We start from the raw sequence: 52,285 nt of genomic DNA, 5'->3' as shown, positions 1-52,285 counted from the left end.
AAATCCGTTCCGTCGCTTCCCGGGTTCCGTTCGGTGGAAAAGCAGGGTTCGGGTAACCCTGTTTGGGGCGCCACTTGCGGCGGGCGGAGGAAGCAAGCAGCCGATTCAATGTGAATGATAGAGCAAGCTTCAACTTTACTGAAAGAAATCACCCCTTATATAAGCACTCTACAATAATCATGCACACTACTCACAAATCTATTGGATACATGTAACAGGCTACATTATAATATCCCAGCCCCTTGTGGCATCTCAGATATGTCACAACATCTTCCCTCTTCTGAACCTGTTTTTTCTCCCAGGGCCGTTCCTTTATCATATACAAGGTCATAATGTACCTCAGTTTCTCTCTCTGTTAACATAACAGTCTGTTGTTTGGCATAACTGTACCCTGGGTTTTTTCCTTTGTTTACCTCAGATGGCTGCAATCAGCTCCTGCAGAGACCCATGGCCTTGCTCTCTGCAAGCCGTTCTCCAACACCGCAGTATCAATTAAAGATGTTACCAGTCTTTTCTTTGGTCCTACAGCAGCAGTAATCAGTAAGTCTCCTTTTGTGTTGCAGGTGAGTTGTCTTACAAACATCCATCCTCTGCATCCCCCCTCACCTCCGGGGAGCGGAGGGTCTAGTTTCCCGTCACCTCCTTTTCTCCAGTCGCCTCCTCCCCGAGGTCTGTTAAGGGTGGAGCACTAGGGGTTGGTTTGGAAGTGACCTTTTGCTCGGGCCATTTCTCCACAAGTTGCTCTAATTTTTGAGTCATGAGTCCATCCATCAATTTCCAAGGAATGCCTTTCTGAAGCCCTAGTTGCCACAATCCCAATCGAGTTAGGGGCCTCTCTCTCCCAGGATTCTGAAATCGGGGTGATCCGAAGCCTTGTCCCTTCCTCATGGATGACTGTCACCCACTAATTTGCTCTGCAGCCCACACAACCCTGGTCTCAGTTCTTTGGACGGTCCACCAACAGGACCATATTTTCTCCCAAAATGAATCAATTCCTGAGCTACCTCTCCCCATGTCCATACTTTCCTCCCTGGCCGCTGACGGTCAGGGGTCACTATCCCCTCCAGAGCGGCCGTCATTCTTTCTCCATTAGGAATGTTTTGAACCTTCCCTTGCAATTGAATAGCAATGGGTTTCAGGGAGCCAGGGAGTCCTCGTATCAGGGGAGTCATCCTCTCCGGGTCCACAGGCATCATCCTCGGGGAGCCCTGGTTGGGCTTGAGCTCCCGATCATACATCATCTGCAGACAGGCTGCCTTCTGTACACTTTCCACTAACTGATCCACCGTACCTGTTATGGCAAGGGCATCTCCCCTCTCCAAGGGGTTCAGCCCTCCGGCCCAGTATGCAGCTCTCAAAGACCATGGGGCTCGGCAGTCGCCAGTGGTTAGAAACACACCCGGACCCCAATATCCTTCTGCTTCTTTCTCAGACAATAAAATTCCATCCCCCCCTGACAGAGACACTCTCCACACATACTCTGTCTCTGATTCTTTTGCAGTCCTTGAAAAACCAGTTTTGCCAGTTCAGTTGATGTAAATGGGACTTCCTTGGTGATAACCTGAGGACGGTTATCACTATCGTCCTCATATAGATACTCTGTTTTAACCAGTGGATACATGTGGGGGTGGCTTTCTAGAAAGTTTCTTTGGCCTTTGCAAATCTCCTTGGGGATAGATTTGACGTATCCCCTTCTCCAGAAGTTTCACTTCTGCCTCGGCATGGGTATCTGTCTCTGCCAAAATGTATTCTCTCAATTCGTCTTTCAATATTCTATTTTGATCCCTTTCCTCCTCTAACAATTTTTCGGCGTCTCTCAGTTGGTTTTGCAGGGTCTGTATGACGTCTGCAGCGAGTATATCAAAGTGTCAGTCTGACTAGACTTCTCCTTTTTCTCTTCCATTGCAGCTGCCAGACTCGCTCCTAGCACTGCACAAATTACAGCTTTTCCTTTCCCCTTTCTAACCTTAGCTTCCTTCTGCCATACCCTTCTCCGATCCACCACACTCTGTGGTTGGAACCAGTGGTTTGTCACCCAGTCTCGCCCCTGAATTGAGGGACGGGATCGGTGTGCCTCCAAAAGATCATATAATATATCTATTCCTTCAGCCCCTGAGGGCGCATCATCACAGCCCATTCCTTTTCCCTTTTCCTGATACAAAGGGGACATCGTCCTGAGAGGGTCAGACCTTAATGTCAGATTTCCCCTATTCTCTCTCAGGAGACCAAATATGAATCTCACACAAAAGCAATGCAAAGGGGTTTTCGTCCTGAGAGGGCCACAACTTGATAAATAACTTTCACCTGTTCACTCTCAGGAGATCACAACTTAACCCAAACACAAATGCACTATCACTGTCCACGCTCTCCCTGTTCGCTCTCAGGAGATCACAACTCAATATAAAACACAGAGAACTATTTCACCCTGAGAGGTTTGCATCCAAGACAACAAGGTAACACAGCACTCTCGTCTCAAGGGATCCTGTCCGTGACGCCAATTTAAAAAATGTCCCGATCCGATATCGGGGAGGGTTCTTAAACAATCCCGAGAGCGAGATTAAGACACAAACGAGGTCAGATGCTGCATAACCTTACAAGCTTTAATTTCTATAACAATTGATATGGGCGATAGGACAGAGAGGGAAAGAAAGGAAAAGGTCAGAATCCCTAAGCAAGAACGCGGTAGAGGCGCGACTCATTACCACCACCACGACCGGGGATCCGGCGATGTTCTGTCGGCTCGATGGTGCTCCACGTTCCTGGCTCCGAGTTAGACCCCAGAGGAGTACGCAGTCTGTCCTTTTGTCTGTCCTTTTATAGTCCCCGTCCCCACGGTTTGTCCGCCCATTTCCACGGGGCTCGTTGGTGTAGGTGCCACCCCGTGGTCCTCCGTGCGCGCATGCCCGGGTGTCCATGGTGGTCGTGCTGGCGAGGGGCCGATCTGCGGTGCCTTCTGTCTTCCTCGCCATGGTTTCCCCTCCACCCGGCTCGCGTGGGTGCAGCTCGATGGGTGCTGCTAAGGCTGCTGTTGTTCTCGTCTCGGGTGGATGTGGTTTTCATCGGGGACTATTCGTCTCCTCCAAGACGTACTCCTCCGTCTGAGTCAGGAAGTGGCTGTCGTGCAGACAGCGATGTTGAGACATACCAAAAGTCCAAAAAGTCCCTTACACACGCCCAAGTCACAGCGCCACCCCCATGTCACAGGGCAGCCCCCATGTGTGGTGGTTGAAGCCCTGCCGGGAGCGGAGAGCGCGTTGCCGTTGCCCTCCCCCACCCGCAGCCGGTCGGGCTGGCAGTGAGGCACAAACCGGGTTAAAATAAGGAGAAATTTAATACAACAGAGTGATAAACAATCTGAACAACACCAGTGGCAACGATAGCAACAATGAACAGCAATAACAGTGAACAGACAAACGATATACAGAGAAATACTGCAACGGTCAGGGAACAAACCCGACGCGTGGGTCCCACCGCCAAAAAGCCAAAAAGAAAGAAAGTGAAAAGGCTCCGCCCCTGGACCTGAGGCCAGCGTGGTCTGAATAACCGGCTGGAGAGCCCTTCCCCCTCTCTGCTGGGGAAACCTAACCCTATCCTAGCTGAACCAGGTCGCCATGTCACAGTGCCGTCCCATGTCACAGTGTCACACCAATGTCACAGTGCCGTACCCATGTCACAATGTCAACCCCATGTCACAATGCCACCACCATGTCACATTGCCATGCAATGTCACAGTGCCACCACAATGTCACAGTGCCGCTCCCATGACACAGTGCCAACCCTATGTCACTGTGATGCCCGAATGTCACAGTGCCACCCAATGTCACAATGCCACCGCCATTCACAGTGCCATCCCCATGTCACAGCCCTGTCCCAATGTCACACTGCCGTCCCCATGTCACAGTGCCGCTCCCATGACACAGTGCCAACCCTATGTCACAGTGCTGTCCCAATGTCACACTGCCGTCCCCATGTCACAGTGCCGCTCCCATGACACAGTGCCAACCCTATGTCACTGTAATGCCCAAATGTCATTGTAATGCACTAATTTCACAATGCCACCCCCATTTCACAGTGCCATCCCCATGTCAAAATGCCACCCCCATGTCACCATGTTGTCCCCATGTCACAGTGCCGCCCCCATGTCACAGTGTTGTCCCTGTGTCACAGTGCCACCCCATGTCACAGTGCACCCCCATGTCACAATGTCAACCCCATGTCACAATGCCACCATCATGTTACAGTGCCATGTGATATCACAGTGCCACCATCATGTCACAGTGCCGCCGCCATGTCACAGTGCCAACCCTATATCACTGTGATGCCCGAATGTCACAGTGCCACCCCAATGTCAAAATGCCACACCCATGTCACAGGGCTATCCCCATGTCACAGTGCCACCCCATGTCACAGTGCAGCCCAGATGTCACAGTGCCACCCCCATGTCACAGTGCCACCCCCATGTCACAGTGCTGTCCCCATGTCACAGCCCAAGGAGTGCCGCCGTGAGGAGCACTGCAGAGCTCGCCGGCCTCCTCCCCTGCGGAGCCAGGGGCAGCAGCCGTAAGAAATGGGATGGCTGCGGGGATGTTGCCAGGGCTCCCAGTGCTTTGGAGCGCCCGCTAGACAGGCACAGCAAAGGGCCTTGCCCCCAAGGTCGATCAGGCCGGGGGCATCTGACCACTCCTGGAAGCCCCTGAGATGGCTCCAGGCTGCGGGAGAACAGGGCTTGGGCATCTCCTGGGAGGCGTGACCAGCCTGTGGGACACGGAGGCAGGTCTTGCTCACCTGCTCAGGGAGTAGCCGATCGCCATTGCTGGGGTCAGGAAGGAATTTTCCCCCGGGGCACGTTGGCGCTGGCCCCCGGGGGTTTTTTGCCTTCCTCTGCAGCGCTGAGCGCGGCCCCTGGCCAGGGCCCCTTTGGGCCATGCTGGCCAGGTGCCTGATGCTCCTGCTCCACGAGGATGGCCCTCGTGCCCCGCATCCGGGGGGAGGAAGCTCTCTAGACTCCCAGGGTGGGCCCTAGGGTGCCCCCCAGGGGTTGCTGCTTGTCCTCGGTAGCGCTGAGCACAGCCCCTTCTCAGGGCTCAGATGAGCCCTTTCGCTCGCTTCTTGCCTGCGGCTCTTGCCCCACCAAGACACCCCTCGTGCCCTGGCTCTCCCTGCCTCTCCTTCCCACGCCTGGCCCACAAGCACAGCAGAGCACTCTTTGGAGGGCCTTGGCAAGTGGAATAATTTGGAAAACAGCATGCACCTCCTTCTCGAGAGCTCCTCCTCTTTTCGAAGTGTCGGATCGCTCCTGCTCCTCATTCTTCAGATTCTCGCTCTTCAGGACACAGGGACTACCTCAGGGCCTGCTTTCCTGCTGCCACTTTGTCCTCCAAAGTCAAACGTGGCATTGATCATAGCTCTTTCTTACAGGCTGAAACAAAGAATTTAGAAACATGAGAGCAAACTAATGATAAAAAGAATAAAAAAACCCCTATCAAAACAATAAAAAATGAAGAGCAAAAATTCACAGAAAAATAGCCACTCAAATAGTTATAAAAATAATGACAAGATATGCAAAACAGAATACAAAAATATCAAAATATCATTTTAAAAATAGAAGAAGATAATTATCAAAATTTAAAAACATCTTTTAAAAAATAATTCTAAACTAGGTGCAGGGACGTTTGGGGATTTTTGGATGCCAAGATGAAAATTCATGTGAAAATAGTTCATTCCCCCAAAAAGAGAGAAAAGTCACATTCTTCAAACTTTGCAGTTTGCTCTCAAGAGCACCCTCTTGCTGCATCAGTCACTTACCTGCTTTCCTCTTCCCGGCAAAGATTCATCTTAACCGTAACATTCATGCATCCGTCCCTCCACACGACGCAGGGCAGTCGTGACTTTCTGTGGCCCTCCCTTCCCTTTGCCAGGCTGCCAGGGAAGGTTTTTCAAGCTAAACCGAGGATCGCCTCAGCCCGCGCCTGGCTACACGTGTGCACCACGTCAATGCTTGTGAGCGTCTGCTCTGAAACGGACCGAGAAAAATACAGTAAAATCCTGTTAGCGCTTGGAACCTTTGTGATGGGTGTCCTCGAAGGTGGCTTTAGAGCTGAAAGAGTCCGGACCTTTCCGGCAAATAACGGTCTCCTTGGGAGGGAGGGGAAATAGGGAAGGGAAAGGTGCTTCACCTGCAAGAGACCTCACTTCCCTTTGCTCCAAGCAGACGGGACGCAAGTCCTGCACTTCTCCAGGTTTACAGGGCTGCTGCAGGAAATACTCTCCTGTAATTCCTGCCAGTGTCACGGAAAGAACTCCGCAGCTGCACCATTTGCACCTCCCTGTCTGGATTCACAAAGAAATCGTGTGGTAATTCCTAAGAGCTATGAAGAGGAATCAGAAAATCACACTGAAGAAACCAACAATCACAGACCAACAACAGGGTCACAGAAAGAAGGAAATAGGGGCTCAGCTCTTGGAAGTTGTTCCTACACATCATGCTTGTATACTAATCCTCTGTCTGAGAGATCAACAGCAGAGTAAATTCTCTTCCCACGATCTGTCTATGATCGGACGCAAAGTATTCTACTTTATCAGGTAACACATAACCAATTCAGGCCAAGGCATCATCCTGAGGAAGAAAAGAACAAGAAAAAGATTTCAGGCACTGAATATGATTAGAGGGAAGGAAGATTTTTGAAATGAAAAGAGCAGAAAAAAAGAAGCCTGGAACAAAACCCTTGAGAGAGCCTCTAAAGAACAGGGAGCATGTCAAAGACAGATGAAACATGGAACCAGAAACCAAACAATTGTTTCTTCTCTGAGACTAGAACAAACTACCACCAGACAGATTATTTAAAGGTGAAAAAAGTACTTTTTCCACATTGCAAATAAATAGTTAGCAAGATAAATGCCGTGGGGTCTTTCTGTTTTATCGTACGATTTTTTCACAAGTCTTTGTCTCATACCAGTAAAGAATTAAAGCAATGGCCCAACGTGCCTTCTGAAACCAAAACCTTGCATTCCAGCACGTCCAAGTTCCTCGCACAAGCATTGTGAAAGCGATGAACTAAACAGCTACTTAGGCTAGAATACGGATAAGCTACTGATATGACAAATTCTGGCAACAGGAAAATGTCCCCTACCTTTCTTCCCCATCTGTGAACATACTACGCCTGGGAGAAGCCAGCCCTGCTGTGAGCAGGAGGCTGGGATCGTCTTCAAGTACGTTAACCTGTGCACATTGAGATTGGTTGTATCCTGCAGGGGAGGCGGGCTGGAAACTTAGAAAAAGGAAAAAAAAAACCCAACACTAAACGCCGAAGTTAAAAAAGGCATTGTAACAAGGGAAGCAAAGCTTGAAAGGCCACCCTCGGCCCACGGCGTTGCCAGTCCCTTCTCCTGGTACAGCAACGAGCAGCTTGCAGGCATCAGCTAGCAGGCACCAGGGACAGGTGGTGCCTTTGCTGCCAGGTCGAGAGAAGGCTGAAACACATCACCGAGAGAACGGAAGACAGAGATTTGTCCATTTCTCGGTCAGCATGAGCCTGGGATACACACAGCTTTAGCGCTTTGTTTCTGCAATTGTCGTCAAAGTCGACACAACACATGATGGTGCTGCAGTCCACGTGCTGCAGAGCAGCCCTGGCTAAACAGTCCCCAGAAGCTGTCTGCAAGGGGGGTTTCCACTGAGCTGTCACTGCACTATTTCTAAGGGTGTTAGCACCATTAGAGGCTAACAAAAGCCTGTGGGTGTTTGACAGGACATGCTTTCGGAGTGATCTGTCTTTTACCTGGGCTAAGACCTTTCTGTCAGAGAAGCTTAGGAGATAAAAGCGGAGGAAAAGCAAGTAAACCAATAGAGTTTCCTCTTCTTTACCAGTAGCGAGTTTGTCAAGGGTACCAAACTGGGAGGTGCTGATGGCTCTCTTGAAGGACAGGAGGCCTTGCAGAAGGACCGAGACAGATTGGAGCACTGGCCAGTCATCGATGGGGTGAAATTTAACAACTCCGAAGACCGGCTTTTGCACCTGGCACGGCGCTATGGCAGGCACAAGCATACCTGGGAGAGGAGTGGCTGGAGAGCATCCCTGCAGAAAGGGATGCAGGGGCGCTGGCTGACAGCAGGCTCAGTGCCAGCCAGCAGCGTGCGCCCTGGCAGCCAAGAGGGCAAACGGCACCCGGGGCTGCATCAAAGACGGCAGAAGCAGCCGGGCAAAAGAGGGGATTATCCCACCATATTCAGCGCTGCTGCGGCCTCACCTTGAGTGCTGTTGTCAGTTCTGGGCCCCACAATCTGAGAAGGATGTGAAGGTCCTTGAATGTGTCCAGACGAGGGCAACCAAGCTGGTGAAAGGGCTGGAAGGAATGTCCTGTGAGGAGCAGCTGGGGACTTGGCGTTTGTCTAGCTTGGGGAGGAGGAGGCTGAGGGGGGAACCTCATTGCTCTCTACAGCTTCCTGAGGAGGGCAAGGGCAGGGGGAGGTGCTGAGCTCTTCTCCCTGGTGTCCAGGGAGAGGCTGTGTGGGAATGCTTCCAAGCGGCACCAGGGGAACTTGAGGGTGGACAGTAGCATGCATTTCTTTACCAGCACTCTAGGGGAATGCCATTAGTAGAGCCAGAGTTCATTCTCTCAGGATGTGCTATTTCAGCACCTCTTGGCCTGGCAGGGCCCATGCAAAGAGGAAGGCATGCTCTGAGGATGCACTGCCTTGGAGTGCTTCGTTTCCAAGCGTGACTCACAAGGCAGGTTTTAGCTGATCGAGTAGATAGGGTTGCAAGTCCTGGCTCCCGACAGGCTGTCTTCTTCCTAACAGCCTCTGGAGAGGGGGCACTCCTGGCAAGGGAACTCGTCTCTAGCCTCCCTCTGCCTGCTGCTCCAGCAGAGCCACGTCTGCACAGGGGCGAGGGCAGGCTGGAAACTTAGAAAAAGGAAAAAAAACCCAACCACTAAACGCCAAAGTTAAAAAAGGCATTGTAACAAGGGAAGCAAAGCTGAAAGGCCACCCTCGGCACATGGCGTTGCCAGTCCCTTCTCCTGGTAACAGAGGAGTGTTTTCCTATTGTGCGATGTCAGATCCTAAACCAAATGCCACATAGCATTTGGGTGCTGTGGGAACAACTAGTGCTTGTGATTATTCCTGGGAAAGAGCAGACACTTCACTGCGTCCTATGGAGTGCAACTCCATCATCAGACTCTGTATGGGCTACTTTGTGCGTAGCTTACGACAGTGGAATACAAAAGCCGTATTATTCGTCTCATTGGGAGGGAAGTGGAAGTGGCGAAGTGGAAATTGGGAAGGGAAATGACAAAATGGGGAAGGGAAATGGGGAAGGGAAGGTAGAGTTCAGCTGGAAGAAACCTACAGTGACTGTCTAGTCCCACTGCGTGACCACTTCAGGGCTGACCAAAAGTTAAAGCCTGTTCTTAAGGGCGTTGTCCAGATGCCTCCTCAGCACTGACAGGCTTGGGGCATCAACCACCTCTCCAGGAATCTTGTTCCAGAGTTTCACCTCCCTCTTGGCAAACAAACGCTTCCTAATGTCCACCCTAAAACTCCCCTGGTGCAGCTGTGAAGCACTCCCACACAGCCTGCCCCTGGACACCGGGGGGAACAAAGACTCAGGCCCACCAAGACAGAGGCCCAAGGCCAGAGGAGGTGACACCATAGCAACAGCATGACGGGCATTTTTGGACACAACTGACTAAGCCGAGGCCGAAGGACGTGCAACATTTCCTAGATAAGGGGGCCAACAAGCAGGACAGCCAGAAGAACCCGGTTCTGAGTCTTGGCACTGTCGAAACTGAGGAAAGGGTGATGAGGAAGACTACCGGCCTTCCTCCCGAAGGCTCCCGAAGACGAGCATCAGGAGGCAATACGCAGGCGCAAAGATGACATAACCTTTCCAGAACTGCTGACACAGGCCTTTTGGATTAGGAACATACAGAGAGCGCTGCATTCCGCCCCCCGCAGTTTAAGGCGGCGACGTACCCTGACCCCAGCGCGGAGCCCCCGCCGGCGGCAGCCCGCAGCCAGCCCCGCCGCCGGGAGGGTGCCGGGTCCCCCCAGCGCGGAGCCCGCACAGCCCCGCACCCAGAACCGCTCCGAACCCCGGGGCCGCACGCCCGGGGCCGAGGCAGAGCCCCCAGCCGCGCCCCGCCTGCCCCTGGCCGAGGCCGGGCACCTCTGGAGAGGAGCTTTCCGCGGCGGGGGCAGGGTCCGCCCGGGGCCCCGCCCGGCCCCTCCCGGGGCTGCGCGGGAAAAGCCCCTCGGGCGGACGCGCCGCCGCCCGCGCCTCTTCCTTCTTTTCCTGGAGCAGGAGCCGCGGGAAACTCTCCTGGGGCGGCCGCTGCCCCGCCGGGCCCTCGGCGCGGGGAGCCCGGCGCGGAGGGAGCCTTTGCAGCGGGGCCGGGCCGAGCCGCCCGCGGGCGGGACCCGCCGAAGGGCCCCGCCAGCAGCCCTGTCCTGGCTCCCGCCGGGGGACGCTCCCGGGTCCAGGCCGCCCTCCGCTCCGAGCGGGGCGAGAGGAGAGAGCCGTCACCCTCCTGTCAGCTCCTCCTCGCCAGGGTGGTCCCGAGGAGCCGGACAGGCGTCGCCGGACTAACGGTGGGACTGGGAGATCTTCAAGGTCTGTTCCAGCCTGGGTGATTCTGTGACTCCGGCGGGTACCGGGAGCCCTTCGCACAGGCGGTTAATGGCGGCGGGGGTTTGAGCACTCGCCACAGCTCACTGCCGTGGGGATCGTGGGCCGACAGAGTCCATCACAAGCCGGCTTCTAACGCTACCGAAAGACCCTGGGCTTCTCTGCACCATGGCGATTAGATGACAGTGCCCTGCTGACATCCCAGCCTGCGGCAGGTTTAAGGTAAAACCATAATGCTTCTGTAAAGTTGAATGTATCTGTGGAAAAAAGCTTGCTTCCCGACTGCCTTGATGCCTTGTCATACCAGAGCCTTTCTCTGAGATTAGCATGTACATCGCTTCTGTACTTTTCTGGGTCTGTAGTGCCTTTGTTGAAAAAAAAATCATTTTTCTCTTGCAAGATACTTTGAAGAAACACAAACTGAACTTTTGTCCGGAAGTGTCTGCAATCTAACAAAGCCAACGTTTGCTGTTCAGACACAAAGGTACTTTCAGCAGGACAGACTTACCTGACCTAATCAAATACCTTCATAGTATGGAAATATAAAAATTACTATTTATTTGTTGAACATTTGTGTGGCAGTACTTGTGCTAACTTTTCAAAGTCTTTGAAAATCAGATGCTTCTGTAAGAAGTTGTGGTGGTAAAGCCAAAAAAGAAAAAAAATTTTCAAGCAAATTTCTTGAGAGTTCTTTTTAAACCTCTGGTCATGCTCTTTTGAGTTGCAGAAGCTCATTATGGCTTTTAACACTTTATGATCCTCTCAGCACTACTGGGATCCTAGACTGGGGAAAAGCTGTTGTTTGTGTGCTGCTTCCTGTGCTTTTCTCTCAAGTTAATACCGTCTGTTTGGTGTGAGGAAAACACCCGCCTTTACTTTTTCCAAGGCTAGATGGCTACCTGTCCCATTTAAAAAAAAAAAATCTGTTTGTGCTGCGTGCTTTGGTATGGCAAGGCTGGCTGTGTTTGCCTACGGATGGGATGGAAGGTTTTTCATGGAGAGGTGATGCCTTTCTTTAAATCACTGACAACTTTTAGGAGAAAATTAACAGCTCTCCAAGCACAGAAGTTTTTCCTCAGGTGCAATTCTAATGTTAAATGGAAATGACGTCCAGTCAAGCTGATCTTGAATCTTATGCTTCAGTCCCGTAAACTATTGCGGAGAAAAGGCAGGGGGTGCCTGAGAAACGAGGGCTGTTAGCGATGGTTGAAGTGAGATGGTCAGGTGGTGAGTTCTTACACTACTGACTAGAGCTCAAATAGAGAAAGTTTTATTTTTTTTTTTTTTTACTTGTGGAGAAGGGACAGCCTGAAGTGCTGTGAGAGCAGCAGTTCAGCAGAAACACTGTTGAACTTTTTCTCGAGTTTGAATTCTAGTTTCCAGTATTATCTTTCTTTATTTGAGAGTGTTTCTTGAAGGACAGAACCGAGAGGACAGATTGTGTTGGCTACTCTGTGAGTAATATGTTTTCATGGAAAACAAGGTTCTTTTGTTTTTTGCCAGCTATTTACATAAAATTCTGTCTAAGGTGTCACTGTTGTGTTCCACCTCCATCGTTTCCACAATATTATGTGTAGCAGTGATTAAAACCTATTATGTTTCAGACTGTGTAGGATTTGGGAATTTTTTTTATCAAGGGAATGCTTTCCTCTGCTGTGTGTACTAACTTTAGAACAGTTTGCTGTAGTGCCTGGCTTATAGAACAGCCCAATAACCAATTAAATATTGTTAGTTGGGCCTCTTTTTTTGGTGTGCATATGTGTTATCCAGATAGCATATTGGAAAAGTGAAATCTGTGTTCTTAAGAATCATATAGGGTGGGGTGGGGGTGTGTGTTTTGGGTTTGTTTGCTTAGTTTTGTAAATGTCCGGTATGTTCTCAAGGAGTATCTCTGTAATATAAAGGAGGTGATACCCGAGTATTTCTAGTCTGTTAGAGGGTATCACTGATTTTATGGAGATGTGCTTTATGAATATAAATACATCATCTGTCTGTTTTCCTAGGTCATAGTCTGTGCATCTTGTATTTTAATCTTGCCTGTAGAGTTAATGGTAGGGGGATGTGTTTTAGAAAACACTTACAGGAGAGGGTGTGTTTGATAAACTTGTCAAATTCAACAGTCTAAATGTTTATTCTTGGCTAAAAGAAGTTGTTTATGTACTCGCTGTAGACTTTGCTGTCGTTGTTTCTTACCCCTTTTCAGGTGCTGCCCCTGTATGCCACAGGGGATATTTGCTTGTAAATGCCTGTCCCTTTTCAGTAGAAGATGGCAATCTTGTCCTGTTTTTCCTCTCTTACAAACTCTTCCTGTCTGTTCAGAGTGGGCGAAGGAGCTTTCTGCTCAGTGCACAGTTCCTGTGAGTTGTTTAGGCTAGTCTTTTAAATGTAAGTCTTTGCTGTGTCGGTGTTTGGCTCGGTAAGTCAGTTGAAGTGTCCGATCATGTAGCTGTGTGGTCAGAAATATTGCCCCAAGGGAAGACTTGTGAGGAGAGAGGAGGAGGAGATGATTTCTTTCAATATCCCCAAGGTAAATCCTGTACCTTGTACAGACCAGATCCTTCTCGCTTACTGCAAGTGTATTTTCACGAGTAGTTCTGTGGCAATTAAATTGGTCTCACCCAGGCCGAGGGGTTTTTCTCCTTTCGCTCAGAGTCTGTGCTGGATTGGTGCTGAGCTAGATGGGTTTCCTGACTGTTGGAGTCTGTGCAGGCTCCTAACGCTGCCGGGGGTGCCGGGGAGAAGCAGAGCCACAGACACAGCTGTGGAGGGGAGAGGTGGGAGGACAGACAGCAGTCTGGATTTAGACTGGTTTACAATGTACCCAAGAATTTGCATCCTTTTCCAGTAGATCAATTAGTTTAAGAAAGCTTCTAATCTCTGTCTACAGTTTCTCTGCTGTTATTCTCCTCCTGCAGTTGTGTGCCCTGTGAAACGGGTACAGCTGGGTGTGCATGTCTGCCTGTCCCAGCTGTACGCAGGCACCTGTAACCGCGTCGGTGAATGCGAATCCTGGTGAAGTACTTCGAGTTTCTATATTGGCGAGATAGCTCGGAGGTTTTGTGATGGGGAGAACACGACTGTTAGCTCTGTAGGATCAGCTCTTATCCATAGAGGGATGCGCATTAATCTTACCCCAGTTAAATATGATGAGGATGCCCGTGTCACAGGCTGAACTCTGTATCTCAGGGGTTTGGGGAAGATGATACGCTCAGATCTGGGCTTTAACACCCGTCCCATCCATCAGCTGACCTTCCGGCACTGTTGGTTGTGTTTGTTTGAGATAGTTCCTTTACTGCGTGGGGTGTCTCCGAGGGGCTGATATTTATGAGGGAGTGTGTTGCTGGAGTCATACAGCAATGCTGACAGTGAGCAATGTGCCGCTGTGAATGGAAAACGTCTGGTATTTTAGTCTGTTGTTTCCTTACCGTGTAGCTTTTTCCCAGACGAGTTCTGTGTTGCAAGCTAGTAAAAAGAAAAACTTCACCTGGAAGGATTTTCATCGTATTTTATTTGGCAAAGCGCTTCGTGACTCTTGTTAGCAGGTTAGAATACAAAAATGTAATGATTAAAGGAGAGTGAAACTTTAAACAGATTTTTGAAGGCAGTTTTGAGGAACTTTTTGTATATGCATGAGAAGTCGTGTACCAGCTATAGTACCTGAACCTTTCTGCATCAATATACAAAAATCTACTGAAAGGTGAAACTGCTGCAGAGAAAATATTGGTGTGACATTCCAATATTATCCGCAGAACAGAGAAAAACTTGTCAAAATTATTTCCATCAAACTTTGGATTTTTCTTACAGATGGGGAGGATCTTATCTGTGTCATGTACCCTGTTTCACTCGAGAGATTTTTGTCAGCAGTAATTTGTATATATGCCTGTAGGCCCTGAAGAATATCAGCTAACAATAACCTGAAATTCAGTACTGGAAAGCTGCGTTTCGTCGTAAGCGCTCTCAGGATTTACCGATACATCGCATTACCTGGGCAAGTATATGGTAGGAGATGACAGTGAACAGCAGCAGGTGAGGTTGCTGTAGACAGATTTCAGGTGGGTGGATTTAAACAAATAGTGGTTGGAGGGGTTTTTAGTTGGTTGCTTGTGGTTTTGTTTTCTTCCTCTTATCTTTGAATCTCATCAGTTTACTTAAGGGACATAATTGTATAGAATGTTGGTGTGGGTAACCTAACAAGCTGCTCAGAAAAGTGAATGCATAAGCCATTCCTACTTTAAGTTGGTCCAGACTTGCTGCTGGAACACTAAGCTTGCCTCGGGGGGCGTGACGGGCGCTGTGGTGTTGCTCTGTCTCTCTCTGGCTGGCTCGCTGCTGATGGCTCTTAGCTCCTGCGGCCACTTGCAGGGGGCTCCTGGCTTCCCTGCAGTCACCTGGTAGGATTTCACCTGGGCGCTGTATGGTGAGCCGGCAAAACAGTACCTCTGCTCTGCTGCTTTCCCAGGGGAGGCTTGAATGTTTGTGCCCCTCCCTTAGTGGAAAATCAGTCACAGCTCATCACCGGGGCAACGCCACCAAAAGGCTAGAGAGAAACTTGCCCGGGCTTGTAGGGCGGGTACAGCATCCTCAGGAGGCGAACGGGTTTCACTTCAACTTGAAGCTAAGGGTAGTGGCGGTGTTAGCAGCTTCTAAACCAGGTCAGTTAATGGGAACTAGCTGCAGGCTTGCTGAAGCCGCACTAATCCGGCTGCTCTCAAAGAAGTGTGTGTCTCTGATCAGCTCATTCTCTCTGAGCAGGCTGAAAAACAGCCCCAGGATAGGAGTGCTTAGTCTAGAATCCTGTCGATTTTGTTTTGGGGTTGTCTTTAGCTGTTGGAGATTAATGAATGAAAATGGTGTCTGAGTTTACAACCAGTTCCCATCCCTTGGCAGTGTTATTTCCAGCTGTTCTCTCCTTGGCTCACCGGAGCCCATCAGCTGAAGGACTCTGCTCTTCTGCCCTGGGGGAGTGGGGTGCAGCCTTCAGCGTCTAGTAACTAGTGAGGTGATAGCAGAGGGTGTTGAAGCCTTTTTTGCTTTTCCACCTGTGTAAGTACTGTGCTGTGTATTTGTTGGAACCATGTCCAAATCCACCAGTGGTCTTTGCTCTTGTCTTGTTTTTGCCCCTATCACAATCTCCCCTGACCTCAGAAGAGGAGCCTCCCTTGATTCCACCGGCAGCCATCAGACACAGCGACAGCATGTTGGGGATATTCGCTGCCGTGGAAGTGCAGACAGCACCTTAGATGCTTGATAGCAAACCACAAGCAAAGGCTCTGCTTAGGAAGGTCTGTGTGTGCTGGCGTTTGGGTAAGCACCTGGCGTATGGATGGCGGGTTTCTTCGATTTCTCGGGGTCCCACTGGAAGGGGAAGGCGAAGGTGGTGAGTCTGAGTGTCCCTCTGAAGTGTCTGCATCTCCTAGAGGCAGCCCTGATATTTTGGTTCTGTAAAGGTTTGATTTGACCTCTGGTTCCTCCAGAGGTATTACACACGTGGAATTCTTTGCCGCTGCAGTTTACCATTAAGGTGTTTCCTTTTGGGGAAGGAAGTGGAGTGCAAAGTGCACTTGTTCAGGAGGAAGAGTCTTAAATGAGAGGAACAGTGATCTCTGCTAGCTGACAGCTGAGGCAGGAAAAAACCTTTTGTGGGAGGTGTTGGGTCAGAAATAGTTGCCAGGAAGGTATTGCCCAAATTCGGTGGGATATGCCTCCTGTAGTTTTTTTTTTCTTTTTTTAATACTGCCTTCATTTTGTAGGTAATATTTATTTTATAGGAAGTGCTGAAGAGGGGTAACTTGTTTAAAAAGGGTTTTTCTCTGACCTGAACGGCAGTTTCTACAGATGAATGTGTTGTATCTTTTTTTATGAATAGCTTTAAAGCGAGAGCAGAAACCCTTACTTTTCTCTTGATAGAGGAAGAGAACGAACCTGTTTAATCTTTGCATTGTTCTTGAGTTTTCTTTTGGGTGGGGACCCAACTCCTTGGACAGCTGCTGTTGTGTAGCCCTGGTATTTGTTCTGGTTCCATTACGGCTCCAAGGTGGCTGTAAGGCTAGTTTTGGGCATTAGAGCCTGATCCTAATACCCCCGATGCATTCTCTCTTCTCATGCTGAGGAGTCTTTGCCATTAATTGCGTCATTTTGTGCAGAGACTGCATCTAGTTCTGTTGCTTTTGCAGGGCAACTCTAAAGAGAGGAATGGATACTGATAATTGCTGGAACACCTCAATGCTGTGTGAGAGCTGGGAGAAGTGTTCCTATCCATTGGCTTTGTAGTAAGACCTTGCTGAAGTTTTTGCTCGCCTTTTTACACAGCAGCATGATGCTCAGCTTCATGCAGGAACTTAACATGTGTCAAAAACCAGTCAGTGTGAATTGTCAACTTGGGCCCAGGGCAGGGAGCTCTCAGCTGGCCAGCTTTATCTAGCTGGTCTCCTGTGCTTGAGGAGGCAGAGGCTCACCCCTTTAGCTGGCAAGGCTCTAGGGAGGTTGTGTAGGTGTGCTTGCTTTGAAGCCGTTCTTGACAGGGCCCACTGTTTGAAGGGAAACAAAATAAAACAAGTGATTCTGCTCTAAGATAAAACACAAGTAGAAGCTACTGATCTTGTTAATCGTTGCTCCTTTGATGGCCGTGTGGCTAGGCAGTGCATCCAAACATGGATAAGCATTGTGCTCTTGTGGAGACCTGCACTCTCCCGGAGCTGCCCAAGGACAAGGCTGTTTTGTTCTGCTGCTGTTTGTTCACAGTCACTATTTTCCCATAGTCTGTGTGTTCCCATAGTCCTTACACTGAAATGGGGAGGGAGAAATCGAAAGATAAAGACACTCTCCTGATGTTCTCTGTATGCTTGCTTCCATTCTGGTCTTGCCATCTGATATTTCTATATTTGTGCTGTTCTTCCTGGGTCATTATGAAGGGGCAACTCACAGGGGATACGTGAGCTCTATTACAGAACGATGAAGGGGATGAGAGCTTTGAAAGATAGAGTGTGACATAAACACTGTTTTGGCTTTTCCCCTGTATTTATATCTTCAAATTTAGAGGAAAAAAATAATTAAATTACCTAAAGCCTACCACCATATTCTGAAGCAAAAATGTAATTTAGAGTAGTTGGGAAAAGGAGCTGTAAAAGAAGAGTACAGTCATCGCCTGATCTCATCTTCTTTTAGAGAGCTTTGTGATTTTTGACACCTGTACGCAGCCTGGTGTGTTGTTCGTGGGGCTTCTTTGTTGTAGTTGATAAAGTCAGCCATAAATAATTGTTCTGTTCTGTTTGAACAGTTGCCCGGTCAGGGAATTGGCACGTGCAAGGTAAGCAAGGAAATAATGCTGACTTTCTCAGAAACAAGTTTTTGTTGGTTTTTTTGGTTTTTTGTTTTTTTTTTTTTTTTTAAAAAAAATGAAAAAGAAGAGAAGGTGCAGCATAGGAGAAATCCAAATTTTCCAGCCCATTACTTGTCAAAGATGAGGAGCGTTACAGAACAATTATGTAGTTTATGTGAGTATCCTTTAGGACTTGCCGCATACCAGTGTTTGTACATGTGGTAATGCATAGTCATTTTTGCCTTGATGACTGGCAGACAAATGTATGGGACAGAATCAATATCACATACAAATACGAAAGTGCTTCCAAAGGTGTTAAAGTTGTTCTAACACATCTATGATGTATTCTGTCAGCTACAGGTAAAACTTGAGTGAGAGAATAGGAAGCAAGAGTGGGAGAGGAACTGAAACGAACAGTGGAGAAGATGAGCGTGGTGTTCATGCAACTGCTTGTAAGTCGGGCAGTTGAGGGGCTGCCTCCAGGAATAGACTGCCTGGGGTGGGTGTTCCAGGGTGTGGGCAAACACTGACAGGTTTTGAGCGGCTGAATACAGGGTCTGTTCTCAGGGACATCAAGTCTACTAGAACGCAAAGGGTTTCCAGGTGGTATAAATGTAGTTTACTCCTTTTTTAAGTTTTCTTTATGCTGTGAGAAAAGAAGAAAATGTCAGTTGTGCAAAGAAGCCCACAGTCTGGGAGCTCAGAGTTCTTACTGTATACCTAGCAGTCACATTTATGACTTTATTGTACTTTCACCCACCTGGTTTGTCTTAAATAATGTATATTTGGTCTTTTTCTATTAATAAATTTCCTTTTAGTCTGAAAGGTCTTCTTTTGCTTGCTGTCTGCAGCAATGGAATGCAAGGGAGGTGTTCAGAGGGAAGACTGCTGTGAAGCCTTCAGATGGACTGTGTTACTGTCTTCTGAGATGATTGAAAATGGATGCAGTAGGAATGTATTGCCAGACAGGTTTTCCATCTGTGAAGCTCTTGTTTAATCCATGATAACTCGAGACGGTAATCCCTTTCTGGGGTGGCTCAGTCCACTCTTTGAAGCGAAGTTTCTAGGCGGTGTTCTTAGCTATTTAATTATTTCAGATATTTAGGAGATAATACTACTTTCTTCAAGGTTGCTTTTAATTATGCTCTCATCTGCCAAACTTCAGGAATATTTTGTCCTAGTGTGAAACCGGGGACAAGCATGAACTCAAAAAGTCCTTCTTCAATGCTCAGGATTACATGATTTGCTGTATCACCTGAGCAAATGACCAGCACTTAAAGAGCTGAAAGAGTTACACAGCTCAAATCATACACATCTTGAGAAAGAAAAGAATTCTGGTCATTTCAACATGGCTGTGAAAATAGTGTGCCATTTTAAGATAACGGAGATAGCGGAAAACCGGGTGAGGAAAAAAAAGTTCATTTACAACTGTTGGGGGGAAGTGGAGAGAACGGTGGTCTTTGTGTGCCTGTAAATTTGCCAGGCAGTCCCCATAACTGCAAGTATGCTTTTTGTTAAACTCCTGGTTCCTTCCCTTGATGGATGACCAGCAGGCTCTTAATGTTTCTGGGGACTGTTGCATAATGTATATGGATAAATGACACTGAATGTGCTCTACAGTCTGGAGAAACACAACTTGTGGCAACGATCCTAGAAAGCAAGGGGTACTGTTGAGCAGAACTTTTGTGCGTGAATCATCATCATCAGCTTGAGTTAGGTTTTGGTGACTGGTGTACTGTGTCTGTGTCACTTCAGTGGGGTGCTGCTGAAATGCAGATTCTTGGATAAACTTGAGGCTTATGCAGGGCTTCCTAGTGGGCATGAGATCTTTCTTCATGTGCCACCCTGTATGAAGTGGACTCTGCTGTGTCATTCCGCGTTCTCTCACCTTTCTTTTGCATGGGGTCCTCCTGGCTGTGCCATGTGTTTTGAGGTCAGCTGCCTGAGGAGCACAGTAAGAGAAGAGCTCAGCTCTGAAGCTCAGGGCTGTGGTCTTGCAGCAGCAAAACCGCAGTGATCTTGCTGCTGTGAGAATTGTTCTCGATGCGGCATCCACGCGTGCAGCAGTATCTATGAATTGTCTGCTTTTGCTTTAGGGTTTCTTTCAATGCTCATAATTTCTTGAGGCAAAAAACCAGGAAGTAACGTTAATTTTTTGAGACGTAATGTGATGAGGCGTTTAGATGTTTATGTGATGCGTGATCTGCACCCCGAGTTGTGCCTGCAGGAAGAACCTCCTGGCCAAATACTTGGTTCCTAACTGTGCTGTGCCGATCTAGTTATCCTGTAATGGTCTGAGGTAGAATGTCGCTTCTGAGCGAAGGTCCCTCGGAAAGGCTGGGGCTAAAGGGAGAATGTAGATACAGATTGGAATTGTTACTCTGCAGCATAATAGTTGTACTCCCAGGTGCCTCAAATACGACATACAACAGTAGCTTGTTTCTCTCATTATTTTCGCCTGTAAGAAAAACAGAATGGGAAAAGCGAAGGAAGTTAAAATGATCTAAAATATTTCCAGACTGGAAAGGTGAAAGGAGACTCCTGGAACGCCTGGGAACACCTCTTTACAAAGACTGTTTCCTCGAGGAGAAGCTGCAGTGGGGGCTCTCCAGCTCGGGAGGGAACAGACGCGCCTTTTGGAAACGGTGTAGGATGAGGGGAGAAGTGGGGTGATGTCATCACTGTGTGTCAAGAGACAAAAAAGAATTATTTAGCGATTTTTGAATAGAAGTTGTTCCTCTCCCCTGAGTTGGCCATGAGGACGCGTAACAAGCCTCCTGCAGCCTTTTCTCTTCATTTAAAGGCATTGCAGAACACTGCAGCGAGGCTTTGACTCTGGAGAGCTGGAATAAAGCGCTGGCTACTGAAGGTTTGCTCTGGGGCCTTGCTCGAGCCCGTTCCTGTGCCTGCACTGACCCCTAGTGACGGCAGAGACAGTGAGATAATGTAGAGATTGGGTTGTTTTAAAAAATAAATATATATCTTTACAGAACGGCTTGCTTTACAAGGGAGCTTTTATTAGCAAATGTCTTCATTAGGAGGAAATGGTCAAAATCCTTCTGCCTTAAGCAGTCTCTAAGTTCTCAGGGAAGTTTTTCTCAGTTTTTATTTTACAACAACCAATTTTTTCCTCATTTGGGTGCTGTCTGATTTGACTACGTTAATTAGTAAATAGCTTCATTAAAATATCAGTGCTGCTAAGATGCTGGGAGTTAATGGTTTAAATTTGGCCATGTAAGTTTGTTCAGGAATGCTGGATCTCAGGCTGGAATCTTTGCAAACTGTTAGTACCATACAGGTGATACCATTGTTAATCCGTTTGCGATCTGATGTGATGCACCTACAGGAGATGTCTGATGATCTTGAGAAGTACCATCTGGAAAAACGTCAGTATAGTCTAACAAGTATAAGGTGAAAGCCACAAATCATTTCTTTCCCTTGGGCCTTTCAGCTCAGCAGCAGACGATGTACATGCATAGGGAATGCCAAGGCAAGTTCAGCTCTCCTTCAGCAGCCCTCTGCCTCTGATGTTTGGATTGTTATCTCAGGACTTAGTTGGTGGTAAAGCCAAAAAAGAAAAAAAATTTTCAAGCAAATTTCTTGAGAGTTCTTTTTAAACCTCTGGTCATGCTCTTTTGAGTTGCAGAAGCTCATTATGGCTTTTAACACTTTATGATCCTCTCAGCACTACTGGGATCCTAGACTGGGGAAAAGCTGTTGTTTGTGTGCTGCTTCCTGTGCTTTTCTCTCAAGTTAATACCGTCTGTTTGGTGTGAGGAAAACACCCGCCTTTACTTTTTCCAAGGCTAGATGGCTACCTGTCCCATTTAAAAAAAAAAAATCTGTTTGTGCTGCGTGCTTTGGTATGGCAAGGCTGGCTGTGTTTGCCTACGGATGGGATGGAAGGTTTTTCATGGAGAGGTGATGCCTTTCTTTAAATCACTGACAACTTTTAGGAGAAAATTAACAGCTCTCCAAGCACAGAAGTTTTTCCTCAGGTGCAATTCTAATGTTAAATGGAAATGACGTCCAGTCAAGCTGATCTTGAATCTTATGCTTCAGTCCCGTAAACTATTGCGGAGAAAAGGCAGGGGGTGCCTGAGAAACGAGGGCTGTTAGCGATGGTTGAAGTGAGATGGTCAGGTGGTGAGTTCTTACACTACTGACTAGAGCTCAAATAGAGAAAGTTTTATTTTTTTTTTTTTTTACTTGTGGAGAAGGGACAGCCTGAAGTGCTGTGAGAGCAGCAGTTCAGCAGAAACACTGTTGAACTTTTTCTCGAGTTTGAATTCTAGTTTCCAGTATTATCTTTCTTTATTTGAGAGTGTTTCTTGAAGGACAGAACCGAGAGGACAGATTGTGTTGGCTACTCTGTGAGTAATATGTTTTCATGGAAAACAAGGTTCTTTTGTTTTTTGCCAGCTATTTACATAAAATTCTGTCTAAGGTGTCACTGTTGTGTTCCACCTCCATCGTTTCCACAATATTATGTGTAGCAGTGATTAAAACCTATTATGTTTCAGACTGTGTAGGATTTGGGAATTTTTTTTATCAAGGGAATGCTTTCCTCTGCTGTGTGTACTAACTTTAGAACAGTTTGCTGTAGTGCCTGGCTTATAGAACAGCCCAATAACCAATTAAATATTGTTAGTTGGGCCTCTTTTTTTGGTGTGCATATGTGTTATCCAGATAGCATATTGGAAAAGTGAAATCTGTGTTCTTAAGAATCATATAGGGTGGGGTGGGGGTGTGTGTTTTGGGTTTGTTTGCTTAGTTTTGTAGATGTCCGGTATGTTCTCAAGGAGTATCTCTGTAATATAAAGGAGGTGATACCCGAGTATTTCTAGTCTGTTAGAGGGTATCACTGATTTTATGGAGATGTGCTTTATGAATATAAATACATCATCTGTCTGTTTTCCTAGGCCATAGTCTGTGCATCTTGTATTTTAATCTTGCCTGTAGAGTTAATGGTAGGGGGATGTGTTTTAGAAAACACTTATAGGAGAGGGTGTGTTTGATAAACTTGTCAAATTCAACAGTCTAAATGTTTATTCTTGGCTAAAAGAAGTTGTTTATGTACTCGCTGTAGACTTTGCTGTCGTTGTTTCTTACCCCTTTTCAGGTGCTGCCCCTGTATGCCACAGGGGGTATTTGCTTGTAAATGCCTGTCCCTTTTCAGTAGAAGATGGCAATCTTGTCCTGTTTTTCCTCTCTTACAAACTCTTCCTGTCTGTTCAGAGTGGGCGAAGGAGCTTTCTGCTCAGTGCACAGTTCCTGTGAGTTGTTTAGGCTAGTCTTTTAAATGTAAGTCTTTGCTGTGTCGGTGTTTGGCTCGGTAAGTCAGTTGAAGTGTCCGATCATGTAGCTGTGTGGTCAGAAATATTGCCCCAAGGGAAGACTTGTGAGGAGAGAGGAGGAGGAGATGATTTCTTTCAATATCCCCAAGGTAAATCCTGTACCTTGTACAGACCAGATCCTTCTCGCTTACTGCAAGTGTATTTTCACGAGTAGTTCTGTGGCAATTAAATTGGTCTCACCCAGGCCGAGGGGTTTTTCTCCTTTCGCTCAGAGTCTGTGCTGGATTGGTGCTGAGCTTAGATGGGTTTCCTGACTGTTGGAGTCTGTGCAGGCTCCTAACGCTGCCGGGGGTGCCGGGGAGAAGCAGAGCCACAGACACAGCTGTGGAGGGGAGAGGTGGGAGGACAGACAGCAGTCTGGATTTAGACTGGTTTACAATGTACCCAAGAATTTGCATCCTTTTCCAGTAGATCAATTAGTTTAAGAAAGCTTCTAATCTCTGTCTACAGTTTCTCTGCTGTTATTCTCCTCCTGCAGTTGTGTGCCCTGTGAAACGGGTACAGCTGGGTGTGCGTGTCTGCCTGTCCCAGCTGTACGCAGGCACCTGTAACCGCGTCGGTGAATGCGAATCCTGGTGAAGTACTTCGAGTTTCTATATTGGCGAGATAGCTCGGAGGTTTTGTGATGGGGAGAACACGACTGTTAGCTCTGTAGGATCAGCTCTTATCCATAGAGGGATGCGCATTAATCTTACCCCAGTTAAATATGATGAGGATGCCCGTGTCACAGGCTGAACTCTGTATCTCAGGGGTTTGGGGAAGATGATACGCTCAGATCTGGGCTTTAACACCCGTCCCATCCATCAGCTGACCTTCCGGCACTGTTGGTTGTGTTTGTTTGAGATAGTTCCTTTACTGCGTGGGGTGTCTCCGAGGGGCTGATATTTATGAGGGAGTGTGTTGCTGGAGTCATACAGCAATGCTGACAGTGAGCAATGTGCCGCTGTGAATGGAAAACGTCTGGTATTTTAGTCTGTTGTTTCCTTACCGTGTAGCTTTTTCCCAGACGAGTTCTGTGTTGCAAGCTAGTAAAAAGAAAAACTTCACCTGGAAGGATTTTCATCGTATTTTATTTGGCAAAGCGCTTCGTGACTCTTGTTAGCAGGTTAGAATACAAAAATGTAATGATTAAAGGAGAGTGAAACTTTAAACAGATTTTTGAAGGCAGTTTTGAGGAACTTTTTGTATATGCATGAGAAGTCGTGTACCAGCTATAGTACCTGAACCTTTCTGCATCAATATACAAAAATCTACTGAAAGGTGAAACTGCTGCAGAGAAAATATTGGTGTGACATTCCAATATTATCCGCAGAACAGAGAAAAACTTGTCAAAATTATTTCCATCAAACTTTGGATTTTTCTTACAGATGGGGAGGATCTTATCTGTGTCATGTACCCTGTTTCACTCGAGAGATTTTTGTCAGCAGTAATTTGTATATATGCCTGTAGGCCCTGAAGAATATCAGCTAACAATAACCTGAAATTCAGTACTGGAAAGCTGCGTTTCGTCGTAAGCGCTCTCAGGATTTACCGATACATCGCATTACCTGGGCAAGTATATGGTAGGAGATGACAGTGAACAGCAGCAGGTGAGGTTGCTGTAGACAGATTTCAGGTGGGTGGATTTAAACAAATAGTGGTTGGAGGGGTTTTTAGTTGGTTGCTTGTGGTTTTGTTTTCTTCCTTTTATCTTTGAATCTCATCAGTTTACTTAAGGGACATAATTGTATAGAATGTTGGTGTGGGTAACCTAACAAGCTGCTCAGAAAAGTGAATGCATAAGCCATTCCTACTTTAAGTTGGTCCAGACTTGCTGCTGGAACACTAAGCTTGCCTCGGGGGGCGTGACGGGCGCTGTGGTGTTGCTCTGTCTCTCTCTGGCTGGCTCGCTGCTGATGGCTCTTAGCTCCTGCGGCCACTTGCAGGGGGCTCCTGGCTTCCCTGCAGTCACCTGGTAGGATTTCACCTGGGCGCTGTATGGTGAGCCGGCAAAACAGTACCTCTGCTCTGCTGCTTTCCCAGGGGAGGCTTGAATGTTTGTGCCCCTCCCTTAGTGGAAAATCAGTCACAGCTCATCACCGGGGCAACGCCACCAAAAGGCTAGAGAGAAACTTGCCCGGGCTTGTAGGGCGGGTACAGCATCCTCAGGAGGCGAACGGGTTTCACTTCAACTTGAAGCTAAGGGTAGTGGCGGTGTTAGCAGCTTCTAAACCGGGTCAGTTAATGGGAACTAGCTGCAGGCTTGCTGAAGCCGCACTAATCTGGCTGCTCTCAAAGAAGTGTGTGTCTCTGATCAGCTCATTCTCTCTGAGCAGGCTGAAAAACAGCCCCAGGATAGGAGTGCTTAGTCTAGAATCCTGTCGATTTTGTTTTGGGGTTGTCTTTAGCTGTTGGAGATTAATGAATGAAAATGGTGTCTGAGTTTACAACCAGTTCCCATCCCTTGGCAGTGTTATTTCCAGCTGTTCTCTCCTTGGCTCACCGGAGCCCATCAGCTGAAGGACTCTGCTCTTCTGCCCTGGGGGAGTGGGGTGCAGCCTTCAGCGTCTAGTAACTAGTGAGGTGATAGCAGAGGGTGTTGAAGCCTTTTTTGCTTTTCCACCTGTGTAAGTACTGTGCTGTGTATTTGTTGGAACCATGTCCAAATCCACCAGTGGTCTTTGCTCTTGTCTTGTTTTTGCCCCTATCACAATCTCCCCTGACCTCAGAAGAGGAGCCTCCCTTGATTCCACCGGCAGCCATCAGACACAGCGACAGCATGTTGGGGATTTTCGCTGCCGTGGAAGTGCAGACAGCACCTTAGATGCTTGATAGCAAACCACAAGCAAAGGCTCTGCTTAGGAAGGTCTGTGTGTGCTGGCGTTTGGGTAAGCACCTGGCGTATGGATGGCGGGTTTCTTCGATTTCTCGGGGTCCCACTGGAAGGGGAAGGCGAAGGTGGTGAGTCTGAGTGTCCCTCTGAAGTGTCTGCATCTCCTAGAGGCAGCCCTGATATTTTGGTTCTGTAAAGGTTTGATTTGACCTCTGGTTCCTCCAGAGGTATTACACACGTGGAATTCTTTGCCGCTGCAGTTTACCATTAAGGTGTTTCCTTTTGGGGAAGGAAGTGGAGTGCAAAGTGCACTTGTTCAGGAGGAAGAGTCTTAAATGAGAGGAACAGTGATCTCTGCTAGCTGACAGCTGAGGCAGGAAAAAACCTTTTGTGGGAGGTGTTGGGTCAGAAATAGTTGCCAGGAAGGTATTGCCCAAATTCGGTGGGATATGCCTCCTGTAGTTTTTTTTTTCTTTTTTTAATACTGCCTTCATTTTGTAGGTAATATTTATTTTATAGGAAGTGCTGAAGAGGGGTAACTTGTTTAAAAAGGGTTTTTCTCTGACCTGAACGGCAGTTTCTACAGATGAATGTGTTGTATCTTTTTTTATGAATAGCTTTAAAGCGAGAGCAGAAACCCTTACTTTTCTCTTGATAGAGGAAGAGAACGAACCTGTTTAATCTTTGCATTGTTCTTGAGTTTTCTTTTGGGTGGGGACCCAACTCCTTGGACAGCTGCTGTTGTGTAGCCCTGGTATTTGTTCTGGTTCCATTACGGCTCCAAGGTGGCTGTAAGGCTAGTTTTGGGCATTAGAGCCTGATCCTAATACCCCCGATGCATTCTCTCTTCTCATGCTGAGGAGTCTTTGCCATTAATTGCGTCATTTTGTGCAGAGACTGCATCTAGTTCTGTTGCTTTTGCAGGGCAACTCTAAAGAGAGGAATGGATACTGATAATTGCTGGAACACCTCAATGCTGTGTGAGAGCTGGGAGAAGTGTTCCTATCCATTGGCTTTGTAGTAAGACCTTGCTGAAGTTTTTGCTCGCCTTTTTACACAGCAGCATGATGCTCAGCTTCATGCAGGAACTTAACATGTGTCAAAAACCAGTCAGTGTGAATTGTCAACTTGGGCCCAGGGCAGGGAGCTCTCAGCTGGCCAGCTTTATCTAGCTGGTCTCCTGTGCTTGAGGAGGCAGAGGCTCACCCCTTTAGCTGGCAAGGCTCTAGGGAGGTTGTGTAGGTGTGCTTGCTTTGAAGCCGTTCTTGACAGGGCCCACTGTTTGAAGGGAAACAAAATAAAACAAGTGATTCTGCTCTAAGATAAAACACAAGTAGAAGCTACTGATCTTGTTAATCGTTGCTCCTTTGATGGCCGTGTGGCTAGGCAGTGCATCCAAACATGGATAAGCATTGTGCTCTTGTGGAGACCTGCACTCTCCCGGAGCTGCCCAAGGACAAGGCTGTTTTGTTCTGCTGCTGTTTGTTCACAGTCACTATTTTCCCATAGTCTGTGTGTTCCCATAGTCCTTACACTGAAATGGGGAGGGAGAAATCGAAAGATAAAGACACTCTCCTGATGTTCTCTGTATGCTTGCTTCCATTCTGGTCTTGCCATCTGATATTTCTATATTTGTGCTGTTCTTCCTGGGTCATTATGAAGGGGCAACTCACAGGGGATACGTGAGCTCTATTACAGAACGATGAAGGGGATGAGAGCTTTGAAAGATAGAGTGTGACATAAACACTGTTTTGGCTTTTCCCCTGTATTTATATCTTCAAATTTAGAGGAAAAAAATAATTAAATTACCTAAAGCCTACCACCATATTCTGAAGCAAAAATGTAATTTAGAGTAGTTGGGAAAAGGAGCTGTAAAAGAAGAGTACAGTCATCGCCTGATCTCATCTTCTTTTAGAGAGCTTTGTGATTTTTGACACCTGTACGCAGCCTGGTGTGTTGTTCGTGGGGCTTCTTTGTTGTAGTTGATAAAGTCAGCCATAAATAATTGTTCTGTTCTGTTTGAACAGTTGCCCGGTCAGGGAATTGGCACGTGCAAGGTAAGCAAGGAAATAATGCTGACTTTCTCAGAAACAAGTTTTTGTTGGTTTTTTTGGTTTTTTGTTTTTTTTTTTTTTTTTAAAAAAAATGAAAAAGAAGAGAAGGTGCAGCATAGGAGAAATCCAAATTTTCCAGCCCATTACTTGTCAAAGATGAGGAGCGTTACAGAACAATTATGTAGTTTATGTGAGTATCCTTTAGGACTTGCCGCATACCAGTGTTTGTACATGTGGTAATGCATAGTCATTTTTGCCTTGATGACTGGCAGACAAATGTATGGGACAGAATCAATATCACATACAAATACGAAAGTGCTTCCAAAGGTGTTAAAGTTGTTCTAACACATCTATGATGTATTCTGTCAGCTACAGGTAAAACTTGAGTGAGAGAATAGGAAGCAAGAGTGGGAGAGGAACTGAAACGAACAGTGGAGAAGATGAGCGTGGTGTTCATGCAACTGCTTGTAAGTCGGGCAGTTGAGGGGCTGCCTCCAGGAATAGACTGCCTGGGGTGGGTGTTCCAGGGTGTGGGCAAACACTGACAGGTTTTGAGCGGCTGAATACAGGGTCTGTTCTCAGGGACATCAAGTCTACTAGAACGCAAAGGGTTTCCAGGTGGTATAAATGTAGTTTACTCCTTTTTTAAGTTTTCTTTATGCTGTGAGAAAAGAAGAAAATGTCAGTTGTGCAAAGAAGCCCACAGTCTGGGAGCTCAGAGTTCTTACTGTATACCTAGCAGTCACATTTATGACTTTATTGTACTTTCACCCACCTGGTTTGTCTTAAATAATGTATATTTGGTCTTTTTCTATTAATAAATTTCCTTTTAGTCTGAAAGGTCTTCTTTTGCTTGCTGTCTGCAGCAATGGAATGCAAGGGAGGTGTTCAGAGGGAAGACTGCTGTGAAGCCTTCAGATGGACTGTGTTACTGTCTTCTGAGATGATTGAAAATGGATGCAGTAGGAATGTATTGCCAGACAGGTTTTCCATCTGTGAAGCTCTTGTTTAATCCATGATAACTCGAGACGGTAATCCCTTTCTGGGGTGGCTCAGTCCACTCTTTGAAGCGAAGTTTCTAGGCGGTGTTCTTAGCTATTTAATTATTTCAGATATTTAGGAGATAATACTACTTTCTTCAAGGTTGCTTTTAATTATGCTCTCATCTGCCAAACTTCAGGAATATTTTGTCCTAGTGTGAAACCGGGGACAAGCATGAACTCAAAAAGTCCTTCTTCAATGCTCAGGATTACATGATTTGCTGTATCACCTGAGCAAATGACCAGCACTTAAAGAGCTGAAAGAGTTACACAGCTCAAATCATACACATCTTGAGAAAGAAAAGAATTCTGGTCATTTCAACATGGCTGTGAAAATAGTGTGCCATTTTAAGATAACGGAGATAGCGGAAAACCGGGTGAGGAAAAAAAAGTTCATTTACAACTGTTGGGGGGAAGTGGAGAGAACGGTGGTCTTTGTGTGCCTGTAAATTTGCCAGGCAGTCCCCATAACTGCAAGTATGCTTTTTGTTAAACTCCTGGTTCCTTCCCTTGATGGATGACCAGCAGGCTCTTAATGTTTCTGGGGACTGTTGCATAATGTATATGGATAAATGACACTGAATGTGCTCTACAGTCTGGAGAAACACAACTTGTGGCAACGATCCTAGAAAGCAAGGGGTACTGTTGAGCAGAACTTTTGTGCGTGAATCATCATCATCAGCTTGAGTTAGGTTTTGGTGACTGGTGTACTGTGTCTGTGTCACTTCAGTGGGGTGCTGCTGAAATGCAGATTCTTGGATAAACTTGAGGCTTATGCAGGGCTTCCTAGTGGGCATGAGATCTTTCTTCATGTGCCACCCTGTATGAAGTGGACTCTGCTGTGTCATTCCGCGTTCTCTCACCTTTCTTTTGCATGGGGTCCTCCTGGCTGTGCCATGTGTTTTGAGGTCAGCTGCCTGAGGAGCACAGTAAGAGAAGAGCTCAGCTCTGAAGCTCAGGGCTGTGGTCTTGCAGCAGCAAAACCGCAGTGATCTTGCTGCTGTGAGAATTGTTCTCGATGCGGCATCCACGCGTGCAGCAGTATCTATGAATTGTCTGCTTTTGCTTTAGGGTTTCTTTCAATGCTCATAATTTCTTGAGGCAAAAAACCAGGAAGTAACGTTAATTTTTTGAGACGTAATGTGATGAGGCGTTTAGATGTTTATGTGATGCGTGATCTGCACCCCGAGTTGTGCCTGCAGGAAGAACCTCCTGGCCAAATACTTGGTTCCTAACTGTGCTGTGCCGATCTAGTTATCCTGTAATGGTCTGAGGTAGAATGTCGCTTCTGAGCGAAGGTCCCTCGGAAAGGCTGGGGCTAAAGGGAGAATGTAGATACAGATTGGAATTGTTACTCTGCAGCATAATAGTTGTACTCCCAGGTGCCTCAAATACGACATACAACAGTAGCTTGTTTCTCTCATTATTTTCGCCTGTAAGAAAAACAGAATGGGAAAAGCGAAGGAAGTTAAAATGATCTAAAATATTTCCAGACTGGAAAGGTGAAAGGAGACTCCTGGAACGCCTGGGAACACCTCTTTACAAAGACTGTTTCCTCGAGGAGAAGCTGCAGTGGGGGCTCTCCAGCTCGGGAGGGAACAGACGCGCCTTTTGGAAACGGTGTAGGATGAGGGGAGAAGTGGGGTGATGTCATCACTGTGTGTCAAGAGACAAAAAAGAATTATTTAGCGATTTTTGAATAGAAGTTGTTCCTCTCCCCTGAGTTGGCCATGAGGACGCGTAACAAGCCTCCTGCAGCCTTTTCTCTTCATTTAAAGGCATTGCAGAACACTGCAGCGAGGCTTTGACTCTGGAGAGCTGGAATAAAGCGCTGGCTACTGAAGGTTTGCTCTGGGGCCTTGCTCGAGCCCGTTCCTGTGCCTGCACTGACCCCTAGTGACGGCAGAGACAGTGAGATAATGTAGAGATTGGGTTGTTTTAAAAAATAAATATATATCTTTACAGAACGGCTTGCTTTACAAGGGAGCTTTTATTAGCAAATGTCTTCATTAGGAGGAAATGGTCAAAATCCTTCTGCCTTAAGCAGTCTCTAAGTTCTCAGGGAAGTTTTTCTCAGTTTTTATTTTACAACAACCAATTTTTTCCTCATTTGGGTGCTGTCTGATTTGACTACGTTAATTAGTAAATAGCTTCATTAAAATATCAGTGCTGCTAAGATGCTGGGAGTTAATGGTTTAAATTTGGCCATGTAAGTTTGTTCAGGAATGCTGGATCTCAGGCTGGAATCTTTGCAAACTGTTAGTACCATACAGGTGATACCATTGTTAATCCGTTTGCGATCTGATGTGATGCACCTACAGGAGATGTCTGATGATCTTGAGAAGTACCATCTGGAAAAACGTCAGTATAGTCTAACAAGTATAAGGTGAAAGCCACAAATCATTTCTTTCCCTTGGGCCTTTCAGCTCAGCAGCAGACGATGTACATGCATAGGGAATGCCAAGGCAAGTTCAGCTCTCCTTCAGCAGCCCTCTGCCTCTGATGTTTGGATTGTTATCTCAGGACTTAGTTGGTGGTAAAGCCAAAAAAGAAAAAAAATTTTCAAGCAAATTTCTTGAGAGTTCTTTTTAAACCTCTGGTCATGCTCTTTTGAGTTGCAGAAGCTCATTATGGCTTTTAACACTTTATGATCCTCTCAGCACTACTGGGATCCTAGACTGGGGAAAAGCTGTTGTTTGTGTGCTGCTTCCTGTGCTTTTCTCTCAAGTTAATACCGTCTGTTTGGTGTGAGGAAAACACCCGCCTTTACTTTTTCCAAGGCTAGATGGCTACCTGTCCCATTTAAAAAAAAAAAATCTGTTTGTGCTGCGTGCTTTGGTATGGCAAGGCTGGCTGTGTTTGCCTACGGATGGGATGGAAGGTTTTTCATGGAGAGGTGATGCCTTTCTTTAAATCACTGACAACTTTTAGGAGAAAATTAACAGCTCTCCAAGCACAGAAGTTTTTCCTCAGGTGCAATTCTAATGTTAAATGGAAATGACGTCCAGTCAAGCTGATCTTGAATCTTATGCTTCAGTCCCGTAAACTATTGCGGAGAAAAGGCAGGGGGTGCCTGAGAAACGAGGGCTGTTAGCGATGGTTGAAGTGAGATGGTCAGGTGGTGAGTTCTTACACTACTGACTAGAGCTCAAATAGAGAAAGTTTTATTTTTTTTTTTTTTTACTTGTGGAGAAGGGACAGCCTGAAGTGCTGTGAGAGCAGCAGTTCAGCAGAAACACTGTTGAACTTTTTCTCGAGTTTGAATTCTAGTTTCCAGTATTATCTTTCTTTATTTGAGAGTGTTTCTTGAAGGACAGAACCGAGAGGACAGATTGTGTTGGCTACTCTGTGAGTAATATGTTTTCATGGAAAACAAGGTTCTTTTGTTTTTTGCCAGCTATTTACATAAAATTCTGTCTAAGGTGTCACTGTTGTGTTCCACCTCCATCGTTTCCACAATATTATGTGTAGCAGTGATTAAAACCTATTATGTTTCAGACTGTGTAGGATTTGGGAATTTTTTTTATCAAGGGAATGCTTTCCTCTGCTGTGTGTACTAACTTTAGAACAGTTTGCTGTAGTGCCTGGCTTATAGAACAGCCCAATAACCAATTAAATATTGTTAGTTGGGCCTCTTTTTTTGGTGTGCATATGTGTTATCCAGATAGCATATTGGAAAAGTGAAATCTGTGTTCTTAAGAATCATATAGGGTGGGGTGGGGGTGTGTGTTTTGGGTTTGTTTGCTTAGTTTTGTAGATGTCCGGTATGTTCTCAAGGAGTATCTCTGTAATATAAAGGAGGTGATACCCGAGTATTTCTAGTCTGTTAGAGGGTATCACTGATTTTATGGAGATGTGCTTTATGAATATAAATACATCATCTGTCTGTTTTCCTAGGTCATAGTCTGTGCATCTTGTATTTTAATCTTGCCTGTAGAGTTAATGGTAGGGGGATGTGTTTTAGAAAACACTTACAGGAGAGGGTGTGTTTGATAAACTTGTCAAATTCAACAGTCTAAATGTTTATTCTTGGCTAAAAGAATTTGTTTATGTACTCGCTGTAGACTTTGCTGTCGTTGTTTCTTACCCCTTTTCAGGTGCTGCCCCTGTATGCCACAGGGGGTATTTGCTTGTAAATGCCTGTCCCTTTTCAGTAGAAGATGGCAATCTTGTCCTGTTTTTCCTCTCTTACAAACTCTTCCTGTCTGTTCAGAGTGGGCGAAGGAGCTTTCTGCTCAGTGCACAGTTCCTGTGAGTTGTTTAGGCTAGTCTTTTAAATGTAAGTCTTTGCTGTGTCGGTGTTTGGCTCGGTAAGTCAGTTGAAGTGTCCGATCATGTAGCTGTGTGGTCAGAAATATTGCCCCAAGGGAAGACTTGTGAGGAGAGAGGAGGAGGAGATGATTTCTTTCAATATCCCCAAGGTAAATCCTGTACCTTGTACAGACCAGATCCTTCTCGCTTACTGCAAGTGTATTTTCACGAGTAGTTCTGTGGCAATTAAATTGGTCTCACCCAGGCCGAGGGGTTTTTCTCCTTTCGCTCAGAGTCTGTGCTGGATTGGTGCTGAGCTTAGATGGGTTTCCTGACTGTTGGAGTCTGTGCAGGCTCCTAACGCTGCCGGGGGTGCCGGGGAGAAGCAGAGCCACAGACACAGCTGTGGAGGGGAGAGGTGGGAGGACAGACAGCAGTCTGGATTTAGACTGGTTTACAATGTACCCAAGAATTTGCATCCTTTTCCAGTAGATCAATTAGTTTAAGAAAGCTTCTAATCTCTGTCTACAGTTTCTCTGCTGTTATTCTCCTCCTGCAGTTGTGTGCCCTGTGAAACGGGTACAGCTGGGTGTGCATGTCTGCCTGTCCCAGCTGTACGCAGGCACCTGTAACCGCGTCGGTGAATGCGAATCCTGGTGAAGTACTTCGAGTTTCTATATTGGCGAGATAGCTCGGAGGTTTTGTGATGGGGAGAACACGACTGTTAGCTCTGTAGGATCAGCTCTTATCCATAGAGGGATGCGCATTAATCTTACCCCAGTTAAATATGATGAGGATGCCCGTGTCACAGGCTGAACTCTGTATCTCAGGGGTTTGGGGAAGATGATACGCTCAGATCTGGGCTTTAACACCCGTCCCATCCATCAGCTGACCTTCCGGCACTGTTGGTTGTGTTTGTTTGAGATAGTTCCTTTACTGCGTGGGGTGTCTCCGAGGGGCTGATATTTATGAGGGAGTGTGTTGCTGGAGTCATACAGCAATGCTGACAGTGAGCAATGTGCCGCTGTGAATGGAAAACGTCTGGTATTTTAGTCTGTTGTTTCCTTACCGTGTAGCTTTTTCCCAGACGAGTTCTGTGTTGCAAGCTAGTAAAAAGAAAAACTTCACCTGGAAGGATTTTCATCGTATTTTATTTGGCAAAGCGCTTCGTGACTCTTGTTAGCAGGTTAGAATACAAAAATGTAATGATTAAAGGAGAGTGAAACTTTAAACAGATTTTTGAAGGCAGTTTTGAGGAACTTTTTGTATATGCATGAGAAGTCGTGTACCAGCTATAGTACCTGAACCTTTCTGCATCAATATACAAAAATCTACTGAAAGGTGAAACTGCTGCAGAGAAAATATTGGTGTGACATTCCAATATTATCCGCAGAACAGAGAAAAACTTGTCAAAATTATTTCCATCAAACTTTGGATTTTTCTTACAGATGGGGAGGATCTTATCTGTGTCATGTACCCTGTTTCACTCGAGAGATTTTTGTCAGCAGTAATTTGTATATATGCCTGTAGGCCCTGAAGAATATCAGCTAACAATAACCTGAAATTCAGTACTGGAAAGCTGCGTTTCGTCGTAAGCGCTCTCAGGATTTACCGATACATCGCATTACCTGGGCAAGTATATGGTAGGAGATGACAGTGAACAGCAGCAGGTGAGGTTGCTGTAGACAGATTTCAGGTGGGTGGATTTAAACAAATAGTGGTTGGAGGGGTTTTTAGTTGGTTGCTTGTGGTTTTGTTTTCTTCCTTTTATCTTTGAATCTCATCAGTTTACTTAAGGGACATAATTGTATAGAATGTTGGTGTGGGTAACCTAACAAGCTGCTCAGAAAAGTGAATGCATAAGCCATTCCTACTTTAAGTTGGTCCAGACTTGCTGCTGGAACACTAAGCTTGCCTCGGGGGGCGTGACGGGCGCTGTGGTGTTGCTCTGTCTCTCTCTGGCTGGCTCGCTGCTGATGGCTCTTAGCTCCTGCGGCCACTTGCAGGGGGCTCCTGGCTTCCCTGCAGTCACCTGGTAGGATTTCACCTGGGCGCTGTATGGTGAGCCGGCAAAACAGTACCTCTGCTCTGCTGCTTTCCCAGGGGAGGCTTGAATGTTTGTGCCCCTCCCTTAGTGGAAAATCAGTCACAGCTCATCACCGGGGCAACGCCACCAAAAGGCTAGAGAGAAACTTGCCCGGGCTTGTAGGGCGGGTACAGCATCCTCAGGAGGCGAACGGGTTTCACTTCAACTTGAAGCTAAGGGTAGTGGCGGTGTTAGCAGCTTCTAAACCAGGTCAGTTAATGGGAACTAGCTGCAGGCTTGCTGAAGCCGCACTAATCTGGCTGCTCTCAAAGAAGTGTGTGTCTCTGATCAGCTCATTCTCTCTGAGCAGGCTGAAAAACAGCCCCAGGATAGGAGTGCTTAGTCTAGAATCCTGTCGATTTTGTTTTGGGGTTGTCTTTAGCTGTTGGAGATTAATGAATGAAAATGGTGTCTGAGTTTACAACCAGTTCCCATCCCTTGGCAGTGTTATTTCCAGCTGTTCTCTCCTTGGCTCACCGGAGCCCATCAGCTGAAGGACTCTGCTCTTCTGCCCTGGGGGAGTGGGGTGCAGCCTTCAGCGTCTAGTAACTAGTGAGGTGATAGCAGAGGGTGTTGAAGCCTTTTTTGCTTTTCCACCTGTGTAAGTACTGTGCTGTGTATTTGTTGGAACCATGTCCAAATCCACCAGTGGTCTTTGCTCTTGTCTTGTTTTTGCCCCTATCACAATCTCCCCTGACCTCAGAAGAGGAGCCTCCCTTGATTCCACCGGCAGCCATCAGACACAGCGACAGCATGTTGGGGATATTCGCTGCCGTGGAAGTGCAGACAGCACCTTAGATGCTTGATAGCAAACCACAAGCAAAGGCTCTGCTTAGGAAGGTCTGTGTGTGCTGGCGTTTGGGTAAGCACCTGGCGTATGGATGGCGGGTTTCTTCGATTTCTCGGGGTCCCACTGGAAGGGGAAGGCGAAGGTGGTGAGTCTGAGTGTCCCTCTGAAGTGTCTGCATCTCCTAGAGGCAGCCCTGATATTTTGGTTCTGTAAAGGTTTGATTTGACCTCTGGTTCCTCCAGAGGTATTACACACGTGGAATTCTTTGCCGCTGCAGTTTACCATTAAGGTGTTTCCTTTTGGGGAAGGAAGTGGAGTGCAAAGTGCACTTGTTCAGGAGGAAGAGTCTTAAATGAGAGGAACAGTGATCTCTGCTAGCTGACAGCTGAGGCAGGAAAAAACCTTTTGTGGGAGGTGTTGGGTCAGAAATAGTTGCCAGGAAGGTATTGCCCAAATTCGGTGGGATATGCCTCCTGTAGTTTTTTTTTCTTTTTTTAATACTGCCTTCATTTTGTAGGTAATATTTATTTTATAGGAAGTGCTGAAGAGGGGTAACTTGTTTAAAAAGGGTTTTTCTCTGACCTGAACGGCAGTTTCTACAGATGAATGTGTTGTATCTTTTTTTATGAATAGCTTTAAAGCGAGAGCAGAAACCCTTACTTTTCTCTTGATAGAGGAAGAGAATGAACCTGTTTAATCTTTGCATTGTTCTTGAGTTTTCTTTTGGGTGGGGACCCAACTCCTTGGACAGCTGCTGTTGTGTAGCCCTGGTATTTGTTCTGGTTCCATTACGGCTCCAAGGTGGCTGTAAGGCTAGTTTTGGGCATTAGAGCCTGATCCTAATACCCCCGATGCATTCTCTCTTCTCATGCTGAGGAGTCTTTGCCATTAATTGCGTCATTTTGTGCAGAGACTGCATCTAGTTCTGTTGCTTTTGCAGGGCAACTCTAAAGAGAGGAATGGATACTGATAATTGCTGGAACACCTCAATGCTGTGTGAGAGCTGGGAGAAGTGTTCCTATCCATTGGCTTTGTAGTAAGACCTTGCTGAAGTTTTTGCTCGCCTTTTTACACAGCAGCATGATGCTCAGCTTCATGCAGGAACTTAACATGTGTCAAAAACCAGTCAGTGTGAATTGTCAACTTGGGCCCAGGGCAGGGAGCTCTCAGCTGGCCAGCTTTATCTAGCTGGTCTCCTGTGCTTGAGGAGGCAGAGGCTCACCCCTTTAGCTGGCAAGGCTCTAGGGAGGTTGTGTAGGTGTGCTTGCTTTGAAGCCGTTCTTGACAGGGCCCACTGTTTGAAGGGAAACAAAATAAAACAAGTGATTCTGCTCTAAGATAAAACACAAGTAGAAGCTACTGATCTTGTTAATCGTTGCTCCTTTGATGGCCGTGTGGCTAGGCAGTGCATCCAAACATGGATAAGCATTGTGCTCTTGTGGAGACCTGCACTCTCCCGGAGCTGCCCAAGGACAAGGCTGTTTTGTTCTGCTGCTGTTTGTTCACAGTCACTATTTTCCCATAGTCTGTGTGTTCCCATAGTCCTTACACTGAAATGGGGAGGGAGAAATCGAAAGATAAAGACACTCTCCTGATGTTCTCTGTATGCTTGCTTCCATTCTGGTCTTGCCATCTGATATTTCTATATTTGTGCTGTTCTTCCTGGGTCATTATGAAGGGGCAACTCACAGGGGATACGTGAGCTCTATTACAGAACGATGAAGGGGATGAGAGCTTTGAAAGATAGAGTGTGACATAAACACTGTTTTGGCTTTTCCCCTGTATTTATATCTTCAAATTTAGAGGAAAAAAATAATTAAATTACCTAAAGCCTACCACCATATTCTGAAGCAAAAATGTAATTTAGAGTAGTTGGGAAAAGGAGCTGTAAAAGAAGAGTACAGTCATCGCCTGATCTCATCTTCTTTTAGAGAGCTTTGTGATTTTTGACACCTGTACGCAGCCTGGTGTGTTGTTCGTGGGGCTTCTTTGTTGTAGTTGATAAAGTCAGCCATAAATAATTGTTCTGTTCTGTTTGAACAGTTGCCCGGTCAGGGAATTGGCACGTGCAAGGTAAGCAAGGAAATAATGCTGACTTTCTCAGAAACAAGTTTTTGTTGGTTTTTTTGGTTTTTGGTTTTTTTTTTTTTTTTTAAAAAAAATGAAAAAGAAGAGAAGGTGCAGCATAGGAGAAATCCAAATTTTCCAGCCCATTACTTGTCAAAGATGAGGAGCGTTACAGAACAATTATGTAGTTTATGTGAGTATCCTTTAGGACTTGCCGCATACCAGTGTTTGTACATGTGGTAATGCATAGTCATTTTTGCCTTGATGACTGGCAGACAAATGTATGGGACAGAATCAATATCACATACAAATACGAAAGTGCTTCCAAAGGTGTTAAAGTTGTTCTAACACATCTATGATGTATTCTGTCAGCTACAGGTAAAACTTGAGTGAGAGAATAGGAAGCAAGAGTGGGAGAGGAACTGAAACGAACAGTGGAGAAGATGAGCGTGGTGTTCATGCAACTGCTTGTAAGTCGGGCAGTTGAGGGGCTGCCTCCAGGAATAGACTGCCTGGGGTGGGTGTTCCAGGGTGTGGGCAAACACTGACAGGTTTTGAGCGGCTGAATACAGGGTCTGTTCTCAGGGACATCAAGTCTACTAGAACGCAAAGGGTTTCCAGGTGGTATAAATGTAGTTTACTCCTTTTTTAAGTTTTCTTTATGCTGTGAGAAAAGAAGAAAATGTCAGTTGTGCAAAGAAGCCCACAGTCTGGGAGCTCAGAGTTCTTACTGTATACCTAGCAGTCACATTTATGACTTTATTGTACTTTCACCCACCTGGTTTGTCTTAAATAATGTATATTTGGTCTTTTTCTATTAATAAATTTCCTTTTAGTCTGAAAGGTCTTCTTTTGCTTGCTGTCTGCAGCAATGGAATGCAAGGGAGGTGTTCAGAGGGAAGACTGCTGTGAAGCCTTCAGATGGACTGTGTTACTGTCTTCTGAGATGATTGAAAATGGATGCAGTAGGAATGTATTGCCAGACAGGTTTTCCATCTGTGAAGCTCTTGTTTAATCGATGATAACTCGAGACGGTAATCCCTTTCTGGGGTGGCTCAGTCCACTCTTTGAAGCGAAGTTTCTAGGCGGTGTTCTTAGCTATTTAATTATTTCAGATATTTAGGAGATAATACTACTTTCTTCAAGGTTGCTTTTAATTATGCTCTCATCTGCCAAACTTCAGGAATATTTTGTCCTAGTGTGAAACCGGGGACAAGCATGAACTCAAAAAGTCCTTCTTCAATGCTCAGGATTACATGATTTGCTGTATCACCTGAGCAAATGACCAGCACTTAAAGAGCTGAAAGAGTTACACAGCTCAAATCATACACATCTTGAGAAAGAAAAGAATTCTGGTCATTTCAACATGGCTGTGAAAATAGTGTGCCATTTTAAGATAACGGAGATAGCGGAAAACCGGGTGAGGAAAAAAAAGTTCATTTACAACTGTTGGGGGGAAGTGGAGAGAACGGTGGTCTTTGTGTGCCTGTAAATTTGCCAGGCAGTCCCCATAACTGCAAGTATGCTTTTTGTTAAACTCCTGGTTCCTTCCCTTGATGGATGACCAGCAGGCTCTTAATGTTTCTGGGGACTGTTGCATAATGTATATGGATAAATGACACTGAATGTGCTCTACAGTCTGGAGAAACACAACTTGTGGCAACGATCCTAGAAAGCAAGGGGTACTGTTGAGCAGAACTTTTGTGCGTGAATCATCATCATCAGCTTGAGTTAGGTTTTGGTGACTGGTGTACTGTGTCTGTGTCACTTCAGTGGGGTGCTGCTGAAATGCAGATTCTTGGATAAACTTGAGGCTTATGCAGGGCTTCCTAGTGGGCATGAGATCTTTCTTCATGTGCCACCCTGTATGAAGTGGACTCTGCTGTGTCATTCCGCGTTCTCTCACCTTTCTTTTGCATGGGGTCCTCCTGGCTGTGCCATGTGTTTTGAGGTCAGCTGCCTGAGGAGCACAGTAAGAGAAGAGCTCAGCTCTGAAGCTCAGGGCTGTGGTCTTGCAGCAGCAAAACCGCAGTGATCTTGCTGCTGTGAGAATTGTTCTCGATGCGGCATCCACGCGTGCAGCAGTATCTATGAATTGTCTGCTTTTGCTTTAGGGTTTCTTTCAATGCTCATAATTTCTTGAGGCAAAAAACCAGGAAGTAACGTTAATTTTTTGAGACGTAATGTGATGAGGCGTTTAGATGTTTATGTGATGCGTGATCTGCACCCCGAGTTGTGCCTGCAGGAAGAACCTCCTGGCCAAATACTTGGTTCCTAACTGTGCTGTGCCGATCTAGTTATCCTGTAATGGTCTGAGGTAGAATGTCGCTTCTGAGCGAAGGTCCCTCGGAAAGGCTGGGGCTAAAGGGAGAATGTAGATACAGATTGGAATTGTTACTCTGCAGCATAATAGTTGTACTCCCAGGTGCCTCAAATACGACATACAACAGTAGCTTGTTTCTCTCATTATTTTCGCCTGTAAGAAAAACAGAATGGGAAAAGCGAAGGAAGTTAAAATGATCTAAAATATTTCCAGACTGGAAAGGTGAAAGGAGACTCCTGGAACGCCTGGGAACACCTCTTTACAAAGACTGTTTCCTCGAGGAGAAGCTGCAGTGGGGGCTCTCCAGCTCGGGAGGGAACAGACGCGCCTTTTGGAAACGGTGTAGGATGAGGGGAGAAGTGGGGTGATGTCATCACTGTGTGTCAAGAGACAAAAAAGAATTATTTAGCGATTTTTGAATAGAAGTTGTTCCTCTCCCCTGAGTTGGCCATGAGGACGCGTAACAAGCCTCCTGCAGCCTTTTCTCTTCATTTAAAGGCATTGCAGAACACTGCAGCGAGGCTTTGACTCTGGAGAGCTGGAATAAAGCGCTGGCTACTGAAGGTTTGCTCTGGGGCCTTGCTCGAGCCCGTTCCTGTGCCTGCACTGACCCCTAGTGACGGCAGAGACAGTGAGATAATGTAGAGATTGGGTTGTTTTAAAAAATAAATATATATCTTTACAGAACGGCTTGCTTTACAAGGGAGCTTTTATTAGCAAATGTCTTCATTAGGAGGAAATGGTCAAAATCCTTCTGCCTTAAGCAGTCTCTAAGTTCTCAGGGAAGTTTTTCTCAGTTTTTATTTTACAACAACCAATTTTTTCCTCATTTGGGTGCTGTCTGATTTGACTACGTTAATTAGTAAATAGCTTCATTAAAATATCAGTGCTGCTAAGATGCTGGGAGTTAATGGTTTAAATTTGGCCATGTAAGTTTGTTCAGGAATGCTGGATCTCAGGCTGGAATCTTTGCAAACTGTTAGTACCATACAGGTGATACCATTGTTAATCCGTTTGCGATCTGATGTGATGCACCTACAGGAGATGTCTGATGATCTTGAGAAGTACCATCTGGAAAAACGTCAGTATAGTCTAACAAGTATAAGGTGAAAGCCACAAATCATTTCTTTCCCTTGGGCCTTTCAGCTCAGCAGCAGACGATGTACATGCATAGGGAATGCCAAGGCAAGTTCAGCTCTCCTTCAGCAGCCCTCTGCCTCTGATGTTTGGATTGTTATCTCAGGACTTAGTTGGTGGTAAAGCCAAAAAAGAAAAAAAATTTTCAAGCAAATTTCTTGAGAGTTCTTTTTAAACCTCTGGTCATGCTCTTTTGAGTTGCAGAAGCTCATTATGGCTTTTAACACTTTATGATCCTCTCAGCACTACTGGGATCCTAGACTGGGGAAAAGCTGTTGTTTGTGTGCTGCTTCCTGTGCTTTTCTCTCAAGTTAATACCGTCTGTTTGGTGTGAGGAAAACACCCGCCTTTACTTTTTCCAAGGCTAGATGGCTACCTGTCCCATTTAAAAAAAAAAAATCTGTTTGTGCTGCGTGCTTTGGTATGGCAAGGCTGGCTGTGTTTGCCTACGGATGGGATGGAAGGTTTTTCATGGAGAGGTGATGCCTTTCTTTAAATCACTGACAACTTTTAGGAGAAAATTAACAGCTCTCCAAGCACAGAAGTTTTTCCTCAGGTGCAATTCTAATGTTAAATGGAAATGACGTCCAGTCAAGCTGATCTTGAATCTTATGCTTCAGTCCCGTAAACTATTGCGGAGAAAAGGCAGGGGGTGCCTGAGAAACGAGGGCTGTTAGCGATGGTTGAAGTGAGATGGTCAGGTGGTGAGTTCTTACACTACTGACTAGAGCTCAAATAGAGAAAGTTTTATTTTTTTTTTTTTTTACTTGTGGAGAAGGGACAGCCTGAAGTGCTATGAGAGCAGCAGTTCAGCAGAAACACTGTTGAACTTTTTCTCGAGTTTGAATTCTAGTTTCCAGTATTATCTTTCTTTATTTGAGAGTGTTTCTTGAAGGACAGAACCGAGAGGACAGATTGTGTTGGCTACTCTGTGAGTAATATGTTTTCATGGAAAACAAGGTTCTTTTGTTTTTTGCCAGCTATTTACATAAAATTCTGTCTAAGGTGTCACTGTTGTGTTCCACCTCCATCGTTTCCACAATATTATGTGTAGCAGTGATTAAAACCTATTATGTTTCAGACTGTGTAGGATTTGGGAATTTTTTTTATCAAGGGAATGCTTTCCTCTGCTGTGTGTACTAACTTTAGAACAGTTTGCTGTAGTGCCTGGCTTATAGAACAGCCCAATAACCAATTAAATATTGTTAGTTGGGCCTCTTTTTTTGGTGTGCATATGTGTTATCCAGATAGCATATTGGAAAAGTGAAATCTGTGTTCTTAGAATCATATAGGGTGGGGTGGGGGTGTGTGTTTTGGGTTTGTTTGCTTAGTTTTGTAGATGTCCGGTATGTTCTCAAGGAGTATCTCTGTAATATAAAGGAGGTGATACCCGAGTATTTCTAGTCTGTTAGAGGGTATCACTGATTTTATGGAGATGTGCTTTATGAATATAAATACATCATCTGTCTGTTTTCCTAGGTCATAGTCTGTGCATCTTGTATTTTAATCTTGCCTGTAGAGTTAATGGTAGGGGGATGCGTTTTAGAAAACACTTATAGGAGAGGGTGTGTTTGATAAACTTGTCAAATTCAACAGTCTAAATGTTTATTCTTGGCTAAAAGAATTTGTTTATGTACTCGCTGTAGACTTTGCTGTCGTTGTTTCTTACCCCTTTTCAGGTGCTGCCCCTGTATGCCACAGGGGGTATTTGCTTGTAAATGCCTGTCCCTTTTCAGTAGAAGATGGCAATCTTGTCCTATTTTTCCTCTCTTACAAACTCTTCCTGTCTGTTCAGAGTGGGCGAAGGAGCTTTCTGCTCAGTGCACAGTTCCTGTGAGTTGTTTAGGCTAGTCTTTTAAATGTAAGTCTTTGCTGTGTCGGTGTTTGGCTCGGTAAGTCAGTTGAAGTGTCCGATCATGTAGCTGTGTGGTCAGAAATATTGCCCCAAGGGAAGACTTGTGAGGAGAGAGGAGGAGGAGATGATTTCTTTCAATATCCCCAAGGTAAATCCTGTACCTTGTACAGACCAGATCCTTCTCGCTTACTGCAAGTGTATTTTCACGGAGTAGTTCTGTGGCAATTAAATTGGTCTCACCCAGGCCGAGGGGATTTTTCTCCTTTCGCTCAGAGTCTGTGCTGGATTGGTGCTGAGCTAGATGGGTTTCCTGACTGTTGGAGTCTGTGCAGGCTCCTAACGCTGCCGGGGGTGCCGGGGAGAAGCAGAGCCACAGACACAGCTGTGGAGGGGAGAGGTGGGAGGACAGACAGCAGTCTGGATTTAGACTGGTTTACAATGTACCCAAGAATTTGCATCCTTTTCCAGTAGATCAATTAGTTTAAGAAAGCTTCTAATCTCTGTCTACAGTTTCTCTGCTGTTATTCTCCTCCTGCAGTTGTGTGCCCTGTGAAACGGGTACAGCTGGGTGTGCGTGTCTGCCTGTCCCAGCTGTACGCAGGCACCTGTAACCCCGTCGGTGAATGCGAATCCTGGTGAAGTACTTCGAGTTTCTATATTGGCGAGATAGCTCGGAGGTTTTGTGATGGGGAGAACACGACTGTTAGCTCTGTAGGATCAGCTCTTATCCAGAGAGGGATGCGCATTAATCTTACCCCAGTTAAATATGATGAGGATGCCCGTGTCACAGGCTGAACTCTGTATCTCAGGGGTTTGGGGAAGATGATACGCTCAGATCTGGGCTTTAACACCCGTCCCATCCATCAGCTGACCTTCCGGCACTGTTGGTTGTGTTTGTTTGAGATAGTTCCTTTACTGCGTGGGGTGTCTCCGAGGGGCTGATATTTATGAGGGAGTGTGTTGCTGGAGTCATACAGCAATGCTGACAGTGAGCAATGTGCCGCTGTGAATGGAAAACGTCTGGTATTTTAGTCTGTTGTTTCCTTACCGTGTAGCTTTTTCCCAGACGAGTTCTGTGTTGCAAGCTAGTAAAAAGAAAAACTTCACCTGGAAGGATTTTCATCGTATTTTATTTGGCAAAGCGCTTCGTGACTCTTATTAGCAGGTTAGAATACAAAAATGTAATGATTAAAGGAGAGTGAAACTTTAAACAGATTTTTGAAGGCAGTTTTGAGGAACTTTTTGTATATGCATGAGAAGTCGTGTACCAGCTATAGTACCTGAACCTTTCTGCATCAATATACAAAAATCTACTGAAAGGTGAAACTGCTGCAGAGAAAATATTGGTGTGACATTCCAATATTATCCGCAGAACAGAGAAAAACTTGTCAAAATTATTTCCATCAAACTTTGGATTTTTCTTACAGATGGGGAGGATCTTATCTGTGTCATGTACCCTGTTTCACTCGAGAGATTTTTGTCAGCAGTAATTTGTATATATGCCTGTAGGCCCTGAAGAATATCAGCTAACAATAACCTGAAATTCAGTACTGGAAAGCTGCGTTTCGTCGTAAGCGCTCTCAGGATTTACCGATACATCGCATTACCTGGGCAAGTATATGGTAGGAGATGACAGTGAACAGCAGCAGGTGAGGTTGCTGTAGACAGATTTCAGGTGGGTGGATTTAAACAAATAGTGGTTGGAGGGGTTTTTAGTTGGTTGCTTGTGGTTTTGTTTTCTTCCTTTTATCTTTGAATCTCATCAGTTTACTTAAGGGACATAATTGTATAGAATGTTGGTGTGGGTAACCTAACAAGCTGCTCAGAAAAGTGAATGCATAAGCCATTCCTACTTTAAGTTGGTCCAGACTTGCTGCTGGAACACTAAGCTTGCCTCGGGGGGCGTGACGGGCGCTGTGGTGTTGCTCTGTCTCTCTCTGGCTGGCTCGCTGCTGATGGCTCTTAGCTCCTGCGGCCACTTGCAGGGGGCTCCTGGCTTCCCTGCAGTCACCTGGTAGGATTTCACCTGGGCGCTGTATGGTGAGCCGGCAAAACAGTACCTCTGCTCTGCTGCTTTCCCAGGGGAGGCTTGAATGTTTGTGCCCCTCCCTTAGTGGAAAATCAGTCACAGCTCATCACCGGGGCAACGCCACCAAAAGGCTAGAGAGAAACTTGCCCGGGCTTGTAGGGCGGGTACAGCATCCTCAGGAGGCGAACGGGTTTCACTTCAACTTGAAGCTAAGGGTAGTGGCGGTGTTAGCAGCTTCTAAACCAGGTCAGTTAATGGGAACTAGCTGCAGGCTTGCTGAAGCCGCACTAATCTGGCTGCTCTCAAAGAAGTGTGTGTCTCTGATCAGCTCATTCTCTCTGAGCAGGCTGAAAAACAGCCCCAGGATAGGAGTGCTTAGTCTAGAATCCTGTCGATTTTGTTTTGGGGTTGTCTTTAGCTGTTGGAGATTAATGAATGAAAATGGTGTCTGAGTTTACAACCAGTTCCCATCCCTTGGCAGTGTTATTTCCAGCTGTTCTCTCCTTGGCTCACCGGAGCCCATCAGCTGAAGGACTCTGCTCTTCTGCCCTGGGGGAGTGGGGTGCAGCCTTCAGCGTCTAGTAACTAGTGAGGTGATAGCAGAGGGTGTTGAAGCCTTTTTTGCTTTTCCACCTGTGTAAGTACTGTGCTGTGTATTTGTTGGAACCATGTCCAAATCCACCAGTGGTCTTTGCTCTTGTCTTGTTTTTGCCCCTATCACAATCTCCCCTGACCTCAGAAGAGGAGCCTCCCTTGATTCCACCGGCAGCCATCAGACACAGCGACAGCATGTTGGGGATATTCGCTGCCGTGGAAGTGCAGACAGCACCTTAGATGCTTGATAGCAAACCACAAGCAAAGGCTCTGCTTAGGAAGGTCTGTGTGTGCTGGCGTTTGGGTAAGCACCTGGCGTATGGATGGCGGGTTTCTTCGATTTCTCGGGGTCCCACTGGAAGGGGAAGGCGAAGGTGGTGAGTCTGAGTGTCCCTCTGAAGTGTCTGCATCTCCTAGAGGCAGCCCTGATATTTTGGTTTTGTAAAGGTTTGATTTGACCTCTGGTTCCTCCAGAGGTATTACACACGTGGAATTCTTTGCCACTGCAGTTTACCATTAAGGTGTTTCCTTTTGGGGAAGGAAGTGGAGTGCAAAGTGCACTTGTTCAGGAGGAAGAGTCTTAAATGAGAGGAACAGTGATCTCTGCTAGCTGACAGCTGAGGCAGGAAAAAACCTTTTGTGGGAGGTGTTGGGTCAGAAATAGTTGCCAGGAAGGTATTGCCCAAATTCGGTGGGATATGCCTCCTGTATGTTGGCTTTTTTTTTTTTTTTTTTTTTTTCTAAATTACGATACTGCCTTCATTTTAGAGGTAATATTTATTTTCTAGGAAGTGCTGCAGAGGTGTAACTTGTTAATGTTTAAAAGAGGTTTTCTCTGACCTGGATGGAAGTATCTACAGAGGAATGTGTTGTATTTTGTGTAGGAATAGCTTTCAATAGCTTTTTCTCATGATGGAGGAAGAGCATTAACCGTTTTAATCTTTGCGCTGTTGAGTTTTATTTGGGGTGGGGGTGGGGACAGCTTGGACAGCTGGTGTTGTGTAGCCCTGGTATTTGTTCTAGTTCCACTCTGGCTCGAACATGGCTGTGAGACTGGCTTTGGGCACTAAAGCCTGATCCTGATACCCGCGATGTGCTGTCTCTTACCACGCTGAGGAGTCTTTGTCATTAATTCCTTCATTTGGTGCAGAGATGGCGTCTAGTTCTGCTTGCTTGCAGGGAAGCTCTAGAGAGAGGAACGGATCCTGATAATTACTGAAACACCTCAATTCTGTGTGAGGGCTGGGAGAGATGTTCATATCCCTTGTAGTGCCTTATCTTGTAGTAAGACCTTGCGGAAGTTTTTTCTTACCTTTTCACGTAGTAGCATGATGTTCATGTGGAAACTGAACATCTGTGAAAAAAGAGTCAGCTTGAACTGTAACCGTGAGCCCACAGCAGGGAGCTCTCAGGGAGCACTGAGCGGGGTGTGCGGGGGTGTCTGATCCCAGCGTCTGCCTCCCCTCGTGCTTGGAAACCCCCGTGTTGTCCCCCCCGCCCCGGGAGACCACTGTGCCCAGCGCCCGGACCCAGCAACCCTGTGACATCAGCCTCGTTGCCAAGGGCACCGTGGGCACCGCGAGCCCTGTGGGCACTCTGTCGGCTGCTGCGCTGGTGGTGACACCCCTCAGCTCTGGCAGCTGGCACATGGCACTGGCAGTGATGGATCTGCTCCGGCTCCTCCTCGTGCTGGCCCTGTGCCAGCCTGCGCAGGGCACCTTGGACAGCTGTGGGTAAGTGGCCGAGGCTCTGGCAGGGAGCTTGGGCAGCCTGCTGGGGTTCTCTGGAGGGTCCCCGCTGGCCCCCCGTGGCCACAGCACGGCTTCCCCAGCCCCACGCGGGAGCCTCGGCTCCTGGCAGCACCCGGGCTGCTGGCACAACTGGCCTGCGGAGCTACAGCAGAAACGGGGGTGGCCGCCCGCCCACCCCCCGGGGCTCCCCGGCCTCGCTGTGCGTGCAGCGCCCCGTGGGGAGGGCAGAGGGCTGACCTTCAGCCGGGACAGCCGCGAGCTGTCGAGCAGGATGCTGATGAGATTTTTGGTTGCAGACGGACCTGCGGGCTCCGGAACGTGGCTGCTGACGACGGCACCTCGCCTGTGCTCGGGGGAAAAGACGCCCTGGCAGGGTCCCAGCCCTGGATCGTCAGCATCCAGGATCCCTGGGCAGCAGGCACGGGACATGTGTGTGGAGGGTCCCTCATAAGCCCACAGTGGGTCCTGACAGCAGCCCACTGCTTCCTCGAGGCCAGGTAAGGAGGGCCAGGCACGGGGATATCCCCCGGCACTCGCGGGCGCCCCGTCCGCAGCACCGCGGGCTGCTCCCGTGCCCTCGCCTTGCCGTACAGCCGGTGCCTGGGCACTGCAGAGCCCGGCTGAGAGGCTGCTCAGGAGAGAGCTGGGCTCCTGCCCCGGCTTCCTCCGGCCTCCAGCTCGACACGCCTCGAGCCCGAGGCACGCAGGGGCAGTCTGAGCCTCCGTAGCGCTGCTTTCCTCTGCCCCGTGTGAAGCAGAGGGCAGGGAGCTGGTGGGCTGCGGCAGCACGTGTCTGGGCTCCCTCTGAGCCCTCTCCCCATCTGCCTTCCAGGAACGTCACCATGTGGCGCGTGGTGGTCGGGGCCACCCGCTTGACCCAGCTGGGCCCGGAGGCCCAAGTGCGGAATATCAAGCGGCTTCTGGTTCACGCGGACTATAGGAACATCCCGCACAGGCAGGACGTTGCGCTGCTGGAGTTGGACCAGCCTGTGCAGTGCAGCCGCTCCGTCCAGCTCGCCTGCGTGCCCGACGTCTCGCTGAACGTGTCCGAGCTGACGCCCTGCTACGTCAGCGGCTGGAGGGCCTCGACGGCGAGCGGTGAGTTCCCAAAGAGCGCTCGGGTCCCGAGTGCGAGCTGGGCACGCGGGGGAGGCGGGCTGGGCTTCCTGACAGCGGAGGCGAGAGCCAGAGCCCGCCTGCGGGGACGTGTGCCCGTGGAGAGAGGGGCCTGGCCCAGGGCCCGCGGCGAGAGAGCAGGGCAACGCCGGGGCAAAGCCAAGGCCCAGGGCAGGGAGGGGCTCCCCCAGACAGGGCAGGACACCTGGCCAGGAGCTGCCGGGCATTAATTCCTTTCTGTGCTCACAGCTGCAGGAACAACGGATGTCCTGCAGGAGTCCGAGGTCCGCCTCATCGACCTCAACGTCTGCAACGCCAGCCGGTGGTACGCAGGGGCCCTCCACCCCCACAGCCTGTGCGCTGTCTCCGCGCAGGGCGGCATCGACACGTGCCAGGTAGGAGCCTGCGACAAGGCAGCGCCCAGCGGCACCGGCAGCCCCCTACAGCCGCCCAGACACCCCCCGGCACGGGCTGTGCCTGGCCAGTCGCCCTCCCACCGCTGGGTCCCCGCCGCTGGCGGGGCTCACCGCCCCTTCCCCAGCTGCAGGTCCTTGCCCAGGGCCCCACTTGCCCCAGAGGCCCGGGACTCTGCCCAGAAAGCCCACCCAGCGCTCCTGGCAGCCCTGAGGTCCGGCTCCCAGCCCTGGAACATCCCTCTCGCACCCGGCCAGCGTCGCTGTGCGGAGATGAGCGCCAGCCCCACCCCGCGGGCCCACCACCCCCTCCCAGACAAGGTCCTGTCGGCCCCAGCACCTGAGTAGAGCCTCTGTGCTGGGGACACAGCTCTGGGGGTGCTGGCAGAGAGAAGGAGCCCGCCCTAACGCTGCCAGCGGCCACCCGCCACCACCCTGACTCTCTCTCCTCCGCTGCAGGGGGACAGCGGCGGTCCTCTCGTCTGCAGAGACAGCACTGCTGACTACTTCTGGCTCGTTGGGGTGACCAGCTGGGGGACAGGCTGCACGAGAGCAAACCGGCCTGGAATCTACACCTCCACTCAGCACTTTTACAGCTGGATCCTGGAACAGATGGGGCTGAGCCCAGAAGTAACGGCTGCTCCGACGCCAGGGCCAGCCTTCCCATCAACCCCCTTGCAGACGCCGAGGCCAACAGCAACCCCATCAGGCGGCTTCAGCTCCGACACCCTTCTACCGCAGAAGTTGGTACCATTCTTCACCTGGTTGCAGGAGCTGGTGCAGAACCTGTGGGAAGGGCTGAGCAGCAGGATGGACAGGATCCAGTGCAGGCTGCAGTGCACCACGGCCACCTCCTGCAGGGGCTCTGCCTGCTGAGCCAAGGGCAGCCTCAGCGTCAGCGGCCTGCTCGGTCCTGCCCACGGCCCTCCAACTGCACAAAAAAGGACATTTTGTTAGCTGCTGAATAAAATTTCCACGTTTCTGAGCTCACCAGGCTTTGGTTCCTTTCCGTCTCCTGTGCACGGCAAGGATTCCATGCCCAGCACCTGCAAAGTGAGGCTGCAGCAGCCAAGTGGGGCACAAAGGGAAAGAGTGACCCCGAGGGGTGACCCCGAGCCTGGTCGGAGGGGAGCGTGAGGGTGCAGTGGGAGAAGGGACCACTGGTCACAGGGGCGAGAGGTCTTGGGGACAGCAGCTGGAACACAGAGTGTCTTAGGCTGGCTGCTGGTGGGACCCCGGTGTGCGTGTGTACAGGGCTCCGGTGAACCTGAACCTGAACTCTCGTGACCCGGGAGACACGGCTCTGGGCAGAGCCAGGCTGTGCCCTGAAGCCAGGCTGAGGAGCTGGCCATCCCAGCACCCATATCCCAGGCGCTCGGTGTCCCTGCTGTCAGCTGAGCCATCTCTGCACGTGCTGCGCTGGTGAATCCAGGGAGCGAAGGGCGTTTGTGTTTCACTAGTAAACATCCAGTCCTGCCCGTCGGGAGAGGCAGAGAAGGACCGGCCTGTGCTCCTGGCGATGGACGGGCTGGTTACGGACCCAGGGGTGCTGGTAAAGGCCTTGGCCTGCCTGTGTCAGTCTGTTCTGCCCTTCACATTACTGGTGTGTGTGTCTGTGCCCGTGTCTGTGTACCTGCCCTTTGGGTGCAGCATCAGTCTGTGGAAGACACACCCGGGGACGGCAGCAGCCACGTCCATGAGGCTGCGACAGGAGAAAGCTCCTGGGGGTGAGTCCCCCAGATTCGGCTCTCGTGGGACTGAAAGGGGAAATCCCCCGTGCTCAGCAGCGCCCTGGCTGCTCCCTGACAGAACGGGGAAGGAAACGCAGAGAAACTCTGCAGCAGAGACCCCGAGGGGCAGAGGCAGCGCTGGCCAGGTGTGAAGGCCTGTGCAGGGACAGTCAGGGAGTCAGGAAAGGAAAAGGAACGAGTGGCACTGACCCCCCCGGGAAGTTTTGTCAGACCTCTGCAGTTTGATCACTCTAAAAGTAAAGAGCATTTCATCCTGGCAGCCTGTTGGGATGTGGGTAAACTCACGGGGGGATGTGCCAGCCACACATCAGCTGGGACAGCCTGCGATGTGACGAGCACGGTGCCGTCCCTGCGAGGAAATCCGCCCCAGGCCACGGCAGAGAACTGCAGGAGCTCAGCCAGGGCAGAGGAAGAGCGCTCTGCCGAAAGCCTGGGCAGGGGCTGAGGGGAGAGGTGGCGCAGGAACGCAGCGCTGCTGCCTCCGTCCTCACGGCCACTTTGGTCACAGACGTGTTCTCACCCAAATGGAACGTGGTGCTGCCATTCTGGGCCAGGACGGGGTGTGAAAAGAAAAGAAAATGAAGAAGAGAACCAAGAGCGACCTTGCAGGCTGGAGTAGCAGAGGGAAGATATTATGGCCATTTATACAGCACGTATAAATGGGCCTCGCTAGGGCATCCCTGGGGCACTGGACTGTCCTCAGACACCTTTTCCACTGCTCTCTGCTGTCCTGTAAACTGTGTTTGAGCTTCTGCAACAACTGCTCGGGATGGTGGGCGACAGTTTTGTACAATCGATTCAAAACGAACAAACGCTGCCTCCGAGTTGCCGATGCTCCACGTTCCCCGCAGGCACCAGGCGAAGTGCTGGGAGGTGATCTGCTGCATCTCCCCTCTCCTCGCCCCTGGCCACT

The 52,285-nt window shown here is 47.8% G+C and overlaps 1 protein-coding gene across 1 annotated transcript; it reads left to right on the top strand.

Moving 5' to 3' along the window:
• Positions 1-9,933: 9,933 nt before the first annotated feature.
• On the top strand, positions 9,934-50,601 carry LOC141972868 (acrosin-like). The gene is made up of 5 exons (XM_074930906.1): positions 9,934-10,850; positions 48,389-48,589; positions 48,925-49,190; positions 49,458-49,603; positions 50,081-50,601. The coding sequence occupies exons 3-5, from the start codon at positions 48,935-48,937 to the stop codon at positions 50,495-50,497; spliced, it is 819 nt and encodes a 272-aa protein (XP_074787007.1). The 5' UTR covers positions 9,934-10,850; positions 48,389-48,589; positions 48,925-48,934; the 3' UTR covers positions 50,498-50,601.
• The last annotated feature ends 1,684 nt before the right edge of the window (positions 50,602-52,285 follow it).

The sequence above is a fragment of the Athene noctua genome, chromosome 36 (genome assembly GCF_965140245.1).
Source record: "Athene noctua chromosome 36, bAthNoc1.hap1.1, whole genome shotgun sequence".
NCBI lineage: Eukaryota > Metazoa > Chordata > Aves > Strigiformes > Strigidae > Athene > Athene noctua.
Note: the sequence above shows the minus strand (reverse complement) of the source record. Positions and strands in the feature narration are given on the sequence as shown.

Bases quoted from the DNA above. Each gene is read 5' to 3' on its own strand.
- LOC141972868 (XM_074930906.1), top strand. From the start codon at position 48,935: ATGTGGCGCGTGGTGGTCGGGGCCACCCGCTTGACCCAGCTGGGCCCG. The intron at 49,191-49,457 runs GTGAGTTCCCAA...CTGTGCTCACAG, and splicing joins GAGGGCCTCGACGGCGAGCG to CTGCAGGAACAACGGATGTC. The intron at 49,604-50,080 runs GTAGGAGCCTGC...CCTCCGCTGCAG, and splicing joins GCGGCATCGACACGTGCCAG to GGGGACAGCGGCGGTCCTCT.